The following is a 70,773-nucleotide window of genomic DNA, read 5'->3' as shown; positions in this document are numbered from 1 at the left end:
GTCTCCTTTGGCAACAGAGAAGCTTAAGATTTGGTAAAAGCCAGTCTTCAACATAACTTGGAGTAAAACGTAGTTTTCATAAGTGAATTGTATTCTTTGGGCAGAATTGACGGAAAACGCATTTTTCGGTAAGAGAGGCTAAAAATTTGTAAGAGCCAGTTTCCAGCAAAAACTAGGGTAAAATGAAACTTTAAAGCGAGTTGCATTCTTTGCACAGATTCGACGCAAAACGCACTTTTTAGCAAAAGAGGACTGGCGTAAAACGTCATTTTTACGAGGAAGTACTATGTTTGCGCTTTTTTGACGCAAATTGCATTTTTTTGGCAAGAGAGGCTTAACGTTTGGCAAAAGCCTGTTTCCAACACAAACTGAAATAAAACGCTGTTTTCAGGAGCAAGTTGTTTTCTTTGCGCAAGTTTCACGCAAAACGCACTTGTTGACTAAGGAGGCTTAAAATTTGGAAAAAGCGGGTTTCCAGCAAAAACTAAAGTAAAATGAATTTTTTTAAAGCGAGTTGCATTCTTTGCACAGATTCGACGCCAAACGCACTTTTTGGCAAAAGGGGACTCGCGTAAAACGTCATTTTTACGAGCAAGTACTATATTTGCGCTTATTTGACGCAAAATGCATTTTTTGGCAAGAGTGGCTTAACGTTTTGCAAAAGCCTGCTTCTAACACAAACTGAAATAAGACGGTGTTTTCAGGAGGAAGTTGTTTTCTTTGCGCAAGTTTCACGCAAAACGCATTTTTTGACTAAAGAGGCTTAAAATTTGGCAAAAGCGAGTCTCTTATACAAACTAGAGTTAAAGGCAGGTTTTAGGAGCGAGTTGTATTCTAATCGCTGATTTACGTTTTACGCCACTTTGTTTTGAAAACTGATTTTTTGCTAAATTTTAAGCCTCTCTTGCTTAAAAAATGCGTTTTGCGTCAAATCTGCGCTAAGAACGCGACTCACTCCTTAAAATTACGTTTTAAACCAGTTTGTGTTAAAAACTGATTTTTGCTAAATTCTTAGCCAAAAATTACGTTTTGGGTCAAATCTGCGCAAAGAATGCGAATTGCTTTTGAAAACTGCTTTTTACTCTTGTTTTATTTGGAAACTGGCTTTTTTTTTAAATTCTTAGCTTCTGTTTCCAAAAACTGCGTTTTGTATCAAATCTGCGCAAAGAAGACAACTCGCATCGAAAACTGCGTTTTATTCCAATTTGTGTTCGTGACTAAAAAGTAAGCGTCCCTAATCAAAAAATTGGTATTGCGTTTAACTTGCACAAAGAATACAACTTGCTGGGGAACACTGCGTTTTACTCTAGTTTGTGATGAAAACTGGCTTTTGCTAAATCTTAATCTCTTTTATAAAAAATGCGTTTTGCGTCAAATTAGTGCAAAAAAATAAAACACGTTCCTGAAAACTGCGTTTTATTCCAGTTTGTGTTGAAAACTGGGTTTTGCTAAACTTTAAGTCTGTTTTGCGAGAAAATGCATTTTGCGTGAAATCTGCTCGAACAATACAACTTGCTCCAGAAAACTGCTTCTTACTGCAGTTTGTGTTAATAACTGGCTTTTAACAAATTTTAAGCTTGTTTTGCCAAAAAACGCGTTTGGCTATAAATTGGCGCCACGAATGCAAGACGCTTCTTAAAACTGTGTTTCAATTTAGTTTGTGTTGAAAACTGATTTTTTGCCAAATTCTAAGCTTTTTGTTTTAAAAAAATGCGGTTTGCGTTGAATCTGCGCAAATAACGCGTGTCGCACCTAAAAGCTACGTTTTAATCAAAAGCCAGTTTCCAACACAAACTGGAGCAAACCATAATTTTTAGGAGCATGTATTTTTTGGGCAGATTTGACGGAAAACGCATTTTTCGCTAAAAGAGGCTGAAAATTTGGAAAAAGCCAGTTTCCAGCAAAAACTAGAGTAAAACGAAACTTTTTAAAGCGAGTTGCATTCTTTGCACAGATTCGACGCAAAACGCACTTTTTAGCAAAAGAGGACTCGCGTAAAACGTCATTTTTACGAGCAAGTACTATATTTGCGCTTATTTGACGCAAAATGCATTTTTTGGCAGGAGAAGCTTAACGTTTGGCAAAAGCCTGTTTTCAACACAAACTGAAATATAACGCAGTTTTCAGGAGCAAGTTGTTTTCTTTGCGCAAGTTTCACGCAAAACGCATTTTTTGACTAAAGAGGCTTAAAATTTGGCAAAAGCCAGTCTCTTGTACAAACTAAAGTTAAACGCAGGTTTTAGGAGCGAGTTGTATTCTAATCGCAGATTTGACGCAAAACGCATTATATTAGCAAGAGAGGCTTAGAATTTGAAAAAAAGTAAGTTTCCAACATAAACTGGCGTAAAACGCAGTTTTCAAAAGCAAGTCGTAGTTTCAGCGCAGATTTGACGTAGAACGCATTTTTTGGCCAAAAAACAATTAAATTTGGCAAAAGCCAGTTTCCGACAAAAACTGGAGCAAACCATAATTTTTAGGAGCATGTATTTTTTCGGCAGATTTGACGGAAAACGCATTTTTCGGTAAGAGAGGCTGAACATTTGGAAAAAGCCACTTTCCAACACAAACTAGAGTAAAACAAAGTTTTCATGAGCGAGTTGTATTCCTTGTGCTAGTTTTTAACACAAACTGGACTAAAACGAAGTTTTCACGAGCGTCTTGCATTCCTTGCGCTAATTTATAGTTAAACGCGTTTTTTGGCAAGAGAAGCTTAAAATTTGATAAAAGTCAGTCTCTAACACAAATTGGTGTAAAACGCCATTTTTGCGCAAAATTCACGCAAAGCGCATTTTTTGACCAAGAAAGCTTGGAATTTGGCAAAGCTTGTTAACAACACAAAGTTGAGTAAAACGCAGTTTTATAAAGCGAGTTGTATTCTTGGCGTAGATTTCATAAGCAAAAAGCACTTTTTGGCACTAGATTCTCAATATTTGGCAAAACCCAGTTTTCAAAACAAACTGGCGTAAAACGTAGTTTTTAGGAGCAAGTCGCGTATATTGCGCAGATAAAATGCAAAACGCCTTTTTTGGCAAGAGAGGCTTACAAATTTGCAAAAACCAGTTTTCAACACAAACTGAATTAAAATGCAGTTTTCAGGAGCGTCTTGCATTCTTTGCATTAATTTAAATTGTATTCAAGTTAAAAGCAAATTGTATTGTTTGCGCAGATTTGATGCAAAATACCTTGTTTTGGGAAGAGATGTTGAAAATTTGGGAAAAGCCAGTTTCCAACACAAACTGGAGTGAAACGCCACTTTCAGGAGCGAGTTGTATTCTTTGCGCAGATTTGACGCAAAATGTCTTCTTTGGCAACAGAGAAGCTTAAGATTTGGTAAAAGCCAGTTTTCAACATAACTTGGAGTAAAACGTAGTTTTCATAAGTGAATTGTATTCTTTGGGCAGAATTGACGGAAAACGCATTTTTCGGTAAGAGAGGCTAAAAATTTGGAAGAGCAAGTTTCCAGCAAAAACTAGAGTAAAATAAAGCTTTTTAAAGCGTTTTTTTGCGCTTAGTTGACAAAAAACGCATTGTTTGGAAAGGGACACTTAAAATTTGGCAAAAGCCAGTCTCGTACACAAATTGGTGTAAAACGCCGTTTTCAGGAGCGAGTTGTTTTCTTTTCGCAAGTTTCACTTAAATTGCGTTTTTTTAATTAAAAAGGCTAAGAATTTGGTAAAAGCCAGTTACCAACAAAAAGTGGAGTAAAACGCAGTTTTCGGAAGCGAGTTGTATTCTTTGCGTAGATTACACACGCAAAAAGCACTTTTTGGCACTAGAGTCTCAATATTTGGCAAAACCCATTGTTCAAAACAAACTGACGTAAAACGTAGTTTTTAGGATTAAGTCGTATTCTTTGCGCAGATATGATGCAAAACGCAGTTTTTGGCAAGCGAGACTTAGAACTTTTGCAAAAACCAGATTTCAACACAAACTGGATTAAAACGCAGTTTTCAGGAGCGTCTGGCATTTGCGATAATTCATAGCTCAACGCGGTTTTGGCAAAAGAGGCGTAAAGTTTAACAAAAGCCACTTTCCAACAAAAATTAAAGTAAAACAAAGTTTTCATGAGCGAGTTGTATTCCTTGTGCTAGTTTTTAACACAAACTGGATTAAAACGCAGTTTTCAGGAGCGTCTTGCATTCTTTGCACTAATTTATAGTTAAATGCGTTTTTTGGCAAGAGAAGCTTAAAATTTGGCAAAAGTCAGTCTCTAACACAAATTGGTGTAAAGCGCCATTTTTGCACAAAATTCACGCAAAGCGCATTTTTTGACTAAAGAAGCTTATAATTTGGCAAAAGCTTGTTAACAACACAAAGTTGAGTAAAACGCAGTTTTATGAAGGGAGTTGTATTCTTGGCGTAGATTTCATAAGCAAAAAGCACTTTTTTGCACTAGAGTCTCAATATTTGGCAAAACCCAGTTTTCAAAACAAACTGGCGTAAAACGTAGTTTTTAGGAGCAAGTCGCGTATATTGCGCAGATAAGATGCATAACGCCTTTTTTGGCAAGAGAGGCTTACAATTTTGCAAAAATCAGTTTTCAACACAAACTGAATTAAAATGCAGTTTTCAGGAGCGTCTTGCATTCTTTGCATTAATTTAAATTGTATTCAAATTGAAGGAAATTGTATTCTTTGCGCAGATTTGATGCAAAATGCATTTTTTTTGGAAGAGATGCTGAAAATTTGGGAAAAGCCAGTTTCCAACACAAACTGGAGTGAAACGCCACTTTCAGGAGCGAGTTGTATTCTTTGCGCAGATTTGACGCAAAATGTATTCTTTGGCAACAGAGAGGCTTAAGATTTAGTAAAAGCAAGTTTTCAACATAACTTGGAGTAAAACGTAGTTTTCATAAGTGAATTGTATTCTTTGGGCAGAATTGACGGAAAACGCATTTTTCGGCATGAGAGGCTGCAAATTTGGAAAAAGCCAGTTTCCAGCAAAAACTAGGGTAAAATGAAACTTTAAAGCGAGTTGCATTCTTTGCACAGATTCGACGCAAAACGCACTTTTTAGCAAAAGAGGACTGGCGTAAAACGTCATTTTTACGAGGAAGTACTATGTTTGCGCTTATTTGACGCAAATTGCATTTTTTTGGCAAGAGAGGCTTAACGTTTGGCAAAAGCCTGTTTCCAACACAAACTGAAATAAAACGCTCTTTTCAGGAGCAAGTTGTTTTCTTTGCGCAAGTTTCACGCAAAACGCACTTGTTGACTAAGGAGGCTTAAAATTTGGAAAAAGCGGGTTTCCAGCAAAAACTAAAGTAAAATGAATCTTTTTAAAGCGAGTTGCATTCTTTGCACAGATTGGACGCAAAACGCACTTTTTAGCAAAAGAGGACTGGCGTAAAACGTCATTTTTACGAGCAAGTACTATATTTGCGCTTATTTGACGCAAAATGCATTTTTTGGCAAGAGAGGCTTAACGTTTGGCAAAAGCCTGTTTCCAACACAAACTGAAATAAAACGCTGTTTTCAGGAGCAAGTTGTTTTTTTTGCGCAAGTTTCACGCAAAACGCATTTTTTGACTAAAGAGGCTTAAAATTTGGCAAAAGCCAGTCTTTTGTACAAACTAAAGTTAAACGCAGGTTTTAGGAGCGGGTTGTATTCTAATCACAGATTTGACGCAAAACGCATTTTATTAGCAAGAGAGGCTTAGAATTTGAAAAAAAGTAAGTTTCCAACATAAACTGGCGTAAAAAGCAGTTTTTAAAACAAGTCGTAGTTTCAGCGCAGATTTGAGCGTAGAACGCATTTTTTGCCAAAAAAAATTAAATTTGGCAAAAGCCAGTTTCCAACACAAACTGGAGCAAACCATAATTTTTAGGAGCATGTATATTTTGGGCAGATTTGACGGAAAACGCATTTTTCGGTAAGAGAGGCTGAAAGTTTGGAAAAAGCCTTTTTCCAACACAAACTAGAGTCAATCAAAGTTTTCATGAGCGAGTTGTATTCCTTGTGCTAGTTGTTAACACAAACTATATTAAAACGCAGTTGTCAGGAGCGTCTTGCATTCTTTGCGCTAATTTATAGTTAAGCGCGTTTTTTGGCAAGAGAAGCTTAAAATTTGGTAAAAGTTAGTCTCTAAAACGCCATTTTTGCGCAAAATTCACGCAAAATACATTTTTTGACTAAAGAAGCTTAAAATTTGGCAAAAGCTTGTTAACAACACAAAGTGGAGTAAAACGCAGTTTTATGAAGCGAGTTGTATTCTTGGCGTAGATTTCATAAGCAAAAAGCACTTTTTGGCACTAGAGTCTCAATATTTGGCAAAACCCAGTTTTTAAAACAAACTGGCGTAAAACGTACTTTTTAGGAGCAAGTCGCGTATTTTGCACAGATAAGATGCAAAACGCCTTTTTTGGCAAGAGAGGCTTACAATTTTGCAAAAACCAGTTTTCAACACAAACTGAATTAAAATGCAGTTTTCAGGAGCGTCTTGCATTTTTTTGCACTCATTTATAGCCAAAAGTTCGTTTTTTGCGCGTTTTTTGGCAAAACACGCTTAAAATTCGGAAAAACAGTTTTCAACACAAAGCAAAAGAAAGGCAGTTTTCCGGTGCGACATGTATTCCTTGCGCAAGTTTAAACTAAAACAAATTTTTTAGCAAGATAGACCTAAAATTTTTTTGAACTTTTGAACACAAACTGGCGTAAAGCGTAATTTTTACGATCAATATGTATTTTTTGCGCTGATTTGACGTAAGACGCATTTTTCGGCTAAAAAGGCTTAATATTTGGCAAAAGCCAGTTTTGAACACAAATTAGAGTTAAACGCAGTTTTTAGGAAGGAGTTGTATTCTAATCGCAGATTTGACGCAAAATGCATATTTTAGCAAGAAAGGCTTAGAATTTAAAAAAAAAAATAGTTTCGAACATAAACTGACGTAAGCCGCAAAACGCAAGACGCAAAACGCAGTTTTTGGCAAAAAAAAAAAAATTAAATTTGGCAAAAGCCAGTTTTCAACACACATTGATGTAAAACGTAGTTTTTATAAGCAAATTGTATTCTTTGCGCAGGTTTGATGCAAAATGCATTTTTTCGGAAGACATGTTGAAAATTTTGGAAAATCTAGTTTCCAACACAAACTGGAGTGAAACGCTGCTTTCATGAGCGAGTTGTATTCCTTTAGCAGATTTGACGCAAAATGTATTCTTCGGCAAGAGAGGCTTAAGATTTGGTAAAAGCCAGTTTTCAACATAACTTGGAGTAAAACGTAATTTTCATAAGTGAATTGTATTCTTTGGGCAGATGTGACGGAAAACGCATTTTTCGGTATGAGAGGCTGAAAATTTGGAAAAAGCCAGTTTCCAGCAAAAATTAGAGTAAAATGAAACTTTCTAAAGCGAGTTGCATTCTTTGCACAGATTCGACGCCAAACGCACTTTTTGGCAAAAGAGGACTCGCGTAAAACGTCATTTTTACGAGCAAGTACTATATTTGCGCTTATTTGACGCAAAATGCATTTTTTGGCAAGAGTGGCTTAACGTTTTGCAAAAGCCTGCTTCTAACACAAACTGAAATAAAACGGTGTTTTCAGGAGCAAGTTGTTTTCTTTGCGCAAGTTTCACGCAAAACGCATTTTTTGACTAAAGAGGCTTAAAATTTGGCAAAAGCCAGTCTCTTATACAAACTAGAGTTAAACGCAGGTTTTAGGAGCGAGTTGTATTCTAATCGCTGATTTACGTTTTACGCCACTTTGTTTTGAAAACTGATTTTTTGCTAAATTTTAAGCCTCTCTTGTTAAAAAAATGCGTTTTGCGTCAAATCTGCGCTAAGAACGCGACTCACTCCTTAAAATTACGTTTTAAACCAGTTTGTGTTAAAAACTGATTTTTGCTAAATTCTTAGCCAAAAATTACGTTTTGGGTCAAATCTGCGCAAAGAATGCGAATTGCTTTTGAAAACTGCTTTTTACTCTTGTTTTATTTGGAAACTGGCTTTTTTTTTAAATTCTTAGCTTCTGTTTCCAAAAACTGCGTTTTGTATCAAATCTGCGCAAAGAAGACAACTCGCATCGAAAACTGCGTTTTATTCCAATTTGTGTTCGTGACTAAAAAGTAAGCGTCCCTAATCAAAAAATTGGTATTGCGTTAAACTTGCACAAAGAATACAACTTGCTCGGGAACACTGCGTTTTACTCTAGTTTGTGATGAAAACTGGCTTTTGCTAAATCTTAATCTCTTTTATAAAAAATGCGTTTTGCGTCAAATTAGTGCAAAAAAATAAAACACGTTCCTGAAAACTGCGTTTTATTCCAGTTTGTGTTGAAAACTGGGTTTTGCTAAACTTTAAGTCTGTTTTGCGAGAAAATGCATTTTGCGTGAAATCTGCTCGAACAATACAACTTGCTCCAGAAAACTGCTTCTTACTGCAGTTTGTGTTAATAACTGGCTTTTAACAAATTTTAAGCTTGTTTTGCCAAAAAACGCGTTTGGCTATAAATTGGCGCCACGAATGCAAGACGCTTCTTAAAACTGTGTTTCAATTTAGTTTGTGTTGAAAACTGATTTTTTGCCAAATTCTAAGCTTTTTGTTTTAAAAAAATGCGGTTTGCGTTGAATCTGCGCAAATAACGCGTGTCGCACCTAAAAGCTACGTTTTAATCAAAAGCCAGTTTCCAACACAAACTGGAGCAAACCATAATTTTTAGGAGCATGTATTTTTTGGGCAGATTTGACGGAAAACGCATTTTTCGCTAAAAGAGGCTGAAAATTTGGAAAAAGCCAGTTTCCAGCAAAAACTAGAGTAAAACGAAACTTTTTAAAGCGAGTTGCATTCTTTGCACAGATTCGACGCAAAACGCACTTTTTAGCAAAAGAGGACTCGCGTAAAACGTCATTTTTACGAGCAAGTACTATATTTGCGCTTATTTGACGCAAAATGCATTTTTTGGCAAGAGAAGCTTAACGTTTGGCAAAAGCCTGTTTTCAACACAAACTGAAATATAACGCAGTTTTCAGGAGCAAGTTGTTTTCTTTGCGCAAGTTTCACGCAAAACGCATTTTTTGACTAAAGAGGCTTAAAATTTGGCAAAAGCCAGTCTCTTGTACAAACTAAAGTTAAACGCAGGTTTTAGGAGCGAGTTGTATTCTAATCGCAGATTTGACGCAAAACGCATTATATTAGCAAGAGAGGCTTAGAATTTGAAAAAAAGTAAGTTTCCAACATAAACTGGCGTAAAACGCAGTTTTCAAAAGCAAGTCGTAGTTTCAGCGCAGATTTGACGTAGAACGCATTTTTTGGCCAAAAAACAATTAAATTTGGCAAAAGCCAGTTTCCGACAAAAACTGGAGCAAACCATAATTTTTAGGAGCATGTATTTTTTCGGCAGATTTGACGGAAAACGCATTTTTCGGTAAGAGAGGCTGAACATTTGGAAAAAGCCACTTTCCAACACAAACTAGAGTAAAACAAAGTTTTCATGAGCGAGTTGTATTCCTTGTGCTAGTTTTTAACACAAACTGGACTAAAACGAAGTTTTCACGAGCGTCTTGCATTCCTTGCGCTAATTTATAGTTAAACGCGTTTTTTGGCAAGAGAAGCTTAAAATTTGATAAAAGTCAGTCTCTAACACAAATTGGTGTAAAACGCCATTTTTGCGCAAAATTCACGCAAAGCGCATTTTTTGACCAAGAAAGCTTGGAATTTGGCAAAGCTTGTTAACAACACAAAGTTGAGTAAAACGCAGTTTTATAAAGCGAGTTGTATTCTTGGCGTAGATTTCATAAGCAAAAAGCACTTTTTGGCACTAGAGTCTCAATATTTGGCAAAACCCAGTTTTCAAAACAAACTGGCGTAAAACGTAGTTTTTAGGAGCAAGTCGCGTATATTGCGCAGATAAAATGCAAAACGCCTTTTTTGGCAAGAGAGGCTTACAAATTTGCAAAAACCAGTTTTCAACACAAACTGAATTAAAATGCAGTTTTCAGGAGCGTCTTGCATTCTTTGCATTAATTTAAATTGTATTCAAGTTAAAAGCAAATTGTATTGTTTGCGCAGATTTGATGCAAAATACCTTGTTTTGGGAAGAGATGTTGAAAATTTGGGAAAAGCCAGTTTCCAACACAAACTGGAGTGAAACGCCACTTTCAGGAGCGAGTTGTATTCTTTGCGCAGATTTGACGCAAAATGTCTTCTTTGGCAACAGAGAAGCTTAAGATTTGGTAAAAGCCAGTTTTCAACATAACTTGGAGTAAAACGTAGTTTTCATAAGTGAATTGTATTCTTTGGGCAGAATTGACGGAAAACGCATTTTTCGGTAAGAGAGGCTAAAAATTTGGAAGAGCAAGTTTCCAGCAAAAACTAGAGTAAAATAAAGCTTTTTAAAGCGTTTTTTTGCGCTTAGTTGACAAAAAACGCATTGTTTGGAAAGGGACACTTAAAATTTGGCAAAAGCCAGTCTCGTACACAAATTGGTGTAAAACGCCGTTTTCAGGAGCGAGTTGTTTTCTTTTCGCAAGTTTCACTTAAATTGCGTTTTTTTAATTAAAAAGGCTAAGAATTTGGTAAAAGCCAGTTACCAACAAAAAGTGGAGTAAAACGCAGTTTTCGGAAGCGAGTTGTATTCTTTGCGTAGATTACACACGCAAAAAGCACTTTTTGGCACTAGAGTCTCAATATTTGGCAAAACCCATTGTTCAAAACAAACTGACGTAAAACGTAGTTTTTAGGATTAAGTCGTATTCTTTGCGCAGATATGATGCAAAACGCATTTTTTGGCAAGCGAGACTTAGAACTTTTGCAAAAACCAGATTTCAACACAAACTGGATTAAAACGCAGTTTTCAGGAGCGTCTGGCATTTGCGATAATTCATAGCTCAACGCGTTTTTTGGCAAAAGAGGCGTAAAGTTTAACAAAAGCCACTTTCCAACAAAAATTAAAGTAAAACAAAGTTTTCATGAGCGAGTTGTATTCCTTGTGCTAGTTTTTAACACAAACTGGATTAAAACGCAGTTTTCAGGAGCCTCTTGCATTCCTTGCACTAATTTATAGTTAAATGCGTTTTTTGGCAAGAGAAGCTTAAAATTTGGCAAAAGTCAGTCTCTAACACAAATTGGTGTAAAGCGCCATTTTTGCACAAAATTCACGCAAAGCGCATTTTTTGACTAAAGAAGCTTATAATTTGGCAAAAGCTTGTTAACAACACAAAGTTGAGTAAAACGCAGTTTTATGAAGGGAGTTGTATTCTTGGCGTAGATTTCATAAGCAAAAAGCACTTTTTTGCACTAGAGTCTCAATATTTGGCAAAACCCAGTTTTCAAAACAAACTGGCGTAAAACGTAGTTTTTAGGAGCAAGTCGCGTATTTCGCGAAGATAAGATGCATAACGCTTTTTTTGGCAAGAGAGGCTTACAATTTTGCAAAAACCAGTTTTCAACACAAACTGAATTAAAATGCAGTTTTCAGGAGCGTCTTGCATTCTTTGCATTAATTTAAATTGTATTCAAATTGAAGGAAATTGTATTCTTTGCGCAGATTTGATGCAAAATGCATTTTTTTTGGAAGAGATGCTGAAAATTTGGGAAAAGCCAGTTTCCAACACAAACTGGAGTGAAACGCCACTTTCAGGAGCGAGTTGTATTCTTTGCGCAGATTTGACGCAAAATGTATTCTTTGGCAACAGAGAGGCTTAAGATTTAGTAAAAGCAAGTTTTCAACATAACTTGGAGTAAAACGTAGTTTTCATAAGTGAATTGTATTCTTTGGGCAGAATTGACGGAAAACGCATTTTTCGGCATGAGAGGCTGCAAATTTGGAAAAAGCCAGTTTCCAGCAAAAACTAGGGTAAAATGAAACTTTAAAGCGAGTTGCATTCTTTGCACAGATTCGACGCAAAACGCACTTTTTAGCAAAAGAGGACTGGCGTAAAACGTCATTTTTACGAGGAAGTACTATGTTTGCGCTTATTTGACGCAAATTGCATTTTTTTGGCAAGAGAGGCTTAACGTTTGGCAAAAGCCTGTTTCCAACACAAACTGAAATAAAACGCTCTTTTCAGGAGCAAGTTGTTTTCTTTGCGCAAGTTTCACGCAAAACGCACTTGTTGACTAAGGAGGCTTAAAATTTGGAAAAAGCGGGTTTCCAGCAAAAACTAAAGTAAAATGAATCTTTTTAAAGCGAGTTGCATTCTTTGCACAGATTGGACGCAAAACGCACTTTTTAGCAAAAGAGGACTGGCGTAAAACGTCATTTTTACGAGCAAGTACTATATTTGCGCTTATTTGACGCAAAATGCATTTTTTGGCAAGAGAGGCTTAACGTTTGGCAAAAGCCTGTTTCCAACACAAACTGAAATAAAACGCTGTTTTCAGGAGCAAGTTGTTTTTTTTGCGCAAGTTTCACGCAAAACGCATTTTTTGACTAAAGAGGCTTAAAATTTGGCAAAAGCCAGTCTTTTGTACAAACTAAAGTTAAACGCAGGTTTTAGGAGCGGGTTGTATTCTAATCACAGATTTGACGCAAAACGCATTTTATTAGCAAGAGAGGCTTAGAATTTGAAAAAAAGTAAGTTTCCAACATAAACTGGCGTAAAAAGCAGTTTTTAAAACAAGTCGTAGTTTCAGCGCAGATTTGAGCGTAGAACGCATTTTTTGCCAAAAAAAATTAAATTTGGCAAAAGCCAGTTTCCAACACAAACTGGAGCAAACCATAATTTTTAGGAGCATGTATATTTTGGGCAGATTTGACGGAAAACGCATTTTTCGGTAAGAGAGGCTGAAAGTTTGGAAAAAGCCTTTTTCCAACACAAACTAGAGTCAATCAAAGTTTTCATGAGCGAGTTGTATTCCTTGTGCTAGTTGTTAACACAAACTATATTAAAACGCAGTTGTCAGGAGCGTCTTGCATTCTTTGCGCTAATTTATAGTTAAGCGCGTTTTTTGGCAAGAGAAGCTTAAAATTTGGTAAAAGTTAGTCTCTAAAACGCCATTTTTGCGCAAAATTCACGCAAAATACATTTTTTGACTAAAGAAGCTTAAAATTTGGCAAAAGCTTGTTAACAACACAAAGTGGAGTAAAACGCAGTTTTATGAAGCGAGTTGTATTCTTGGCGTAGATTTCATAAGCAAAAAGCACTTTTTGGCACTAGAGTCTCAATATTTGGCAAAACCCAGTTTTTAAAACAAACTGGCGTAAAACGTACTTTTTAGGAGCAAGTCGCGTATTTTGCACAGATAAGATGCAAAACGCCTTTTTTGGCAAGAGAGGCTTACAATTTTGCAAAAACCAGTTTTCAACACAAACTGAATTAAAATGCAGTTTTCAGGAGCGTCTTGCATTTTTTTGCACTCATTTATAGCCAAAAGTTCGTTTTTTGCGCGTTTTTTGGCAAAACACGCTTAAAATTCGGAAAAACAGTTTTCAACACAAAGCAAAAGAAAGGCAGTTTTCCGGTGCGACATGTATTCCTTGCGCAAGTTTAAACTAAAACAAATTTTTTAGCAAGATAGACCTAAAATTTTTTTGAACTTTTGAACACAAACTGGCGTAAAGCGTAATTTTTACGATCAATATGTATTTTTTGCGCTGATTTGACGTAAGACGCATTTTTCGGCTAAAAAGGCTTAATATTTGGCAAAAGCCAGTTTTGAACACAAATTAGAGTTAAACGCAGTTTTTAGGAAGGAGTTGTATTCTAATCGCAGATTTGACGCAAAATGCATATTTTAGCAAGAAAGGCTTAGAATTTAAAAAAAAAAATAGTTTCGAACATAAACTGACGTAAGCCGCAAAACGCAAGACGCAAAACGCAGTTTTTGGCAAAAAAAAAAAAATTAAATTTGGCAAAAGCCAGTTTTCAACACACATTGATGTAAAACGTAGTTTTTATAAGCAAATTGTATTCTTTGCGCAGGTTTGATGCAAAATGCATTTTTTCGGAAGACATGTTGAAAATTTTGGAAAATCTAGTTTCCAACACAAACTGGAGTGAAACGCTGCTTTCATGAGCGAGTTGTATTCCTTTAGCAGATTTGACGCAAAATGTATTCTTCGGCAAGAGAGGCTTAAGATTTGGTAAAAGCCAGTTTTCAACATAACTTGGAGTAAAACGTAATTTTCATAAGTGAATTGTATTCTTTGGGCAGATGTGACGGAAAACGCATTTTTCGGTATGAGAGGCTGAAAATTTGGAAAAAGCCAGTTTCCAGCAAAAATTAGAGTAAAATGAAACTTTCTAAAGCGAGTTGCATTCTTTGCACAGATTCGACGCCAAACGCACTTTTTGGCAAAAGAGGACTCGCGTAAAACGTCATTTTTACGAGCAAGTACTATATTTGCGCTTATTTGACGCAAAATGCATTTTTTGGCAAGAGTGGCTTAACGTTTTGCAAAAGCCTGCTTCTAACACAAACTGAAATAAAACGGTGTTTTCAGGAGCAAGTTGTTTTCTTTGCGCAAGTTTCACGCAAAACGCATTTTTTGACTAAAGAGGCTTAAAATTTGGCAAAAGCCAGTCTCTTATACAAACTAGAGTTAAACGCAGGTTTTAGGAGCGAGTTGTATTCTAATCGCTGATTTACGTTTTACGCCACTTTGTTTTGAAAACTGATTTTTTGCTAAATTTTAAGCCTCTCTTGTTAAAAAAATGCGTTTTGCGTCAAATCTGCGCTAAGAACGCGACTCACTCCTTAAAATTACGTTTTAAACCAGTTTGTGTTAAAAACTGATTTTTGCTAAATTCTTAGCCAAAAATTACGTTTTGGGTCAAATCTGCGCAAAGAATGCGAATTGCTTTTGAAAACTGCTTTTTACTCTTGTTTTATTTGGAAACTGGCTTTTTTTTTAAATTCTTAGCTTCTGTTTCCAAAAACTGCGTTTTGTATCAAATCTGCGCAAAGAAGACAACTCGCATCGAAAACTGCGTTTTATTCCAATTTGTGTTCGTGACTAAAAAGTAAGCGTCCCTAATCAAAAAATTGGTATTGCGTTAAACTTGCACAAAGAATACAACTTGCTCGGGAACACTGCGTTTTACTCTAGTTTGTGATGAAAACTGGCTTTTGCTAAATCTTAATCTCTTTTATAAAAAATGCGTTTTGCGTCAAATTAGTGCAAAAAAATAAAACACGTTCCTGAAAACTGCGTTTTATTCCAGTTTGTGTTGAAAACTGGGTTTTGCTAAACTTTAAGTCTGTTTTGCGAGAAAATGCATTTTGCGTGAAATCTGCTCGAACAATACAACTTGCTCCAGAAAACTGCTTCTTACTGCAGTTTGTGTTAATAACTGGCTTTTAACAAATTTTAAGCTTGTTTTGCCAAAAAACGCGTTTGGCTATAAATTGGCGCCACGAATGCAAGACGCTTCTTAAAACTGTGTTTCAATTTAGTTTGTGTTGAAAACTGATTTTTTGCCAAATTCTAAGCTTTTTGTTTTAAAAAAATGCGGTTTGCGTTGAATCTGCGCAAATAACGCGTGTCGCACCTAAAAGCTACGTTTTAATCAAAAGCCAGTTTCCAACACAAACTGGAGCAAACCATAATTTTTAGGAGCATGTATTTTTTGGGCAGATTTGACGGAAAACGCATTTTTCGCTAAAAGAGGCTGAAAATTTGGAAAAAGCCAGTTTCCAGCAAAAACTAGAGTAAAACGAAACTTTTTAAAGCGAGTTGCATTCTTTGCACAGATTCGACGCAAAACGCACTTTTTAGCAAAAGAGGACTCGCGTAAAACGTCATTTTTACGAGCAAGTACTATATTTGCGCTTATTTGACGCAAAATGCATTTTTTGGCAAGAGAAGCTTAACGTTTGGCAAAAGCCTGTTTTCAACACAAACTGAAATATAACGCAGTTTTCAGGAGCAAGTTGTTTTCTTTGCGCAAGTTTCACGCAAAACGCATTTTTTGACTAAAGAGGCTTAAAATTTGGCAAAAGCCAGTCTCTTGTACAAACTAAAGTTAAACGCAGGTTTTAGGAGCGAGTTGTATTCTAATCGCAGATTTGACGCAAAACGCATTATATTAGCAAGAGAGGCTTAGAATTTGAAAAAAAGTAAGTTTCCAACATAAACTGGCGTAAAACGCAGTTTTCAAAAGCAAGTCGTAGTTTCAGCGCAGATTTGACGTAGAACGCATTTTTTGGCCAAAAAACAATTAAATTTGGCAAAAGCCAGTTTCCGACAAAAACTGGAGCAAACCATAATTTTTAGGAGCATGTATTTTTTCGGCAGATTTGACGGAAAACGCATTTTTCGGTAAGAGAGGCTGAACATTTGGAAAAAGCCACTTTCCAACACAAACTAGAGTAAAACAAAGTTTTCATGAGCGAGTTGTATTCCTTGTGCTAGTTTTTAACACAAACTGGACTAAAACGAAGTTTTCACGAGCGTCTTGCATTCCTTGCGCTAATTTATAGTTAAACGCGTTTTTTGGCAAGAGAAGCTTAAAATTTGATAAAAGTCAGTCTCTAACACAAATTGGTGTAAAACGCCATTTTTGCGCAAAATTCACGCAAAGCGCATTTTTTGACCAAGAAAGCTTGGAATTTGGCAAAGCTTGTTAACAACACAAAGTTGAGTAAAACGCAGTTTTATAAAGCGAGTTGTATTCTTGGCGTAGATTTCATAAGCAAAAAGCACTTTTTGGCACTAGAGTCTCAATATTTGGCAAAACCCAGTTTTCAAAACAAACTGGCGTAAAACGTAGTTTTTAGGAGCAAGTCGCGTATATTGCGCAGATAAAATGCAAAACGCCTTTTTTGGCAAGAGAGGCTTACAAATTTGCAAAAACCAGTTTTCAACACAAACTGAATTAAAATGCAGTTTTCAGGAGCGTCTTGCATTCTTTGCATTAATTTAAATTGTATTCAAGTTAAAAGCAAATTGTATTGTTTGCGCAGATTTGATGCAAAATACCTTGTTTTGGGAAGAGATGTTGAAAATTTGGGAAAAGCCAGTTTCCAACACAAACTGGAGTGAAACGCCACTTTCAGGAGCGAGTTGTATTCTTTGCGCAGATTTGACGCAAAATGTCTTCTTTGGCAACAGAGAAGCTTAAGATTTGGTAAAAGCCAGTTTTCAACATAACTTGGAGTAAAACGTAGTTTTCATAAGTGAATTGTATTCTTTGGGCAGAATTGACGGAAAACGCATTTTTCGGTAAGAGAGGCTAAAAATTTGGAAGAGCAAGTTTCCAGCAAAAACTAGAGTAAAATAAAGCTTTTTAAAGCGTTTTTTTGCGCTTAGTTGACAAAAAACGCATTGTTTGGAAAGGGACACTTAAAATTTGGCAAAAGCCAGTCTCGTACACAAATTGGTGTAAAACGCCGTTTTCAGGAGCGAGTTGTTTTCTTTTCGCAAGTTTCACTTAAATTGCGTTTTTTTAATTAAAAAGGCTAAGAATTTGGTAAAAGCCAGTTACCAACAAAAAGTGGAGTAAAACGCAGTTTTCGGAAGCGAGTTGTATTCTTTGCGTAGATTACACACGCAAAAAGCACTTTTTGGCACTAGAGTCTCAATATTTGGCAAAACCCATTGTTCAAAACAAACTGACGTAAAACGTAGTTTTTAGGATTAAGTCGTATTCTTTGCGCAGATATGATGCAAAACGCATTTTTTGGCAAGCGAGACTTAGAACTTTTGCAAAAACCAGATTTCAACACAAACTGGATTAAAACGCAGTTTTCAGGAGCGTCTGGCATTTGCGATAATTCATAGCTCAACGCGTTTTTTGGCAAAAGAGGCGTAAAGTTTAACAAAAGCCACTTTCCAACAAAAATTAAAGTAAAACAAAGTTTTCATGAGCGAGTTGTATTCCTTGTGCTAGTTTTTAACACAAACTGGATTAAAACGCAGTTTTCAGGAGCCTCTTGCATTCCTTGCACTAATTTATAGTTAAATGCGTTTTTTGGCAAGAGAAGCTTAAAATTTGGCAAAAGTCAGTCTCTAACACAAATTGGTGTAAAGCGCCATTTTTGCACAAAATTCACGCAAAGCGCATTTTTTGACTAAAGAAGCTTATAATTTGGCAAAAGCTTGTTAACAACACAAAGTTGAGTAAAACGCAGTTTTATGAAGGGAGTTGTATTCTTGGCGTAGATTTCATAAGCAAAAAGCACTTTTTTGCACTAGAGTCTCAATATTTGGCAAAACCCAGTTTTCAAAACAAACTGGCGTAAAACGTAGTTTTTAGGAGCAAGTCGCGTATTTCGCGAAGATAAGATGCATAACGCTTTTTTTGGCAAGAGAGGCTTACAATTTTGCAAAAACCAGTTTTCAACACAAACTGAATTAAAATGCAGTTTTCAGGAGCGTCTTGCATTCTTTGCATTAATTTAAATTGTATTCAAATTGAAGGAAATTGTATTCTTTGCGCAGATTTGATGCAAAATGCATTTTTTTTGGAAGAGATGCTGAAAATTTGGGAAAAGCCAGTTTCCAACACAAACTGGAGTGAAACGCCACTTTCAGGAGCGAGTTGTATTCTTTGCGCAGATTTGACGCAAAATGTATTCTTTGGCAACAGAGAGGCTTAAGATTTAGTAAAAGCAAGTTTTCAACATAACTTGGAGTAAAACGTAGTTTTCATAAGTGAATTGTATTCTTTGGGCAGAATTGACGGAAAACGCATTTTTCGGCATGAGAGGCTGCAAATTTGGAAAAAGCCAGTTTCCAGCAAAAACTAGGGTAAAATGAAACTTTAAAGCGAGTTGCATTCTTTGCACAGATTCGACGCAAAACGCACTTTTTAGCAAAAGAGGACTGGCGTAAAACGTCATTTTTACGAGGAAGTACTATGTTTGCGCTTATTTGACGCAAATTGCATTTTTTTGGCAAGAGAGGCTTAACGTTTGGCAAAAGCCTGTTTCCAACACAAACTGAAATAAAACGCTCTTTTCAGGAGCAAGTTGTTTTCTTTGCGCAAGTTTCACGCAAAACGCACTTGTTGACTAAGGAGGCTTAAAATTTGGAAAAAGCGGGTTTCCAGCAAAAACTAAAGTAAAATGAATCTTTTTAAAGCGAGTTGCATTCTTTGCACAGATTGGACGCAAAACGCACTTTTTAGCAAAAGAGGACTGGCGTAAAACGTCATTTTTACGAGCAAGTACTATATTTGCGCTTATTTGACGCAAAATGCATTTTTTGGCAAGAGAGGCTTAACGTTTGGCAAAAGCCTGTTTCCAACACAAACTGAAATAAAACGCTGTTTTCAGGAGCAAGTTGTTTTTTTTGCGCAAGTTTCACGCAAAACGCATTTTTTGACTAAAGAGGCTTAAAATTTGGCAAAAGCCAGTCTTTTGTACAAACTAAAGTTAAACGCAGGTTTTAGGAGCGGGTTGTATTCTAATCACAGATTTGACGCAAAACGCATTTTATTAGCAAGAGAGGCTTAGAATTTGAAAAAAAGTAAGTTTCCAACATAAACTGGCGTAAAAAGCAGTTTTTAAAACAAGTCGTAGTTTCAGCGCAGATTTGAGCGTAGAACGCATTTTTTGCCAAAAAAAATTAAATTTGGCAAAAGCCAGTTTCCAACACAAACTGGAGCAAACCATAATTTTTAGGAGCATGTATATTTTGGGCAGATTTGACGGAAAACGCATTTTTCGGTAAGAGAGGCTGAAAGTTTGGAAAAAGCCTTTTTCCAACACAAACTAGAGTCAATCAAAGTTTTCATGAGCGAGTTGTATTCCTTGTGCTAGTTGTTAACACAAACTATATTAAAACGCAGTTGTCAGGAGCGTCTTGCATTCTTTGCGCTAATTTATAGTTAAGCGCGTTTTTTGGCAAGAGAAGCTTAAAATTTGGTAAAAGTTAGTCTCTAAAACGCCATTTTTGCGCAAAATTCACGCAAAATACATTTTTTGACTAAAGAAGCTTAAAATTTGGCAAAAGCTTGTTAACAACACAAAGTGGAGTAAAACGCAGTTTTATGAAGCGAGTTGTATTCTTGGCGTAGATTTCATAAGCAAAAAGCACTTTTTGGCACTAGAGTCTCAATATTTGGCAAAACCCAGTTTTTAAAACAAACTGGCGTAAAACGTACTTTTTAGGAGCAAGTCGCGTATTTTGCACAGATAAGATGCAAAACGCCTTTTTTGGCAAGAGAGGCTTACAATTTTGCAAAAACCAGTTTTCAACACAAACTGAATTAAAATGCAGTTTTCAGGAGCGTCTTGCATTTTTTTGCACTCATTTATAGCCAAAAGTTCGTTTTTTGCGCGTTTTTTGGCAAAACACGCTTAAAATTCGGAAAAACAGTTTTCAACACAAAGCAAAAGAAAGGCAGTTTTCCGGTGCGACATGTATTCCTTGCGCAAGTTTAAACTAAAACAAATTTTTTAGCAAGATAGACCTAAAATTTTTTTGAACTTTTGAACACAAACTGGCGTAAAGCGTAATTTTTACGATCAATATGTATTTTTTGCGCTGATTTGACGTAAGACGCATTTTTCGGCTAAAAAGGCTTAATATTTGGCAAAAGCCAGTTTTGAACACAAATTAGAGTTAAACGCAGTTTTTAGGAAGGAGTTGTATTCTAATCGCAGATTTGACGCAAAATGCATATTTTAGCAAGAAAGGCTTAGAATTTAAAAAAAAAAATAGTTTCGAACATAAACTGACGTAAGCCGCAAAACGCAAGACGCAAAACGCAGTTTTTGGCAAAAAAAAAAAAATTAAATTTGGCAAAAGCCAGTTTTCAACACACATTGATGTAAAACGTAGTTTTTATAAGCAAATTGTATTCTTTGCGCAGGTTTGATGCAAAATGCATTTTTTCGGAAGACATGTTGAAAATTTTGGAAAATCTAGTTTCCAACACAAACTGGAGTGAAACGCTGCTTTCATGAGCGAGTTGTATTCCTTTAGCAGATTTGACGCAAAATGTATTCTTCGGCAAGAGAGGCTTAAGATTTGGTAAAAGCCAGTTTTCAACATAACTTGGAGTAAAACGTAATTTTCATAAGTGAATTGTATTCTTTGGGCAGATGTGACGGAAAACGCATTTTTCGGTATGAGAGGCTGAAAATTTGGAAAAAGCCAGTTTCCAGCAAAAATTAGAGTAAAATGAAACTTTCTAAAGCGAGTTGCATTCTTTGCACAGATTCGACGCCAAACGCACTTTTTGGCAAAAGAGGACTCGCGTAAAACGTCATTTTTACGAGCAAGTACTATATTTGCGCTTATTTGACGCAAAATGCATTTTTTGGCAAGAGTGGCTTAACGTTTTGCAAAAGCCTGCTTCTAACACAAACTGAAATAAAACGGTGTTTTCAGGAGCAAGTTGTTTTCTTTGCGCAAGTTTCACGCAAAACGCATTTTTTGACTAAAGAGGCTTAAAATTTGGCAAAAGCCAGTCTCTTATACAAACTAGAGTTAAAGGCAGGTTTTAGGAGCGAGTTGTATTCTAATCGCTGATTTACGTTTTACGCCACTTTGTTTTGAAAACTGATTTTTTGCTAAATTTTAAGCCTCTCTTGTTAAAAAAATGCGTTTTGCGTCAAATCTGCGCTAAGAACGCGACTCACTCCTTAAAATTACGTTTTAAACCAGTTTGTGTTAAAAACTGATTTTTGCTAAATTCTTAGCCAAAAATTACGTTTTGGGTCAAATCTGCGCAAAGAATGCGAATTGCTTTTGAAAACTGCTTTTTACTCTTGTTTTATTTGGAAACTGGCTTTTTTTTTAAATTCTTAGCTTCTGTTTCCAAAAACTGCGTTTTGTATCAAATCTGCGCAAAGAAGACAACTCGCATCGAAAACTGCGTTTTATTCCAATTTGTGTTCGTGACTAAAAAGTAAGCGTCCCTAATCAAAAAATTGGTATTGCGTTAAACTTGCACAAAGAATACAACTTGCTCGGGAACACTGCGTTTTACTCTAGTTTGTGATGAAAACTGGCTTTTGCTAAATCTTAATCTCTTTTATAAAAAATGCGTTTTGCGTCAAATTAGTGCAAAAAAATAAAACACGTTCCTGAAAACTGCGTTTTATTCCAGTTTGTGTTGAAAACTGGGTTTTGCTAAACTTTAAGTCTGTTTTGCGAGAAAATGCATTTTGCGTGAAATCTGCTCGAACAATACAACTTGCTCCAGAAAACTGCTTCTTACTGCAGTTTGTGTTAATAACTGGCTTTTAACAAATTTTAAGCTTGTTTTGCCAAAAAACGCGTTTGGCTATAAATTGGCGCCACGAATGCAAGACGCTTCTTAAAACTGTGTTTCAATTTAGTTTGTGTTGAAAACTGATTTTTTGCCAAATTCTAAGCTTTTTGTTTTAAAAAAATGCGGTTTGCGTTGAATCTGCGCAAATAACGCGTGTCGCACCTAAAAGCTACGTTTTAATCAAAAGCCAGTTTCCAACACAAACTGGAGCAAACCATAATTTTTAGGAGCATGTATTTTTTGGGCAGATTTGACGGAAAACGCATTTTTCGCTAAAAGAGGCTGAAAATTTGGAAAAAGCCAGTTTCCAGCAAAAACTAGAGTAAAACGAAACTTTTTAAAGCGAGTTGCATTCTTTGCACAGATTCGACGCAAAACGCACTTTTTAGCAAAAGAGGACTCGCGTAAAACGTCATTTTTACGAGCAAGTACTATATTTGCGCTTATTTGACGCAAAATGCATTTTTTGGCAAGAGAAGCTTAACGTTTGGCAAAAGCCTGTTTTCAACACAAACTGAAATATAACGCAGTTTTCAGGAGCAAGTTGTTTTCTTTGCGCAAGTTTCACGCAAAACGCATTTTTTGACTAAAGAGGCTTAAAATTTGGCAAAAGCCAGTCTCTTGTACAAACTAAAGTTAAACGCAGGTTTTAGGAGCGAGTTGTATTCTAATCGCAGATTTGACGCAAAACGCATTATATTAGCAAGAGAGGCTTAGAATTTGAAAAAAAGTAAGTTTCCAACATAAACTGGCGTAAAACGCAGTTTTCAAAAGCAAGTCGTAGTTTCAGCGCAGATTTGACGTAGAACGCATTTTTTGGCCAAAAAACAATTAAATTTGGCAAAAGCCAGTTTCCGACAAAAACTGGAGCAAACCATAATTTTTAGGAGCATGTATTTTTTCGGCAGATTTGACGGAAAACGCATTTTTCGGTAAGAGAGGCTGAACATTTGGAAAAAGCCACTTTCCAACACAAACTAGAGTAAAACAAAGTTTTCATGAGCGAGTTGTATTCCTTGTGCTAGTTTTTAACACAAACTGGACTAAAACGCAGTTTTCAGGAGCGTCTTGCATTCCTTGCGCTAATTTATAGTTAAACGCGTTTTTTGGCAAGAGAAGCTTAAAATTTGATAAAAGTCAGTCTCTAACACAAATTGGTGTAAAACGCCATTTTTGCGCAAAATTCACGCAAAGCGCATTTTTTGACCAAGAAAGCTTGGAATTTGGCAAAAGCTTGTTAACAACACAAAGTTGAGTAAAACGCAGTTTTATAATGCGAGTTTTATTCTTGGCGTAGATTTCATAAGCAAAAAGCACTTTTTGGCACTAGAGTCTCAATATTTGGCAAAACCCAGTTTTCAAAACAAACTGGCGTAAAACGTAGTTTTTAGGAGCAAGTCGCGTATATTGCGCAGATAAGATGCAAAACGCCTTTTTTGGCAAGAGAGGCTTACAATTTTGCAAAAACCAGTTTTCAACACAAACTGAATTAAAATGCAGTTTTCAGGAGCGTCTTGCATTCTTTGCATTAATTTAAATTGTATTCAAGTTAAAAGCAAATTGTATTGTTTGCGCAGATTTGATGCAAAATGCATTTTTTTGGGAAGAGATGTTGAAAATTTGGGAAAAGCCAGTTTCCAACACAAACTGGAGTGAAACGCTGCTTTCAGGAGCGAGTTGTATTTTTTGCGCAGATCTGACGCAAAATTTATTCTTCGGCAACAGAGAGGCTTAAGATTTGGTAAAAGCCAGTTTTCAACATAACTTGGAGTAAAACGCAGTTTTCAGAAGTGAATTGTATTCTTTGGGCAGATTTGACGGAAAACGCATTTTTCGGTATGAGAGGCTGAAAATTTGGAAAAAGCCAGTTTCCAGCAAAAACTAGGGTAAAATGAAACTTTAAAGCGAGTTGCATTCTTTGCACAGATTCAACGCAAAACGCACTTTTAAGCAAAAAAGGACGCGTAAAACGTCATTTTTACGAGCAAGTACTATATTTGCGCTTATTTGACGCAAAATGCATTTTTTGGCAAGAGAGGCCTAACGTTTGGCAAGAGCCTGTTTCCAAGACAAACTGAAATAAAACGCTGTTTTCAGGAGCAAGTTGTTTTCTTTGCGCAAGTTTCACGCAAAACGCATTTTTTGACTAAAGAGGCTTAAAATTTGGCAAAAGCCAGTCTCTTATACAAACTAGAGTTAAACGCAGGTTTTAGGAGCGAGTTGTATTCTAATCACAGATTTGACGCAAAACGCATTTTATTAGCAACAGAGGCTTAGAAGTTGGAAAAAAGTAAGTTTCCAACATAAACTGGCGTAAAACGCAGTTTTTAAAAGCAAGTCGTAGTTTCAGCGCAGATTTGACGTAGAACGCATTTTTTGCCAAAAAAAATTAAATTTGGCAAAAGCCAGTTTCCAACACAGTTGGAAGAGTTTCGAAGACTGTAAAAGGAGAGACCCAGGATGTCGGAAGGATGGGTCCGAGCTTGTTGTAACTTCTGCCCAAGAAACCCAGTCGTCCCGTGTAGCTGCGCGTGTGTCTCTCAGGCTAACCTACATCCTTCATTGGACAATAATTATAACAGATTATAATATTCAAGTATGCTTTTCGTATAGCAACTGCAACCCCGTTTTGTTGACAAGGAGTTGACAACTACAAATAAAATTGGCACCAGAAACTCAGGCGACTGGATTTGTCATGATATTTTTGGTAAAAAAATATCAAAATTAAAATTAAAGAGTTCGCACTATTTATGTTTCAGGTTTGAACCAGTTGTATGTTGCGGTATTACTGAGCCGATAGGAAATGCCTTCTACTCTTGTATTAGGTTTGCAAATGCTGTTGGTTCCTTTGAGCATTTCCACCAGTAAAGTTTTCTGCGTTCCTCCTTCTTTATTTCAAGTCGATACACCCATGGATCGGGACTCTTTGGTAGAAGGGTACTTTCGTTTAGGGATAGACTACGTCGAAATCCTGGCTTTCCTAATCATGTGCCATGGAATCCGTTTAAGTATGAGGCAGTTAAAGAGGATCTTGCGCGACCGAGGCCTCACTAAAAGAAAGCTACAGAGCCCCGTAAATCAAATAGTGGATGCCATAGAAAATGAACTGCAAGGAAGCGGCAGATTAATTGGCTATCGGCTAATGCACCAAAAACTTGCTTTGTCCTATGGTCTCGTTGTTGACAGGGAAACAGTGACGGTTGTGATGAAAGCTTTAGATCCTGAAGGAGTGGAAAGACGGTCGCAACGCCGTCTTGTTCGACGCAAATACCACGCTTCGGGGCCGAACTTTATATGGCATGTCGATGGGTATGATAAGCTCAAGCCCTTTGGCTTTTGCATTCACGGAGCCATTGATGGATATAGTCGTCGCATCATGTGGCTTGAAGTGGATCACTCCAATAATAACCCAGGTATCATAGCAAAATACTTCTTGAACTGTGTTCGACGCATCGGAGGGACCCCAACGATCCTCAGAAGTGATTGTGGTACGGAAAATTGCCACATTGCAGCAATCCGTTTCTTAAGAGAGGGACATGGAGACCCTTTAGCAGGGGACAGCAGTTTTATGTACGGCCGTTCCGTTTCTAATCAAAGGATAGAGGCGTGGTGGGGTATGTTAAGGAAAATGGATGCAGACTTCTGGATCAATTATTTCAAAGATTTGAGGGAGATAGGTTTATATAGTGATGACAACATCTTTCATGTAACCTGCCTCAAGTATTGCTTCATGCCTTTAATAAGAGAAGAATTATACCGTTGTGCAGAGTTATGGAATTTACATCGAATACGGCCGCAGTCCTCTAACCCTGATTCCCCATCAGGTCGACCAGATATCTTGTACTTTTTACCGGAACTAAATGGAAAGGTCAGTCATTCCCATGATGTCACTTTAGACGACATTGAACTTGCAGAGGAAGTCTGCTGTGCTCAAGGTAGAGTGGGTATGGTCGACAATTCCTTCGAAGTTTTTGAAGAGCTAGCTAAGATGATAATGGAGGATGAAGGTCTAAGTTCTCCAAGAAACCCAGATGAGGCTTTGCAACTTTATATAGATCTTACTGAACACATTGAGGAAATCATGTGAAACCAAATTATGTTACCCTTATATATGAAGAGGTTTCAACAAAAATTACAATACACTGCAAGACAGCCCCGGGAGTTTGGGGGTGGGGGGGGGGGGGGTACTTAATGTTTGAGGTGGCTATGTGCCGCCCGGGTATTCAAAGTTGGACCCCATTTTAGGAAGAATTTGCACCAAGAGAAGATAATGGTACAGAGAGGGAGACACCCGGTCCAGCCTTTGGGATATGTGAATTTCACCAGTTATTTTTTTAACCTTCTAGATCGGGAGACCCAGTTGGGCGGCACCTACCCGTATAGGTATTCCCCGAAACATGCAACAGTCATTTCATGTATTACTCCTTGTTATCGTTGTTGGTTTGTTCCCGTTACAATAAAGTTACTGTTAATTAAAGTTGTTAGCTTCTCCGTTCCGGATCGCGTAAAAGCACCATATTTGGCTTACGTAGTCTTATGGTAAGCAAAGCAAATTTAGGTTTTAGGTTTTATTTGCCTTGACACTGAAAGAAATAAAGATAACAGTTTGCCTTTACTTCACAACTGAATTAATGTAACATAACGTTAACCAAACTAGTTTAGAAATATGCACCTGCCAATAAGCAACTAGCAGCACATGTAGGCGGCAAACGAAATATTTGTAAAGACGGCACTGATTGGAAAATGTTTCCCTTACGAATCTCAAAGAAAGGTAGCCTGGGCCATAAGCCGGGCGGGCTTGCTTTGCCAAAATCGCGGCACGTTAATTGAACGCAACAGAAATTAACTTTGCGATTACATGACAACGCAGCTAGTCCGGTTAGCTAGAATCCCGGTATGGAGATAACGTAATACCGGGATAAAAGTCACCTCGGCAAAGCGAGCCAGCCCGGCAAACGGGGCCTGGGGCCCGTTTCTCGAAGGTCCCGGTAATTGCCGGTCCCAAAAAGATGTTTTTCGTTTGGCGTTTATACATTTAATATCGAATATTGAATGTAGACTTTAAAATATGACGTCGGGCCCGAAAAGTTAACGAGACTTTCGAAATAACGGGCCCTAGCCCGGCTCATGCAAACAAGCCCTTCGTCAAAAACCTACTCAGATTTTTGGTTAACAATAAAATGGATGAAATTTTATTTGTTGTTATTGTTACTTTTACAATCAATACTAATTACTGTAAAAACAACTTTATTTATTCTTCGTTTTTCCAACCCTTTAAATCCCAGGAGTGATCAAAATCTAATTTCTCATCACAATACCAATTCATTATCAAGCAAACACGTGACAATAATGTCTTGATATGCTACCAAATTCCCATAATAGACATGAAAAAAAAACTGTATGGCTGTAAGTAAGAAGTGGCATTTTTAACTTGGGACTGAAAGGGCTAAATGTTTTCTAAATACGAAAGGAACGTAAACACTTGACATTAAGCAACGATTATGTTCAGTCATAAATTACACACATTTTTAAGAGAAATTACCAGGCCCACCATTCACACTCTTTACAGTACAGTGTGTTGCAAATAGAGACCAGGGTAGAACAACAACGCAAATAGCAGGTAATGAACCATTTTCCATTCCGTTTAAACAGTGCTACGTTAACGTAACCTCCTCGAATACACAAGAATGGCATGTAAAACAGGAAAGGAATAATTAATTCCATACTCTAACTGTGATATACAGCACTATCCCTATTACTTCAAACGAGTGTACCGACACTACTGGAGATATGGGCAAATAACGTTTTCTACAACTATTGCATGAAATATAATCACGTGGATCATTAAGGTCTTAACCAACAACGTGCAATTTAAAAAGGCTGAACAGCAACAGACAGTACAAGTAATAAAAACTGTCTTCAACATTAAAAGTCAATTGTTAAGCTGAATCTCTTTATACTCTGAATCACTATTACATTGTATCCGCTTACATTCAAGCTGCTTACAACGATGTGAATTTCCATGCAAGTTCATTATTATGTAGAGAATGCATTTGGATTCTAAAGTCGTTAAAACTTGCATACCCACTATCAGGCAGGTCGATTGAAGCTGCACAGGTATGTGTGCGAGGGTGTGGTAAGGATCCTAACTCATTAACATGAAACATCACCTTGATACACTCTACAACTGGTACAGGACTCCCAGTGACGTAACGAAGAAATCGGCCAAGCTCCTTACGGCTGAGGTACCTTATGTATTTCTTCAGGTAAGAGAAAATTTTGGCCCTGGACTTGTTTAAATGGGTAGATGGTTCTTCTGCAAGCATTGTAATAACTCGTTGTGGCGTGAGCTGCATCATGTGATACATCTTTGTTACATCCTCTTTCGAACAATTCCGCAAGTTTCCAAAGTCTCCATCCCGAAGACATTCTCTCATACCATCCATCGCCATAGCAGGTTTTGATAACAACTCATTCTTGGCTACTTGTACCAAAGTGGCTTTGAGGTTGGACGCCAGTGGCCTTTTGGTTATCTGGTAATCACTGAAAAAATCCAGCAAAAACTCACAAGATTCACCAGAGAGCTCTCCTTGGTCTGACTGTGTTAGGATTGCTGTCAACTCCTGGGATTCATTTTCTGATATGTATTCCAGGAAAGCCTCTATTAGGTCTTCATCACTGACTGTCTGTCGTCCACAGAGAATAGCCACCATAAACGCCTTTTTGATATGAACAGGGAATATGCCAGTGAGGACATATTGGTGGCTGATAATGCGTCCAATTGTTCTCATCGTGGACTCCTCAATTTCTGGACTTACTCGCGGAACAAATGTAGAACTTCCTTCAAAGTAGTCCTCCAGGGCTTGCTTCCAGAATAGAGAATAAGCTTCTCTCTTCAGCCCATCTAGATCCATCCCAACCTCTCCGTGGAAAGAAAAGGTGACAAGCTGCTGTGTTATTTCTCTTGAGTTTTCGTACGTTTTGAGAAGGTCACGCATGGCAGTCTCTCGATGAACCCAGACGTTTGTTACACCAGACAACTTATCGAGCACATCCATTCTTCTTTGCTTCAAGTCCTAAATAAACATAAATTGACATTACATGCCATTACTTGTTATTACACATTACACTCTCTTTACACAACTTTTCCCCTGGGGAGTGTCGTGCGCTGTCAACTCTAACAGATGATAGCATTTCAATTAAAACCCAGGACAAAGGTTCGAAATTTGTGGTCATTGATACGGAGGAGTATAACACCAAAATGAGGGAACAACTACAAAATCCGCTCCATTATAATAAACTTAGTTCCGATCCTAGCTCTGACCATGTAGAAGTTATTTCTAATTGGGCAAACAAGTGGCTTGAAAAGGGACAAATTAGTGATGACATTGTTCAATGGGTCATTAATGGGAATGCAAAACCAGGTGTGGGACTGGGCTCTCTGCTTACACCTAGCAGGACAGCAAGCCCCCTGTTTTTTTTTTTTTTGGGCTACACTGGCTTGAACACGGGTGATGCCGTGTTCAAGCAAAAACTTAGCGGGCACTTTTTAGCAAAATCACACAGATATAACTTATATATATATACAGTGGGCGTATATAATTTGTTCAAGCACAAGTGTCATTTATGTCAGAAGGGCTTTCAATACTGGTCTGACTGGTTTGCACTGAATTGACAGCAGTAGTCTAAGGGCTTTTAAAATAAGTGAGTGACTTCTCGCACACGGAAAAGATGTGATAATGGCGCAATTTGTTGTTCTGTCCCGCGTACATAAACGTAGTTCTGACATCACAGTTGTGCATAGTATCTTAATTATTTTATAAGAGAAATACAAAACTTTTTTGTGCTGCCATATCCTGATATTAACACTTGACGGGATGGGGCAAATTGTTGTCTATTTCTTACAGTATCAGGTAAAATGTAACTGAACCAAGGCAGTAACAGTACAATTCCAATGTAAAGGTTCACCTTCAATGTTTGTGAACTTAATCACAGATACTGATGTGGTGTTTATTGTGGCCTTGCTTCTATTAAAATAGATACCACATCGGTTTATTTGTTTAAAATAATAATAATAATAATAATAATAATAAAAATAATAATAATAATAATAATAATAATAAATACTACTAATAATAATATAATTCAACAGTCGACTTGCTTATATAGTACTGTATACAATACAACACAAGGAGAAAGTAAAAGATTAACTTACAATTGCAGTGTCTTGTGTTTCCTCCTCCTCAGATCTCGTGTCAAATTGTGGCAGATATTGTTGCCTAAAACGGTATCCAGGACTTGTCCTTGTCCTTGTCTGAAATTACAAGGAGTAATCAGTAATGCAAGATTCAATGTGTGCCAAGTGCTCAATCTGTCAAGGACTTTAAAAGTGAAGTGAAGTTGTCACTAAAAGACTACATTCTAATTATTTGTAAACTTTTGGAGTCATTTTCTTGGCACTGGAAGTCATAACAATCACAGCTGTTAACTGTAAAACATCTTTCATGCGTGAGTGATCTGTAACATGCAATGCATTTTGGGAATGATTCAAGATGGTGGAATGGAAAAACAGCAACGTTTTTTTTTCTAATTTTGTTACACAAGCTGAGTCATAAAGAATTGCTGTACTCGTTAAGAATCTGAGTGGAAAAATACTTTATTTGTGTATTTTGATCCCTCATTCTGAATATATCAGGAAATGTCACTGGGAAACTATTATTCAGTTCCGTTATTTTAAGATCACGGTAACGACACTGTACCGGAAACGATCGTTACCGTGAAATTCTAGGGCTTGTTTCTTTCCTCCTTAAAGGCAGTGGTGGCTGAAAAGTAGTCTCATTTACCTCCCTTCTTCCTACCAAATACTAAAGCATTAAAAAGGATTCGTTCTTGTTCCTTTTCACGCAAGAGATCAGATTGCACTAAATATTATCTTTTACACAAAAAACTCAAAGAAAGAGATTGGGAACATGCATACATCTTTAATTAAACAAAGTACCAAGTTTTCTAGTAAATTTATCCACTTTTCAGTTTTATACAACCAAATCTGCCCATGCAGTGTAATCTGGTAAGATATACAGATGACAGCTATTAAGGAAGACCAAGTAATACAGGAACAGTGGAAACCAAGTACAAAGGTACTGACAAAGATTGTGTGACTTTAACAAATGATTCAAAATAACCATAAAACTTATACAAATGATCCAAATACAAAAGGAAGTTATGCCAAAAAATGTGAAAAGAATGTGAAAGGAATGTGCCAACTAAACAAAGAATGAGTGATGTAAATATTAAGGTAAAGAATGCGGTCATAACATGAACTTTACTTATAACAGATGACTTGTCTTAACCTTTTGAGTAACATGGCCAGTTAAAGAATACAGCCTATGGGAATTTCCTTCAAGACTGAAGAGTCTTGAATATTGAATGATGTTGCAATGAAATTGGTTAGGAAAGTTCTGGTCATCGTTATATTTGATTTAATCATTTATCATTACATGTACTTAAAATGACTATTGAAAAAATATTATACAAAAGGGACGTATGAATTTTTTGTTTTCGACTGTTAAATGAAAGCTCAGTCAATAACGTGCTGTAAGTGTTGCCAGAAGAGTGCAAGCAATCTGTGTTGTTGCATGCTTGGACATATTTACATTTTAGGTTAGTTTCTTTGTTTGTTTGTTTTCTCTTATCAAGATAAAAACTAATGTGTAGTGTAGTGTGTATTCCTGGTATACAAAGAATGTATCTTGTTGTCCTGACACCTTCAGGATGGCTGGCTGTTCTGTCAGTCCATAGATGGCACTGGTACTGAAAGAATGTGAAAGCAAAATTATTTACAGGTAGTCCTAATGACTTTTTCGCTATAATAAATTATTATTGAAGGTAACAGTCATATTGCATTGTAGAAATTGACCAATAACTGTTTGTCACGTGGAAGGGGCCAAGCATTCTTTGCTACTATTATCATTTTTATCAAGATGGAGGAAGGCGATTATGCTTCAAACCAACAGGGGGATGTTTGCATGGATATTTCCCTAGAAAAGATTGATTTAATGGAGTATTACATGAAATCACATGGCACACAGCCAGCAATGTGATAACAGTTATTTTTTACTGAAAATCTTACAAAAAACATAAATAAATAAACAAACTAGCATAATTTGAAGAATTCGTAAAAACAAATTACAGGCGCAAATCTTTAAACCTGGTAATGGCAAATGAAGTCAGGCTACACTTCTTACACGGCACAACTTCAATACAGAAAATCAGTGAGATTAAAACTTCTCCAAAACTAGCAGAAATAAAGAGACTTTTTACTTATTTATGATGCATATTAATGAAAATAGCTTTACCTTGCATGGTGAATGTCATTAGGCTCAGTATTTAATGGATCAACAACGGTGTCATTCAACAGCCAAGAACCATCATCTAATCCTTCTACTTCTTTAAACATAACTTCGTGATCAATATCATCTTGTACATGCTCATCATGACACTCTTTTTCTGGAGTGGAAGCAAAGACAGGCTGATAAAGCACCGCCTCATCTTCATCTTTGTTACTGCAATCTTGTACAGACTGACCCTTTTGTTCTGGAGTGGAGGCTGACTGGTGAAGTTTCAAATCATCTTTGCCACTGCAGTTTTTCAGTTCTGTTGGGTTTCTTTTGGGTTTGGACAGTAAATAAAGTCGTGGCTTTGATAGTTTGTTCACACTGATGTAATTTTCTAGTGAAAAGTCATCATGAATAAATTAACTTTGCACTGGAAATTTGCAAGGTAAAAATCCATATCAGATGACTGTCCGCGAGAACTAACTCCATTAGGAAAGAAGAGGTCTATCAGGATGGACAGAATTTGAGGAGCATCAGCTGTGGTTGATATAGACATCTCTCGTTGTCCTCCTCCCGTGCTTTCTCGCACCATAACATAGCGCTTGGTTTCCTCATTATAATGTTGCCAAGCAAGTTTAACCTTGCTTGTCTTCATCTTTGCTTCCATAACTTTTGCCTTCTTCTCTTTAGTGGTGCTAGCTGACTCCCTTCTACCAACTTTTTTACTTCCAAGTACAAGCTTCTCAATTAACATTTTTTTCCTTTGTTGTCTTGATTCCTCTTGGCCTTCTTCACTACAGTATTCTGTACTAGATCTGTTGCTTAGCTGGTCTGTAGCAAATGCACGTAGTGAAAGAATATCTCCTTGTGCAATGACTCCAAGTGCTCTTAGCTCCTCATCGGATGCTAAAGATATAGCTCTTTCATCCATCTGATAAGATAAAGGTACATGGAGTGTAAGTATCATGACACCTGACCAATCATGTTCAAGCAACAATTATTGACAAAAACGTGAGTCGCCCTTACTGGATATAAATAGTCAAGTCTGTCAATACTGAAGCCAGTGCTCAAAGCAAATTTTCTAATAGGTTTAGAACATGATATATGTTATATAATATAAGATATAAATAACACTGTATAAACTAACCCAAATCTTACCTTTTCTTCCCGTACCTTGGAAATTACACTTTCATCGACTCCTCGCCTCAAGAGGAATTTACAAACCTTAAAAAGAAGTCAAATTTTGAATAAATTCTCTTTCCAATGTCAATGTGTATCAAAAATACCTGAAAATATTGTGATTGCTATTGACTACTTGTTAATAGAACTAGGTTGTAGTCACTATAGTCTCAAACGAAGGACATGTCTAGCTAAATAAAAGCAAGCAATTCTTGTATACAGTCGCATGTGCGCAGGCTTAACGGTCGATTGTGCTCTATATGATTCTTAGGTCATTCTGAAAAGCCTTTACAACATTCAAAACAGCATATTGTAACGTCTGCACAGTATTTTCAAAAGATGAATACAGCTTTTACGCCCTTGACAGCTAAATTAGACAGAAACTAATCTTACCTCGTTCGTGTCCGCCATTTTTAAGAAAGCCGGCAGAAGCACGTGTTTCTTGCGCGGCGATCGACAGTTATAAGTGTCGATCGACAGTTATAAGTGTCGATCAACAGTTATAAGTGTCGATCGACAGTTACAAGTGTCGATCGACAGTTACAAGTGTCGATCGACAGTTATAAGTGTCGATCGACAGTTATAAGTGTCGATTGACAGTTACAAGTGTTGATCAACAGGTATAAGTGTCGATTGACAGTTACAAGTGTCGATCGACAGTTACAAGTGTCGATCGACAGTTACAAGTGTCGATCGACAGTTATAAGTGTCGATCGACAGTTACAAGTGTCGATCGACAGTTATAAGTGTCGATCGACAGTTACTCTTTTCGACATTTATAAGTGTCGATCGACAGTTATAAGTGTCGATCGACAGTTACAAGTGTCGATCGACAGTTACAAGTGTCGATCGACAGTTATAAGTGTCGATCGACAGTTACTCTTTTCGACATTTATAAGTGTCGATCGACAGTTATAAGTGTCGATCGACAGTTACAAGTGTCGATCGACAGTTACAAGTGTCGATCGACAGTTACAAGTGTCGATCGACAGTTACAAGTGTCGATCGACAGTTACTCTTTTCGACAGTTATAAGTGTCGATCGACAGTTATAAGTGTCGATCGACAGTTACTAACTGTCTAAGGGGAAAATAAAGGGGTACTTTGGATGGCCCTAACTAGCCACCGTACTAACTAGCCACCGTAGATTGTTTATTTCATTTCGGTTCTTCATCTACCTAACAGTATAAACACGCCGCTTTTCCGGTTAAATCGCCTTTTTTATGGCTTCGATTCCAACAGATCAAATCAGGTCAATAGAGGTCAATTCTTTTCATAGCAAACTTTGAGGTTTAAAATGTTGATTTTTAAACTCTTTGGCTTTCGAACAGTTACTTTGTGTGCCGCATGAACGATTCAAAATGCCTATTACCACTCATTGTGAAGCAGTCGCTGATGACAACAAACAAATAAGGCTCCTAACATTATTTTTATAAGATCGTATTCTCTCAAAGAAACACATTAATCTTATTATTGAGAATTTAGCAACATAGTAAAAACTGTTTACTTGCCATTTCTCATTTGTGAAGCGAAAAACTCCATGTGGAACTTCCACTAAAACACACATATTCAAAGCTTTCACTGGAAGTAATTCATTCTCAAGCAACGCAAAGAACGATGGGAAGAGTGTAAATCAACCGGATAATGCCGGCTAAAGGTATTTTAGCTATGCGAGAAATGTTGATGAGGCGCGGCCATGTTAGATACGTCACTACCTTGTGATTGTTCGTGGCGGCGCGGAGGCCTCCAAATATTTAACATCTCCCATATTTGAGCTTAGAATTGTTGATCTTTAATACAGTCTGGATGATTGGGAAACTGTGGATTTGAACTGTTTATATGCTACGTTACATTCCAGGAAAAGGTAATCGTAATTATTTCGTCAGCTGTAAATTATAAATGCGCCCTTTCAGTCCCTTTGGAAGCCCGAAGGAGACCTTTGTTACTTAAAACTATGTTTTTCATTAATGATGTCTGTATTGTACAGACAGCGTCGCAAACATCAGCATTTTAAATCTGCCAAATAATTATTGTTCCCTTCAGTTATAGTGTGCTTGGTTTCATTCCACGAGGCGTTGGAATGCAGGAACAAACCGTCTACAAGTGGTAAAGATTCTTGACTTTGCGTGGTTACTACAAATCTGTCATGTCCGCTCCGGTAAGGAATCACGTTTTATGACAACATAGCGACTGTGAAATGTTTCAGAAACTTAATCCCTCTTAATATAATATATAGAAGTAACCAGGGAATTCATTTCTTTGACCTAACGAGGAGTTTAACTGGTTTACACAGTACGTAGTCAGTAGTTAAAAGACAACACAAATGAAATCAGTGGGATATTAATTGGGTCATATTGATCGTGGAGCCACATATGAATCACACTAGCGAGTCGGTCCATAGGTATTTTGGAGATGATAGTACCATCTTTGAAATGGGTGAGAGGCAAAACGTTTAGCTTAAGCGTGGGGCATAGCACAGTTGTAAAAAGAATGCTACTGTACTCGGTCTACTGTTGTAAAAAATTGTTTTTGTTTCAGTAGAACCCAAGCTATGATGTTATGTTATTTGTTGCCATTTTTGAGATGCGTTATTCCCAAGAACATGTAGCTTTATGGTAATACAAAACAGGCTGACTGTACATTTACTGAATGGCATGTACCAAAACCCAAAACGGCGAAATGAGATGAAACCACTGAAAGAAACAAAGTGAAATGACTGAAAAAAAGGAAAACACCGGAACAAAATGTAATACAGTAAAATGTCTAAAAAAAACTGCTGGGGCCGAAGCTCTCCCACAGCGCTAAGATGAAGGTTCTTTTTTTTTGTCACCTCTCAAGTTGTGACAACATGATAGAAAAAGTACGGTGCAATCCCGATTTCTCGAACCTCCAGGGGACACGCAAATTGGTTTGAGAAATCGGGAGTTTGAGAAATCAAAGGTGGCATCAAATTATGCTTAATTGGCCAGGTATTGTTCGATAATGAGTGAGTGATCAAATTGTTACAAAAATACATCCTTTTTAATGTAGATCTTGACCTTTACAGTATTTACAAACAAAAGGTACTTAAAAAAATGAAAACTGGAAAAAACATGATAACACATGTCATGTAGAGTCTGTATATAGCACTCACTCAATTTAGCTGAAATAATTTTAATAACTCGTTGCCTCTTTGCAACCAAGAAACTCTGGTCTATGATTTGAGAAATGTTCCTGGTACTTTTGCGCGGATTATCGAGGTGCGCATCATCAGCAAAAAAGCTGAATGTGTCAAGCATGCTGATTGCATGGCGCAATTCACACTGTGTTGGTGGTTTTGGCAGCTCGTCTACAATCACAATCTCATCCTCGTCCATTCCTTCTTCTTCCTCTTCATTTGCATCTGCTGAGTGGTTAGTATATCCTCATTGGTTAGGGGATCAGCTTCAAAAGTAGCCGCATCATCATATTCCACAACAATGCCAGCTGTTACATTCTTTGGTGCAAGTTCAGGCGCTCATTCCGTTAGTTATTGATTTCTTCCGCCAAAGTCTTGAATGGATCGCCGTCATCAGAAAGTGAGCTTTCTTGGGACTGATGTGAGATGCCTACTGCTCTGAAGCAGTTTTTGATGGTGCCTAGCGTAACTTTGTCCCATGATGCAATAAGCACATCCATAGAAACAAGGATGCTGATATTTGGGATTGGTCTATTGTTCTCAATTGCAGTTATGTACATTTGTGCAGCTTTTGATCTGTAATGAGCTTTGACTACAACAACAACAACAATAATTTACTTTATAAATTCAGATTGCATAAGTGGCTTGCCCCGCAAATAGCCACAAAGCTAGTCGAGGCGGGACAAGACGAGCACGAGAACATAATGGAAAAAAGAGCTCTTATTACGCCCTGGTCCATGGGTTGGGTCCTGGATGTGGTACTAGGGGGCAGAAACACTAAATTAATAGCTTTAAGATCCTTTACATGTGGGTGAGCTGGACAGTTGTCCACAATTAGTACAATTTTTGTGCCTTCTCTTTCAAACTTGCTGTCCAGCTCTCTAATCCACTCCTCAAAAAGGACGCTATCGATCCAGCTTTTTTTGTGCTCTATATCTGCATGGAACATTTCGCAATCCAGAGAAACACTGAGGTTTGGCCGACTTTCCAATCACAAACATAGGAATTTTTTTGCCTAATGCATCATCAGCAGCCATTCCCGTCAACCAAATTTTACTAAGTTTCCCTCCCACACATTTCTCAGACTTAAGGTGGAGTGACTTCTTAGGGAAGGACTGATAGAATAGCCAGAATCATCAGCATTATAAATGTCAGCCAGGTTGTAGCTTGACAGAATAGTTGGCAAGGTAGTTTGCTCCAACGATGCAGTCATCTCAGGTGTGCATGAACTGGCCTCTCTGGCAATAGCCTGGCTTGAACTTAACTTTTGAAGATAATAGTCAAATGGCTAGTACATGGTCAAGATTCACTAGCCGTAAATGTGTTTCTACTAGTCTAGGCACGTGTACAGCACAAAACAGTCACCTTCATTTATTAAACAAACATGAGGAAATTTAATACTGCTGTTGCTATCAACCGTGATAAATTATACAACATAAAATGCATTGTACATTGCTCATGTTTAAAATACAATTCGTTATTCCACTGAAGTGAACAAAACAGAACCCAACTGTACAGTACTTCTTCGGTGCAGTGTGACATCTGGCTGCAAATAGCAGCTGTTTGGTCATGATGCCTAGTATCCTAGTTGTTCAGTATGAAGATTGAGATGTGCTGCTTCCGGAATCATCGCTTCCTCTCTTGAGAGTGGGAGTTTTAGTTAGTTGTTCAGATGATTCAGCTGCTTTTGATGACAGAAATGCTCTGATATCCATAACAAGAGCAATCATGCGTGGCGATCGTAGATTTGCATTTTAAGATGGCGGACAAGCATTTTTTATAGCATTGCATCATGGGTATATGGCTTGGTCCCATCTTTCCCCGATCAAGCAAAATCAATATGGCGGCGAATAAACACAAACTTGTATACGAAATAAAGAATTATTTTTCGAATATAGAATTATTTTTCTTTCTTTAATTCATGCCAGTTTTTGAAATGAAAAAATGATGAAAATGTATGAAGACTTAAGTTATTTATGGCTAGCAAATGAGGAAAATCCACTAGCCAAAATTCAAAATCTACTGGTATTTGGCTAGTAGACCACCGGCAAGTTCGAGCCCTGAATAGTTTTGAACGTTATACCATGTCCCGTTTTCCATTGGTCAAGCCACCCCTCAGATCCCTTGAAGTCAGCTATTTAACAATTATCCTGCGAAATCGCGCGGAATATCGCCTGGTGTTTTAGGCTAAAATCAGGTGATATTCCGCAAGATTGAGCAGGATAATTGTTTTATTATTCAACAACATGATAACAAAGCACAGGGTTAAAGCAGAAAAACTGGAGGCGATCTTTATTCGCAAAAAAAATAAACTAGTAACATTTTCCCCCCTTTAGGTTCTTTGTCTTAAAGTTTTTTCCCTTTGTGACAGCATTGATAATCTTCTCCTTGTTTTTTAACCATGTGGATATTGTATTCAGAGCCACATTACATTTTGAAGCCACTTCTTTCTTAAACAAGCCATTTTCAATTTCTTTAAGGGCTTTGTATTTCTCATGCAAAGACTTTGTGGAGACCTCGCGTTTTGGTAGCTGTGACATTGCTAAGATTTCGTGTAAAACTTGAAGTTAAATCGCATCAGGAAAGTACATTTAGCACAGCCAATTGAAATTGTAAACCAAGTTACATGTAGTGCATCTAAAGAACAAAGGTCAACTTTTGTTAAAAGTGTCAAAGTAAACACTGTAGACAACCGGAAGGCATGTTTGCTGTTCCTTTTATCAGTTCTCAACCAAGCGACAGTACTGACAGCACTGGCATGGCTACTCATCGTGAAAGAACCAATTCATTGAAATGGACTCATACATCAAAGGACCAAAGCAGTCATTGTACCTTTCGGACTGATGACAGATTTGTGGCTTGCTTGTTGTGTGATTAAAATGGGAGAAACAGCTTATTGGGAAGTGTCAATTTGTTTAAAGGTGTGAATGCAATATCCAGACTAAGTGGTTTCAAAATTTTCGCAGGTTTGAGTTCTGTAATCCGAAGCAGTCATTGTACCTGATGACAGATTTGTGACTTGCTTGTTGTGTGATTAAAATGCGAGAAAACAGCTTATCCGGAAGTGTCAATTTGTTTAAAGGCGTGAATGTAATTGACATCTGCACTAAGTGGTTTCAAAATTTTCGCAGGTTCTAGTTATCGAGGGTCAATTTGTCACACGGGAGTCCAAGTTGGTTCGAGTTATCGAGAGTTTCGAGAAATCGAATATTCGAGAAATTGTGGGTGGAATTATAGAGCTTGAGTGAAGCAAATCCAAGGAAAACAAGGTTTGGTTCGAGAGGAGGTTCTGGAAACCGAGGGTTTGAGAAATCGGGATTCCACGGTACTCCACGTTAGTATACAGTTGCTTCGACAAAGGTTGTCCAAAAAAGTGCAAAAACATATGCGACAATGGCAAAAGGTAGCCTGGGAAATACCCAATAAATTTCAATAAAAGCTCAGAATCTATAATGCCTTGTACAGCAAAGACTTGAGATGGCGGGCAATAGCCAATATGGATTCTGAGCTTTTATTGAAATTTTTTGGATATTTCTCAGACTGCCTTTTGGCATTGTCGCATATGCTTTTATGCTTTTTTGGACAACAATTGTCAAAACAGCTGTATACACCACACAAGTGAACAGCGCTTTACACACGCCAGGAATTACAGCAAAGCTTCACTGATAACAAGCTGTCCTTGATCATTATCAAAAAACATTCAAGAGGCCCTGTAAAATAGATACAGCCCTTCTAACTTTGTATTCAAGGCTACGCTTCTCAAAGGCCTCCGAGGTAGAACAATTTCTTCTAACTCTGGTAGCTACTCCACAAGGTATGGCTTTGGAGCAATGAGCGGGATGGGCACTATTACATAACAAATAAATGTGATTATCTGTGGGCTTGGAATATATATCCGTTTGAATATAGCCATCAACAAGGCTGAGCGTGAGATCCAAAACATCGAGTGATGTGGGAGAATGTACGAGTGTGAATTTGATATTGGGATAAAGGGAGTTGATATATTGTGTGAATTTGAGTAATTTAGCGTGTCATTGCTCCAAAGCCATACCTTATGGAGTAGCTACCAGAGTTAGAAGAAATTGTTCTACCTCGGAGGCCTTTGAGAAGCGTAGCCTTGAATACCAAAGTTATCTAATTAACAGAGGTTATAATCCTTCCCAAGTTAAACAACAATTTGAGAAAGTCAAATCCATTCCTAGGGAGAATTTACTTGTTCCCAGTTCAAAGCAATCTAAAAAGGTCTTTCCGCTAGTTTTATATTTTAATCCTTCTTTACCCAGCATTGGGAAAATTCTGCATTCCCATCGGCATCTCATTGACAATTCACTTTCCCTATCCAATTTCTTCCCCAAGGGATCCATCATTCCCTCATTTAGAAGAACCAAAAACATACAAGAAATTCTGGCACAACCTCGCCGCACCAATCTCGATCACTCGGAGAGACAAGGTTGCTTTAAATGTAAAGGGAAATGCGACCTCTGTAAGAATTTTTTAGTAGAATCAGATCATTTTTCTAGCGCTAGTACAGGCAGGAGCTATCCTATCAGACAACAACTTCATTGTAAATCTAAGAACGTTATATATTTGATCACTTGTCACAAATGTAATGTCCAGTATGTCGGTTCTACAACCAACGAGTTTAAAGTTAGATTTCGGAACCACAAATCAGCCATGAGCACAAAGAAGAACACTTGTGAAGTTGCGGTACACTTTAACAAAGAAACTCATGTTCTGTCTGATTTTGGTTTCGTTATTATCGAACAAATTTGCAATTTCAGTGATCACAATAGCCTTGACAACCGCCTGCTTACAAGAGAAGCTTTTTGGAGTGCTCAACTTTCCACCCTTCAACCTCACGGGTTGAAAAAAAGATCAGAGTTCAACTCTAGGAATAGAATTAGATACAATTAACACCTTGTTTTTATCACCCACAAGCGTTCTTCCTTTTGACTTGATGACAAAGGTGTTTAGCTTTTTTAGATATTTCTTTGAATCAATCGTTCAAAGGCTCAATCAGGGATTTTGCTACAAGGCTGAGAGTAGACCGCACAATGCTGGAATTCAGGGGCTGATAATTAGGATTTTGTTATTAACCATTCAGTGGCCTTTCTTTTCGGATCCTGTTATGACCATTTGCATTGTGAGTTCGAAAGCGCCTTGTTCAAAGGCTTTGATTTGGAATTTTGTTACGACATAATATATATATTTTTTTCTCCATTAATTCTACTTCTTTTTATTGTGTAATACCCTAGAGGCGTAGTGCCTATATTTTACATTATTAATTTTATTGTTATTTCAATCGTATTCAAATTTTTACCCTATATAAGACTTAGTCATGGAGATTTTTTTATTCCAAGTATTTTTAATCCTAACTAACACTTCTGAAGAAGCCTGAATAGGCGAAACGTCAAATAAAGTGTGTTGAACATATATATATATATACCTGAATTTTTGAAAAGATGGCTCCAGAAATATTGCCTTATGTTAGTTTCTCTTGTGAGATTTTACTTATTTATTTATTTATTTACTTATTTTGCATTTTTTATTCTAAGTCAATAAGAAAAAAATATAAAGGGTCATCAGCAGATATTTATAAAATCAAAATATTTTTCGCTCCCCCCCCCTCCCTTCCTCCTTCCCTCCCTCCCTGTTTTGCTAACCTAGCCCCACTCTCTCTCAAACGTCTTTTAACCGCGCAACGATTTGGCTTTGAATTCGGCGCGCGCTCTGAGATCAGAACTAAGTCATTAGACCTAGCGTTTCGTTTGGCTTCCTGAAGCAAAGTTTTCCTGAGGACATCATTAAGTCTAATGAGGGAAAAAGTCTTACGAGTGCAGCGTCCTGCCTCGTCTAATATGCTCCCTATTTAGTTCTTTTTTTCAGCTAAACGAGTAACTTTCAGTTACTCGGGTGTGAACTGTAAAGAGTAGTATGTTGTGTGCTTCTGTCATTTACTCTCCTTTTCCGTAGCCAATCAAAGCCAAGCATAACTAATTAGACAATGCCTTTATGTACAAAGGCCAATCATAGACAAGTACACAGATCCTGTTACCCTTTAGGGGTCTAGAACAAGGATTTTGGCACTTATTCGCAAATGGTTGTTACTGGGGCTTATAGACCGTCTGCGGCGTAGGCTAGTGAGTGACTGAAGTCATGGAAATTTAAGTCCAGTGTTTTAGTAATATAGTTTACTAGCTGTTTTTGTGTTGCATATTCAACTGTATTAAAACTGTATTTGTTAATTTGTTTAGGCCATTCTTGCCAAGGCACTGTTTGACAACTTAGCAGATGCTCCTGATGAATTAAGCTTCAGAAAGGGTGATGTCATCACTGTGCTTGAACAAGATGTGGATGGACTAATTGGCTGGTGGTTATGTTCATTACATGGTAGACAAGGAATTGCTCCTGGAAATCGTTTGCAACAGATTAAGAGAAGGTCAGATGAACAGACCCCACCTGAAGCTTCATCACAATCTGGCGAGGTTTTTACCTTTGAGGATATTGATTACGATGTCCCCAGATCCCAGGAGGCAGGTGTAGATTATGCCGTGCCAAGAGGAATCACAAGTCCTGATTATGATGTACCCAATGTTAGCAGACCAGATGGGAGTGAGAACCTTGGAGAAGTTTATGACCTTCCTGAGAATTCTTTGCTCAGAAGTGAAATCAATACCAAACAGTATTTAGTTGAAAAGGCTCTAGACAACTATGACCAATCTGCTGAAGTGTATGATGTACCCACATCACTTCTTGATGACAGCTTTTGTCAAGAGATCTATGACATCCCTTCTAAGGAGCAGGGTGATGTGGATTCAACTGATTCTAATCACAATGTAGAAGCAAGTGTTCATCAAATTTCTCCTATCCAGTGTCAAGGAACGTTAAGTGACAAAGGTGAAAGTAAACAACTTTCAGGAGTCCTTGGTGGGCCTGAGATATATTCAGAAATTTATGATGTTTTGTCCACATCAGGTGATGAGGATATAAAAAAAGACCAGTTTGAAACAACTCCGCAAAGCATGAGTGTTACAACAGACATACCACAAGGAAACAGGAACAGTGCAGAATTGCATGAAGCAAAAATGCCCGCAGATGTTCCGTCTACAGGCTTGTCAGTTAAACGTCAGTCATCAAGTAGCACAGACAGTACAAAGACAGATGATGATGACTATGTCGACTACCAAGACATATATGGTGATGGAAGGGAGAAAGATGTCAGTTTGTATGATGTTCCTATTCAGGTAGGTCATGTTTGGTACTCTCACTAGCCAGATGATTCTTGCTCAATCTGATGCATTATAAGTTTGGTTCATTCTGATCTTACTCTGCTTGTGAAATACCGGTAATATGACTTTAAATTGTTGGAAATACCATTTAATTTCAAACTTCCTTTGAAAAAATGAAAATCTTACAATGTATCAGAGAAAACAGGATTTTATTATATCCCCTATTTTCACCTTACATGTACCTGTAATGGCATCAAAACCATTCCATCAAACTTTGGTTGGAAAAAGTAAGACAGACAAAACTAGTAGATTGGTCAAATTAATCCATCCACAACAACAGCTTTACTTTTACTGTATTCTTTGATTTGTACATGGTACATTGATACACTGGACTGGCTCACAAATAACCAAGCTAATCTAGGCAGAACAAATTGTTACTTTAATGCTAACAATAATTATCATTGCTTACTTACTAAGGATTGCTACTTACATACTAATTATAAATAAGGATTTTTGCTTACTGCTAAATACACAACTATCGTTTGTTACTTACTTTAGATTTAACTTTTAAAATTATTTGAGATATATTGATATAGGAATTTTCTCTCTTTAAAATTTCATTAAGTGTAGTGCTGAGTGTGGGGGACAAAACAGACTTTTCGACTCGACCAAACACAACCATTTAATGATTTGGCAGCCAACTAATTACAAATGTACGCCATGCAGTCTGTAGCTCAACAGCATGGCACAACATGATGCTTCAGTTCGGTTCGGTAAAACTAGACAAATAGAATACACTAATAAGTGAAGGTGCCAAAAAGTAAAAATTGAAAATAAAAACAATACTTACAAGTTCTGTGCGCATACGAGATGAAAACAACAGCAAAAACTAAACTTCCAACTGCAGAAAACTTGACAACTAAAGTACAATTCTCATAACATGTGGAAAATCAGGACATGTGACTAGCGACGGGTGGATCAACGCTCAAACCCCTAACTTGTCCCCAAAAATCGAAGAGTTTTCAGTTAGAATAGGCTAATTGTCCTGAACACTGAGCTATAGGAGCCGAGTTATGAACATAGAATTAAATAACCAAACAAGACATAACAACAGGAAAATAAACAACTATTATTTTTAATTAATGGCCAATTTGTCAATTTCCAATCCAACCATTTCAGGTGTTTTGTTGTGCAGATCCTATAGGATAACAACATCTGGCAAAAAAAAAAAAAACAAAAAAAAAACAGGTGACAGTTATAAGGTCGAATCAATATATTTTCACCGCTGTCCTTCCTCCACTTCCCAACAGACTGTCTCTGACATCACTGAGATCAGGGCAGGTAAACGAGCCGTCCACTCTTAATGCAATGTGTGATACAGAGTAGGAATGGCATAAGCGCTCTTTCCGCCCTTCAGGTTTGTGTAATGGCTGGATAAAGTTTCTCTTTGACAAACCAGAAATCTAGTTCCCTTAGTTTTCAGCTACTAGACAGTGTAACAACTTAACATGTGTGTATGACTTTGTATTTTAGTCAATCTTTTGCATCTTAAGTAAATAGTTGGTTAAATTTGTGGGATTTGAACAGTGTCAAATGGCTGTACTTCCTACTAATCGTGACCGAGTAGTGTTTTGCAAGCAAGATGAACTGTTATCAAGAACACATCAGACACTGAAATGTAGGCGTTGCATTACAGTGGTCCTCAATGTGAGTAAACAATTGACTTGACACAATTAAAAGGTTAAATATCCAAACAGGGGGAGGAAAACTTACCCGTCCTCTTCGTCGATGAAAATCTTCTGTGTCAACAAGATCAAAAACATGACATCCATTATACAATGATCCATAATTACGACATTAGTTGTAAGCATCATCTTGGATTCAAATTTCAAAGCTACATGTATAACCTTGATTCCATGTTCCCAACCTCTCTCTGCATTATAGAAAAATAAAGAAAATGGTTCAATTGCCACATAACATTTATTTGCAAGCAAGTAATGTATTTAATAATAAAGTTAAAGCTAGCCATCTACAACAATTAATCTGTTTAATATTTTCCCATCCTTTTAGCAAAATAAAATAAAAAATCCTAAGCCATTGCTATTTATCTCTCAACAATATTATTTAAGTGTGGCTTTAGTTGTCATCAATCTACAAACAGTTTAATCATTCACATGGCAATGGAATCAACCCTTCAAGTTTGTGTTCCCAATGCGTTAAAGGGGAAGTATCGTGAGGATTTTTATCTTTTGTTAAAAATGTTGAAATAAGACCTTCAATTAGCTGCCAAATAATTCTAGAATGACCAGAGGAAAGAAATCAACTCAATTCCTGAAAGTAACAACTTGTGATCTGTTCTAGCACATTTTGGAAACAAAAATGTGAGAACTTGAAAAACATTAGCTAACATTTTTCAGGTTTCAATCCATAGGTTTCCGTACCGGCCTACTCTGTCTCTGACCAGAGGCACTATAAATCAACAGTTTTATTGCACTGGGGTGATAATTTTTAACAAACTTGACAATTATTTTGTTGTTTCTGCTGACAGACAAACATTTTTGGGTTTTGAAATGACAGCAAGTTTGCGTGATACTTCCCCTTTAAGTAAATGCATGTTAAATGAATCGGAATAACTGTATGAGACATATATTTGAACTGTGGGTAAACAATCAAATGGAAGAAAGACCCTTACAACAACAATAACTTTATTTGTGTCAAAGTACTATAGCATACCTGCTAATTGGAGACACAGTAAGTACCATTTGAAAGAAATATTAAGTATAATAAAATTCTAGGATACTAATACAAAAAAAACAAAAAAACAACGCTATTCTATTAAAAATACTCCTTGTCTCTACAAACTGCAGAGAAAACAGTCAGGTCCACATTCATTTCTGATTAAGTTTGAGAGATTCATTTGTCTTACTAATTTCTTAAACTGACTCAGGGTGCTAGACTTCTTGTCCCCCAAGGTAGGTGGCGCCATAGTGTACTTAATGGAATGCTTTCCGTACGTTACAGTCTTAAAGCGTGGTATGATGAATTCTGAGTTCCTAAGGCTATTAATATTGGGTGGTTTGTAGATTAAAAAGATCTGATATGTATGTGGACCAGATGCCATGTTTAACTTTAAACATAAAAATAGCTATATTTTGAAGTCTTTGATTATTTAAAGTCACAAGCTTAGCCTTGCAGTTGTTTACCCATATTTTAAATTAAGTACTGTAGGTATGAAAAGAAAATCTGAGAAACACTGATTCAGGCTAGAACAGGATTTGAACCTTTGACGGTCCATATTCCCATATTTCTATTCATCCTTCATGGGTATCAACAACAAACTCACAATATGACCAGTTGGCTTGATAGCTCAGTTGGCAGAGCACTGCATCGGTATTGTAGATATCTTGGGTTAGAATACCATTCAAGCCTGAATCAGTTTTTTCAGGCCTTCTTTTCCCAACTGCTTATTAAGTTGTGTAAACAACTGCAAAGGTCTATCTTCTATTTAAATGCATTTTGTTATGTTTTCCTTGGTTGAAAGGAGCTTTTTACAATAACTGTCCAAATTCCCACGCGCTGATTGGCTCATAGCTATTGTCTATAAGAGTACAGACAATAAAAATGACGTCAGATGTAACGCGCGCTCTCTGAACGAAAAAAATAGCCAATTCCGCTCGTACTTTTTCCATGTTATTGTAAAAAACAAATTGACGGCAGTTTTCTATGGTCTATACTCTTATAGACCATAAAATGATGCCATAAAATGTCCAAAACTTGGCAGTGAAACCACTCGCCTGCGGCTCGTGGTTCCACTTGAGTTTTGAACATTTTTTGACGTCATTTTATGGTCTATAAGAGTATAGACCATAGAAAACTGCCGTCGATTTGTTAAGTAGTTTTCTTTAATTATTTTTCTGATCACCTTTTATTTTATTAAAGCCTCAACCTAAATGTCATGTTATATCTGGAAATATGCACTTATGTCCAGAAATGCACCTAACCCTAAATTATAAAACATGTAAATCAGACCTGTTTGTCGTTTTCATATTACTCCATGTTTGACAGAATTATTTGTGTTTTAGTAAGAATTAAGGTTAGGAGACACCTCGTGATGTCTATCATACAGTTCATGATTCTCATTAGTGTGCATTTCTGGACATGTCTCAAAAGATGATAAAATGTAATAAAGAGTAGCTTGGAACTAATGTATCAGAGGATTTGAGTCACTACCGGTCAGCTTTTTTTCTAGCTGAATTTGCATTATTTTAGACTTTTGCGTGATAGAGAAAAGTGTGTCTGCTTTATCCAAGCTCAGTTCGCTCACAAACGAGCAGAGATGAAAATAATTACTATTTTTTGACTGAGGAAGAATCAATGTAAAGAAAGATTCACAGCTACAGGTGTATGTAAATGTCTGTGCAGTGAGAAGCTGAAAAGTGTAAAATTTTGAGTTCTCGCCTGGTGAAATCCGAGCTTCCAATAGGGTGATTGTTTTTCGTGGTTTTCTGTCGTTATATGGAATATTTTAAAAAAACTAACCTTATATCCTTCATTTACTTACCTAGGCCTTCAAACTGACAAAGTATGAGTGAAATCGATTTTTTGACCGTGGTCACAATTTCTTTGACTTTCAGTGACATTTACTCTTAATGTGTTGTAAACAAGTATTGGTGCCTCTTTCTAACATGGCCCAGGATACTAACTGCGTGTGGTTTCCAAGTCATGGAGTTTTTGAACACTACACATACACACTATATACTTACACACAGTGTCAAACTTTCTACAGTTCTAGTGTTCTTACACATGAACAGCTAATTTCCGTGTTGAAAAACTAAGAGATTATAAAACTTAAGGATGCTAATCATCAACAATAAGAATACATGCCTTCGGAAAATGTAAAATTCAAAATGAAAAACAATATATTAAATAAAAGGGGGAAATCTTCATCAAACGCACAGATTCAGACTTAAATTACTATCACGCTGTCTATGCCTTTGAGGAACTTAGTTTTGGAAACATTTAGAACAAGATAAATTTTTATTGTCCTCCAACCATTCAGTTAAATACTGAAGATCTTAATTAATGTTAAGTTATGTCAGGATGGGTCGTTTCTAAAAAGTGTCCTGAAAACTGGCATTACTTGAAAAATTTGACAAAATGCACAGTTAAAGTCTTCAACCTCGTTCCCAGGGTCTCCCCTCTTCACGTCCCAGGGAGCAAAAGAACTAAAGGAGAACTAAGGGAAGAAACTTGAAAGGAGTCGGGCCAATGTCTAACTGTTCTGAAAGGTCATTCTGCAGCAACTACGCGCGCTGCTAACAGAGCGTTTCTTTCTGGAAAATCTTTTAGCATAATTGGTATTTAGCCTCGTTGGTTTGTTTACATCCCCTTTTCTCTCGGGACGTAAACAAACCAACGATGCGAAATACTAGAGACGTGAACGACCACGCACATGCTAAAAGATTTGCCAGAAAGAAACGCTCTGTTAGTAGGGTTGCAGCAACAAACAATACACAGGAAATAGCAGAACACTTTTGGAAGGAGGATGTACGGTATAACAACATGTATACGGTAAATTTTTCACGGATCTTTCAAATTATGAACAAAGAAAACCCTTTCGAAATACCGTAATCATTGCAAAACAATAACGAAATAACCTTTGTTCCAGTTGATGGCGTTAAAGTGAAATTTAGTCTGCGGCTACAATGGCTCCGAGATACATTTCTGGTCACGTTTGATTCTTTCCTGGCCGTCAAATGTGGTGCAGAGGACGACTCCTTGATGCACCGCTTGACCTTAATGCCTGACTTTCAGAGATCGTGGACTTGACGACTCTAAGACTAGATGTGGCAAAAATTCACTTTGTGAAAGTGCGTCGCCGTAAAGCTCCTCAGCTACCACCAGAAGTAGTTGATTCCGTTTGCTGTAAAGATTTCGCCAATGACTTGTATCTCCAACTGATTTACAACATCGATAGCAGCTCACATTCACAGATTCACTCGCTCTATATACCTCTTTAGGGGTTTGTGAATGACCACTTGACATGACCTTTGAAACACACGCGAATCGCAAGTTGACTTGACTGGGGCATGTTTTCCCATCTCCAGTACACTTAGTACAGGCAAACTGACACTCAACCCCCCTCTCTCTGGCTATTTATTTGTAATCTCCCAGATTCTGGGAGACACGTGACCAGCCCCAACCAGGGTCTCCCCTCTCTCGCTCCCTGGGACGTGAAGAGGAGAGACCCTGGGAACGAGGTTTTCTAGTCTTTCTTTTGACAGATGTGCTTGACCATTTTGAATAAACGATTGTACGAAGGTGCAAGTGATTGTGTATCCCTATGCAAATTGCATTATTGTATGTCTCTAATACGCCATGTCATACCATGCAATTGATTTTCTATTGGTGTTAATGATTAACCTTTGCGTGAGATTGAAAGTGTATTTGTTATCTTTGATTGTCCAAAGGTGCAAATATTGTTCATCCGTTGATGCTGTTGAATGTTAATACATATGCAAATAGTGTTATTGAAAGTTTGTTCGTGTAAATGAAGTTCATGGAAGTGCTAATGAACTTTTTTTTGCTGTCGAGTTTTGACTGTTGACGTAAATGAATGTACATTTTGCGTAAATGAACAGTAAAAGGTGTATTTCAAATGTTGGGTAAAAGGAGGGGCTTTACTTATGGGGGGAAGTCCTTACACAGGGATTTACAGTACTTGAAATGCCAATTGCTGTTTGCAATGACAAAAATTCAAGTCAGTGCATTTTTATCGAAATGGTGGCAATCATACAGTTTACTTTCACTCAGGTTGAATGCTTTAATCCTGATGAGTTACTATGTAAGTTCATGAGCAAGATGTATGTAACGACAGCCTTCCTCATTGAACATTTTTACTCCAAGCCATTTGTAGATGACAACCTTCCTGAAAATTTGTTTGATGTATAAGGTACCACATTCAATGCAAGCTTTGCTGTGGCTCAGTTTTGTGTATAATGGATGCTCTATAGTGTAATGCCAGAAGTAATCCGAAGCATTTTCTCTCCTTATTTTGCAGCCTATTTCACTGGATCATGGCCAAAATGTTGATGTAGGTCCTACTGCAAAAAGAACCCAAGTAAGCATCTTACAGCGTATTAACATGTCTGCTGTTAAAGAATTCAAATTGGATCCATCTGCAGCTCTTCAACGCTTAACAAAGCTAGAACAGGCAGTAAATGTAACAATTAACAAACTCTTGAGCTTTGTTACTTCTTCCTGGAGGACTCCAAGTGTTCTCCAACCCCAGTTGGCTGACATAAGAGATATTGCTGGTAAGGCCAAAGTGGCCTTGAGACTGTTGACAGAATTTGGCCTCAGTTCCCTTGTCAATGCAAGGAATCTGCCAAGCCAAGAACTCAGTGGCATGCTAAGCAGAGCAATAGAGCCATTACTGGAGACATACTACTCAGTGAAATTAGCACTCCAAAGACTTGATGAGCAGGACTGGAAGGTAGCATTGGATAAAGCAAACAACATGCATGATGATCTTGATCTAATCATGGTCCACATTCGGCCTGTTCCTGAGAATACACAAAAGTTGGCAGCAGTTATTCGTACTGCAGCAGCTACATTGTACACCAGGAAAAACAAAGAAGGCCCAGCCTTACGAAAAACAAGGTCATCAAATAAAGTTGAGGAGGGTAAAACATTTAAAACAAAACGGAACAAACCTGAAGAAGAGTCTGAACACTCAGATGAAGAGTCAGTTAAACTCATCAAAGCTGCTGTAAAAGATGCTGTTGATACAAATTTCAAACTCAGATGCAATGATGGAAAGTGGAGTCCCTCTACTGTACGCCGTGTTTGTGGAATGGACACACCTAAGAGGAATAGCACTGGCCATAATGGTGGGTTTGAGGAAAACATGGCACCAAACCTACCATCACGTTTACAGGCAAGTAAAAATAAACTAAAAGACGCCAGCTTTGGAGAAGAGTCAAAATCCCCACCAGCTCCTCCACAGCGGAAAGACAGTGGTGAAAAATGCCATCATTTAAGGCAGAAAAGCCTTGAGAAGTCTCCGGTTGAGACATCAGCACCACCTCCAAAGCCAAAGTTGGACAGAAAAAACACATCAAGAAAAAGTTACAAGATTCCTTTGTTTTCTGACCAAAACCGTGATAAAGGGGACATTCTAAGGAGAGACCACAAAAAATCAGTGTCAGAGCCACCAACAACAGCTCGAAGGAAATGCAATTCAGATCCTACACAGTTGCATGATCACAAGACTAAGGAAGAAGAGCAGACATTGATCCAATCTTCAGAGAAACAGACGAAAGTGACATTGATGAAACAAAACTCAGTTCACATCTCAGATTCTGATTTACCTCAGAGTTTAAGGCAGTCAAATGAATTGCAATCATCAGACCTCATTTTTGTCAATTTGGCTGACAAAGAACTGCACCACCGTCCCCTTTCAAACTTGATTAAAAATGATGGTGCCTCTAATGGAGTCATGGTGTCTCTGAATGATCGTGAACTCTTAGAATTCTATAAGTATGAGATTGATGCACAATTATTTGTGTTAAGCGAGGCCATCAAAGGCTTCTTTGCTGTTGTTGATGCAAGTGAAAGCCCCAAGGTGTTTGTCTCCAACAGCAAGTTCATTGTGTTGAGTGCTCATAAGTTTGTGTACATTGGTGATACTCTAAGCAAGAAAATCAAGCATAGTGATTTAAGGAGTCAAGTTACAGGTGTAACAAACAAACTGTCAAACTGTATCAAGAGTCTAGTGAGTGCAACAAAGTCTGCTGCATTACAGTATCCATCATCAAATGCCATGAGGGAGATGAGTGATGCCGCAGTTTTAGTCAACAATGTTGCTGTTGAGTTGTACCAGATTGTAAAGAAAACCACAAAGACGTAATAGGACAACTAGCACAGTCACAAGTGGATGTTGTGATCAGAACACCAAATATTATTAACTGTTGTCAATGAGAAAAAACATATTTGTTTATGCAGTGGAACCCTGTAGAAACTAATTAATCAATTAGTCGGAAATGTTCAGTTTCTTTAGTTAGTTACAGTATTAAATTTCACGTCATCTTTCTTCCATGAGTAATAATTTTCATGAATTTTTTGAAATTTCGGAAATTGCAAGAGTGATATTAGTAAGAATATATATGAGATATTTTGAAGCCTTTTGGAGTCATCGTAAGTTGCTAATAAAATTATCTCTGCATGGTTAACCTCCAGTCATAAGCTGTTCAAAAGTACCTCTTTATAAGGAGGCACTGTTCTTGGGTCACTTGAAGAAAGTGTGCACGTTAATTGTGTGGTTGGATTCACAGAATGGTTTTAAGGTGTGGTTCCACTGTTGGTGTTTGGGTTTAAGATTTCAAAGCAGTTTAGTGATTTTTATTTCCTTTGCCACATACTTATGTTTTAAAATAGACAAAGGGAATTGCAAATTTTCAATTCTTACAGTGTATACAATAGTCATAATAGAAGTAATTTCTGCATAAGTAATTTATTGCAAGTCTTGCCAAACTTCCACTGTCATGGTACACGTTATGGCGCTCAAAACTGTTCAAGCTGAAAATGTCCAATGTTTTTGGAGCAAATGTTTTGAAGTATTCAAGTTGTTTCAAGTTTGGAAGAAGTATGAGACAAGATGATGAGGGTTTAAGATGTCACCATTGTATTGTGAGTATAAACGTTCTTGAATGTTTTATAACACACTTTGCAAGGGGAACATGCTTCATGATGTCTGGTAATCCTCAATAGCCAATTAAGCAGTTAAGGTGGCTCTATACCATTTCTTCAGTTTTTGCTGGTAATATATATATATATATATAAACAAAGAAACAATACAATGATTGCTTCACTCAGTCGCAGGAGTGCTCGATGCAAAAACATGCAGAGCGAAATATAAAGTTATATATATATACTTTTTTTTTTTCTGGTTCTTTCAACCCTGTAGAAATATTTGGGCTCAAACATACTTTTGAGTACGTAAGTCCTTATGCTTTGCTAAAAACACTGTTGCAACTGGTAAACCTCGTTTCCATGTTTGCTGGCAACCAGCGGATGATAAATCTGTTGATTCATTCACTCCTAGCTAGTTTCAAAACGGGTTTGTCTGAATTTTGTGTGGTAAAATTTCGCGCTTTTTTTGTGTAAAGAAGAGAGAAAGTATCTCCTCGTAAAGTCAAAACAAATTCTGTACAAATGTTTGGCCAATTGCTGCAATTTTTGTTTTTGCCATTTTTTCAGTTGTCTATGTATAATTCTCCCTAAGATTTTTTGGAGTACAAATACCAGCTAAATCCTAATGTTGAGCCAATTTTCAGAAAAATTCACCGTGGAAAACTTGTTAAAATGCCCTTACTTTTCTGTCTAAAAGTGGTCTTGTTTTGCTTGCCAGCATAATGAAAATACACGTATTGGTTAGAAAACTGCATTATAATGTTATTGTGAATAATGGTAAAGTTTCATTTAACCACCGCCGGTTTTTGTTTAGTTTCTGCTAAAAAGGTAGAACTCTTCCAATTTTTATTGTTGACATTGGTGTGGAAGAAATATAGGGAATGTGAACTGCATTAAATAGTTAATAGGTAACTAGTAATAATTATTGATTGCTGCTATGATTTGCAATCTAAACTTAAGACAATGTCTCTTTTTTATTAAGATTATGAACTTAATACAGAGTACATGAAGATGTCAAGTCAATTTAAAATGAGGCAAGTTTTTCATGTTATTGCATCAATTGAGAATCCCAGACAAAAAGATTGTGACACCTAGGCATGTTCTAACCCCCTCCCCCCACCCCCCCCCCCCCTCTTTTCCTTGCAGCAAAAAATAACAGTGCAAAACGTGGGAGCTCCAAGTGAAAATGTGTTTTTAGTTTTTTGTTCAACTTCAATTGGGGTGGTGCAGTGTCTTGTAGCTTTTTGTTGGTGGTTGTCTGTAGGTAAGTACTGTACCAACGGTGACACAATAACGTGAAGAACGTGCTTCAGGTTAAACTGTATTCTGCACCACAGATATGCATGTGTTATGCGAATCCTCAGATTCTGTAAACAGAGACTAGTAGGAGTTGGCAGTTCCTGCTTTTAATAATACCAGATTGCTAAGAAGAATTTTGTGTGGTCACATTAATAATTAGTAGCCATACATGTAACATAATTACACTTTCCTTAACATGCCCCTTTCCTCCAATAATTGAGTAGCAACTTCCATTCTGAACTGCAATGTACTAAATGTCTTTTCTGCTGTGAAACCAAATTAGGCTGCTTCTGTGTACAACTCAGTTGTCTTCTGACTTTGCTGGGGAAATCGCTCAGCTAAACGGCTTATTGGGCAGCCATCACTTTATATTTTCAATTGTTTATGGTTTTGGAGATCAACACAAGCTCCATTAGAAAGCAAGTCAAAATCTTTGGTTGGTCAGTCTAGGGGAATGTAAGTTATTGCTCATTAATTTTAAACTCATCTTGTTTTGATAGACAAACTGAAAGAGTGACTACAGTGTTTAGTAACATTACTGTCAATGTACTACAACAAACTTTGTACTGAATAGGAAAGTGTCTGTTTGGAATGTACCAGTCATTGGCTCTGATGGCATTTTTGTTTAAATGTTTTGTTCCATGGGCTCCAAATTACAGTTCAAATTATCCCTCCTTTAATTTTGGCCCATCTGTATCCTAGGGATAGGGATGAAAAATTAGATCAAGTCTCCCATATGTGCGCGGCGGCACCCACCCTACCTACCCATGCATCTGAATATTGATAGGTGCACAACAAAGCAGTAGTCACCATGCAGTACAGTTCATTGACTGTTGCTTACTCAAGTGTGATTTTATTGTTTGTTTTTTGATTAATTAGAGATTTGTATATTCTTTTGCATGATCAGTGTACATATTAATTTACAAAACAACCACAGGGGAACAAAAAATATCAGAGCAAATAAAGGATGGGGAGTGTCCAGACTAACTACTGGAAGTTCAACTGCCACTCAATTCAAGTTTCCTGACTTCCCTTTAACCCTTTCACTCCCATGGGGAAATGCCATATTTTTGGAAACGGCAACTGTGAACATATATACCAAAATATGTAATATTAATACCAATTGAAAGAGTTTGTCTGGGACATTGGATATATCATTCTTGCAAAGGAAATTACAGATTAGATTGAAAAGTGTCCAAAACGAAAAAATGAAAAACCTTAAAAATATGTCATTTCTCGTGTATATTGGGTATACCCCTAGACTGTAGCTTAATTTACAGATCTCAGTCCATAGTTTCTTGTCAAATGTTGACTTGGTATTAAAGTATAATAAGAAAAAGTTTAAAAGAATGGAGGGGTGGTTAATCATGTCTGTTATAGAAGGGGGTAAAACTTTATGCTTTTAATGTACAGATCTCGCCAAGATCTGTTTGGTGTCCAAATTAGATACAAATCGACCCAATATTGAGCAAGTAATGACTTCTTGTGCCATATGGCACTTTTTGGTGGATAATAAACTTCACTTCAAAAGTAAGCACTGGTACCTGGATTTGTTTACTAGACAAGTTCTGTTTCATGAACCTCACAGTTTTTACTTGTCTTCTCACAACAGATAAATGTCCTCAGCAAACAAAATAATAATTAATATTAAATAAAGCAAAATAAATTAATATTATTGCTTTTGAGTACAAGGGCCAAACATTTGAAGTTGAAGGCCTATGGCACCCTCCCCATCACATTGACCCATACATAAATCAATAATAGTGATATTTTGTGGCTAAAATGGTGTAATTAATCATACTTCTATTTGACTTCTATAAATACAATAAATAGATTGCTGAAGCTAATAAAATAATTATTTACAACTTCGGTGATACATTTTACTTGAGTTGTATGAGAACATCCAAACATCTGTAAAATGTGTGTTCAAGCATTCCAAGTACATGGTTTGATCTTCACATAGGAGGCAAAAAATGTCCAGCATGTGGGAATTAGGGATGAAAACTAAAGCAGAAAAGGTTGTTGCTAGATGCAAATTACATGTAAGCTCACAAATCCATTGTCCAAACTCTCCAGAACTGATACAGTAGGTTTTCTGGTATAATAGCCAGAAATTATTAGTTCGAATGACAACTGTATAGTGTACACATAAAAAGCTGTTCGACTGGGCTAGTTGAGTCTCGATGATATTGTGCTATTTCCTGGATCTCATATCCTTAATACGTGATGATCTTCTTAATGGCGTAGGTTGAACTTTTTCTCTTGATTTGTCACTGACTCCATCACTGCCACCATAGAATAATTCCCGGATGAAAGAAAACCGAATTAGGAACATCTTCCAGACAACAAACCAACCTAAAAAGTTACAGTTGCACAAAACATTACTGACAATTCTTGGGAATAAAAATTAATCCAATGATGACATCAAAGACAAGATCAAATTACTCACAGTTACTTAATGAAAGAATGAATAAATGAGTGACCATTGCAGTTATGCACACAACCTACAGTAGTAAGCAGCTGTGCAGAAATTGGAAAACCTTAAAAAAACACGTTCAAGCCTGAATTTTCTTATTATAAGACTTTCTACAGCTGCTAAAGTTACATACATGTACATTACTGCAATGGAAAATACTGTTACTTATACCTATGGCAACCCAAGCTCAACATAGAGAATGCTACCCAGATATCAGTGGTGTTGTTATAGTAATGGTTACAGCAAAAATATAAGGATTTGTATGGAATTTTCATAAATTAAAGGACTTAGAATAAAATACATTTAAATCTTGTAATAAAAATGTCTTGCTGTTATTCCATAGTGTAGTACTTGTTGTCTATGCAATAAATTTGCTGATTCAATTTGATTTAGTTCGGGTCAAACTTTTGTGTGTCCTTTCCACAAAAGAGTTCAACTATTGACGTTTATTTGCCTTTTTCCTAATATATTTACAATTAATTCATTTTTTAATGTATGGCAAGGTGACCTCTAGAAACCACCAGGCTTATAGTTGAGGCCACCTTGTACCTAACAATATATGCTTACATAGTTTGTGCAACAAGTGTGCGGCTTTGCCAATTCAGTAATTATTTTACTAAAAACTCTAGCAGTTTATTCTTAAATTAAGTTGGGAAAACTTATCAGAGAAGTGATTGTAACAGGAAGGGAATTCCAGATCTTTGGACCTTGGTAAAGAATTGTGAATTTTTTCAGATTAGGATGGACAGCCTGCTGTTAAAAGTAAAAACCCCAAGCTAACATCATTCCCGTTGTTCTATTTCAACTGTAACTTAGCCATTCAATCCCAACCCCGGGAAAGATGTCAAGTGGTGCCCAGTTTCTCCTTCTAAAGGCCATGGTAAGAATATAGCAACAATCCTGGTACAATTTCACCACAACAGACAACCATTAAAGACCGATCTCTTGAACGCCCTCAGAGCCCTCAGGCAAAGTCTACGTCAACACAAATTAATGGGATGTTGTGCATTGTTTATCTTCAAACCTATTCCACATACTAGGAAGACAAAGTTCTATTTGGCTGGTAAATTCTATTTTGTACTTTTAAAACAAGATAACATCAATCTGTCCAAAAGTGATGGGTTATGATGCTTTGCTTATTTTGAAACCTATTCTGCATATCTTGTTGTTAAAGTACAAAATATACCAGTGAGGCAGAATGTACATCTTCCCATGCAGAACAGGATTATTGCCATAGTTTTACTGTCAGTGGCTTCAGGAAGAGAAACTGCTGCTTGGTTTTCCAGTTGAAATTAAATGGTGATATTTGAGCTTGGGATTTGGGACTGCTGAAATGATGTATTTAGCTGGAGTTTTTTTTGGAGTTAACATCTGGTAATGTGAAACCTTGTGTTTAATTCTCTTTAGTCTGCATGTTTGATGGAAGAACACTGGAATGTATAATACCCACTAAAATGAATTAAATCAGCAAAATGATCACATAGACAGCAATATTGACTCTATGCATGTATGGTAAGGCAGGGCTGTCACTAAGATTTTTTAGGCGGGGAATCAAACAGCTAGGATTTTCCTTTGGTTCTATTTTTCTTCTATTTTCCTATGAAAATAGCCGGGGGCCACGTTCTTTGTAACCGGGGAAAATCCCCAGCACCCGCCTCTTAATAACAGCCCTGCTTACAGTAAGGCCTTTTTTACTGCAAAGTTTATTTTATTTCTATGTCACCATCATTACACAATTCAAATCCTTATAACACAACACTGCTGATGTTTGGGTAAATATGTTCCCAGAGCTTGGGCTGCTTGTGCTTATACAGTGGGGCGTTGAGGCATGGAAATGATTGACTTGTCAATAATTCTACAGTAACAAGGAGAGAGATCACAAATAACACAATCAAGAAATACAAAACTCAAATTAGAAAGAACAAAGTTGAATGCTGCTGGGCACACACGTGATTAGAGCCAGGTGATTAAGATTTACCATGCTGTTTTCATTTCTGGTCTATTCTAATAAAAGGACAGGCACCTTACATAAAGGTACATGTCCCTCAAGATCATTTGTTAATCAATCCTGCTCTATTGCATTTTGTGAGAAATAGAGATTACAGTCACAGACATCTACTTGTCTTCTGTGGTTTTCTATTGGTGTCTCGTCGTACATTTGGGAGAATTTGCCGAGATGAAATGAGAAAATATTAATATGCACTTGTCATCGGCTTCCCAGAGGGGTGGGGGGTGGGGGACCCTGGGCTGATACAGGGACTTTGCTAAATGTACATTTCAAAGTTGTTGTATTCCCCCACTGGTAGGGGATTTTCTCTAGCAAAGTCCCCATGAGTATTTTGTATGCACTTCAGGACTTCATTTTTGTTCCTTGAACAGTTCACAAACACTCGAGGGTTGTGAAAAATTGAAGTTTAATTTCTTTTCTTGAATTTTCTTGAATTTCTCTAGCATTGAGGGGAATTCATTTCATTAGAGATTTAATGGCTAATGAATCCACTTTTCTATCCTTCTCGGAATTTAAAGATCGCTATGGAATCAAACCAAGCTTTTTGTCTTTTCTTGGCACTATTTCAGCCATAAAACAGTTGTTCAAAACAAAAAAAGACAAGAATTCAAGCAAAGACTCTGCCTATGAAATTTTTTTGATAAATTCTTGAAGGCAAATCGTGTACAATTAAGCCTGCATGTGGATATAAAAAAGGAAACATTCGCTCTATAAACTGAACATTAGATGAACCTGTTAACTGGCCGACCATGCACCGAAAACCCTTTTAGTGTACCAAAATCTGCAAACTCTTAGGCCCCATCCACAAAAATGCATTTTTTTTTTTGTAAACGAGTACTTTTTGATACGTTTTCATCTATCATCCACACTAAAACGCGGGTGAAAATGGAGACTTTCAGAAATGGTTTCAAAAGTGTAGAACGCATTGTTTTGAAAATGCTCCGTTTCTGGCATCACACGCCATCCAAATCGGACAGTCTATCCAAGATGAAGGATGGATGACACGTGGGCAATCCCAGGTCCCAGTCGTTTCATCGTTTTCAAGCGTTTTAGTGTGGACAGGTAAAAACAATACAAAAATGCTAGTGGGGATGAAAATGTTTTGCTTTGTTGTTGCCGTGTTGAAAACGGATACTTTTGAAAACATAGAAGTGTGGATGGGACCTTGATTTTTCAATTTAAGCTTTTTCACAGAAGATTAGCCACCAATAATTTTGTGAAAAAATAAACATTATTAATAATGACCTTCGCAGTTTCTGCCAAAGGGAAGTGGGAACACTGATTCATTTATTCTGGACCTGCACAGTAACCTCCCTTTTCTGGCAAGCTTTTAAAGAATGGTTGCCCTGAGTAGATGCCCCCCCCCCCCCCCACCCCCCTGTAAGCAGTTTATTTAAATTCAACAAATAATAATATTCATTTCTTGCGTGCATACGAAGTTAGAATTATTCTAACTTCGTATGCACGCAAGAAATGAATATGCGGTTTGAGATCTCATACAGTGCTCATCTCAAGCCAATATTTCGGGTTTTGTTGTAGGGCTAGAAATCATTTCGGTTCGGCTGGTGACCTATTCACCACAAAATTGTGACAATGTGTCCAGATCTTAGATACGTTGAGGAATGTTCCGAGGAATATAAACTATTGGGATACTTGCTTGACCGTAGGTGACAGCTTAATTATAGCTGATTATAGATCTGGCTGTACAGAACTTGCTACAATCACAAACATTTGATGGCGATCAGATAAGACTTACCAAACAAAATGACAAGAACCACTGCTGCAAAAGCAATTAAGACAGATAAAGCTGATGCTAAGAAATCTGTCATGTCTGGACGTTTGGAGCCTTCCCCGCTCGATGCCGAAAACGCGCGTCTTTCCAGTTGAGCATCAAGACGCCTATTCCATATTTGGCAGGTCAACGGATCAGTCACGTGAGACCAAGGAGAGCAGAAGTGCAACGGGGAGACAGGTCGAGAAAAGATGAAGTTTCGTTTTTGCGGAGAATTAGATTGCCCAGATTGGGTACTTGCAGAGATAAGTACACTTTCCAAGATAACTTCTGTGAAGATGAGGCTTCTATGTGCTCAGGTCATCAGAGATTTGTTGGGAGAATGTATTGACTATGCCAAAGTGGAGAAGCTTACTGCGGATGCCAAGTACGACTTGTCTGACGTAAAAGCTTCGATCGCAGCGCTCTCGTTCGTATTTTCCAGTGCTGCTAAGTACAGAGTGGATGGTGATTCATTATCCAATGAACTGCAACAGCTTGGTTTACCAAAGGAACATTCCGTTGCCCTGTGTAAAACTTATGGTGATAATTTAATCAAACTGCAAGAATCTTTCTTACAGCGAAGCTTAAAGTTGAATAGGCTGGCAAAGCTGCAGTGGAGAGTGGATTATGTTTTAGGATCCAGTGAGCTACATGAAATCACAGAACCAGAAGTTCAGCTCAGATTCAATGAGGTAGATGACAACAATGGTGCAAGTCAACCTGTAACGTTCTCAATGACAGCACACAAGTTTAGTGTATTACTCAGTGAACTGAAGCAAGCACAACGCTTAATGGAAGGATTCTGATTATTTTTGGAGTTCTTTGTGATTCTTTTTCATTGCCAGTGCGTGTAATTTGTAAGCTGGCAATCGTGATTAGGAAGACTGCCCTCCTGACTGCACTTGGACTACTAAATGCCATTTGCTCTTTAATATAATAGAAGGTATTTTCGTGACAGAAACAAGCTATGCTGGACAGCTACAGCTGTGTACAGAACTTACGCTGATGTGATCGATTGTATTGATCGCTTAACACATGAACGTGAACATTATGTAATCCAAAAATTGAGCCTCAAATTTTTACCTGTTACTGTTTTTGTTTTATATTTTTCGAGCATTCTTCTTATGAGGAAGGTCCAAAACAAACACGAGATGCAAAGATGTAAACCTACCGCCATCTTGGTTATAGCACATGCATATACCTGCCAATTTTTTCTGAGATATAGGCGTGAGATTTTTATCCTGGGAGTGCTGGGATTTTTGAAGACGACACGATTATTTCCAAAGATTCCCGAAGAATTCCGAAGACGTGCGAACTCTTCCGAGGATGTCCAAAGTCTCAGGATGCATATCAGCGTGAGCCGGCGTGAGATCGAAGTTTTCAACCCACAGGCAGGTATACATGCATCAAGAATTCGCCTGGCCACTAAGCATATTATGGTGTAGGCAGTGAATTTCTTTTTGACTCTGGATACCGGAATTATAATCACAGGCAGACCACCCTCTGTTTGTGTGGTGTAATTACTGTTTGGAACTTGAGACTTTATATTCATGCAACACAATTGGTTGAAATTTTTTACTGAGTGAAGATATTTAAAGTCGCCTTTTACCTTAATGTTGAAATAAAGTTTCAAGGAAATGTTGATTGAGTCAGGTGTGGTGTTTTTTTTCTTTTTGCCATTCCGAGCCATAGAAACCTCTCTCTGGCAAGTTGACTATTCAACAGTGTTGCCGGCCGAAGGCAGGTACTAGAGAGAGGGAGACAAAGCAGGCAAGAAGCCGCCGGCGACCGCCATGGGCCGCTACTTCAAACCGGAATTGTCGCAAAATTTGAAAACTTCTTGCCTTTTTTTCAATGGCCTCAGATTAACTACATATTTTGCCATGTTGTGGCCGAGTTCGGGCTACATTCGTCAAATTTCCTCCGAGAATAGCGGAGCTCAAGTCCTCCAGGTTGGCTTCAAACTATGATCTGTAGCAAAGTTAGCGACCAAAGGAATTCTAAGCACGCAGTCCTTTTTAAATTGGCCTATAAAGGCTTTGCGACAGTTGGGCTTCAAATAGCTAACCCAAGCGTTGATTGGCCAATTTAAAATGGACCACATATTTAGAATTCCTTTGGTCGCTGGCTTTGCTACAGATCATAGTTTGAAACCAACCTGGAGGACTTGAGCTCCGCTTTTCTTGGAGGAAATTTGACGAATGAAGCCCAAACTTGGCCACAACATGGTGAAATATGTAGTTAATCGGAGGCCGTTGAAAAAGGGCAATAATTTTTCAAATTTGGCAACAATTCCGGTTTGAAGTAGCAACCCATAGCGGTTGCCGGCGGCTTCTTGCCTGCCTTGTCTCCCTCTCTCTAGTACCTGCCCTCGGCCGGCAACACGGTTGAATGGTCAACTCACCAGAGAAAGGTTTCTACGGTTCAGAATGGCAAAAAAATACCATGCAACTCAATCAACATTTCCTTGAAACTTTATTTCAACATAAAGGTAAAAGGCGACTTTAAATATCTCCACTCAGTAACAATTTCAACCAATCGAGTCACGTGAATATAAAGTCTTAAGTTCCAAACAGTAATGATTTTTACACCACACAAACAGAGGGTGGTCTGCCTGTGTCATAACATAACAAAAGAGTTGATGTTCGTGGGCGTAAATATGTTTTTGGCCCGACTCAGGCTCATTTTAGCCCAAGCCGCAGGCGAGGGCTAAAATGAGTTCTGAGAAGGGTCAAAAACATATTTACGCCCAAGAACATCAACTCCATTACTATTATAATAATTTCAGATGGCATTCACAAAAGGAATCAAAGACAGTATAGTAAGCGATCGCGATATCTTCTGTGAATGCTGCCGGAATCGCGTCGGCGTTTATTTTATCGTACAAAACCTTTTGTTGTCACAAAAACTTAAAACTTTGACAGAACACTGCAAAATTTGTCAAAAGAATCTTTGCTTCTAAGTTTTCTAAAGGAAAATAACAGAATTTTTGTAAACACCGAAGAAATAATCACTTACGACTGCTAAAATTAATAATTGTGCAATTGCCTAACTGAGCAGGTTTCGCTCAAAGAAGACAAATAACACTCACCTCGCCTCTGGCTGTAGCGCTGCTACAGGCATTATTTCCACCATCGCCCACAAGTTTCTGTATTAAAGTCCTTTTCATCTAGCTCAGAGGACTGAGAATTTGCTTCTTCGTTAGATTTTCCATTGATTTTGTAGCTCAAAACAATTTCTTTGCAGATGGCAGCACTTCCAGTCAAACAAGCCAGAAAACGGCGCAAACAGTTGAATGGCTTCCAGTTCTGATTGGCTGGCTACATTATTTTTTTCTTATTGGCTCAGGGCAGCAAAATACAGAGCCCACAAAATACGCCGCAATGCCCGATGAAATTATTATTTTAGGGAGCTTAAGCACAGAGGTTTATTAGCCACGGATGGCAACCAGAAGTTAAATGTTTCCCTTTTTATCATGAAGACCAAAAGCTCTTGTTGATGACTGTGGCTTGATGATACAAACACAATGGCATGAAAACTTTCCAAAAAGAGGAAAAATCAATTTCTGGTAACCATCCATGGCTCAAAAATGTCTCCCCAATGAGAATATTTACTATATGGACAAAGATACAATTAATCAAATGTGTAACACAAGCAATAAATTGGATAAGTGTTTCTGCCAAGTCAAAATATTGAAAATGTTAATTTTGAACTAATAGCTTACATGCATCAAGCAAAAAGTATCACTTCACATGTTCAAAGGGTCATTGCTAAAGCCTTCAAGAGTGTAAAAGTTATTTCTAAATGAAAGGGGGCGTGAAATAAGGCCCTAAGTGATTTTTGATGTAAGGTCAAATTCTCCTTTTGTCTCAAGTGAATGCAAGGAAATTTGGAAGGAGAATCTAGCAATTTATCAGAAGTCACTTAGGGCTTTTTTCCAGGCACCCCTTCAAATGTATCACTCTTAAAAACAATCAAAACTCAGGTACTGCAGCTACTACAAATACTACAGCTGCTTGAGTACTACATCAAACATGTGCTACAGGTATTACACCTACTACATAGAAAGATAGATTATTAAATAAATACGTGGCAGCTCAAAGGCTGAATTGCGTGATTACAACTCATTTCATTTGCTTAATACAAAAACTAAAAAAATTATTATAATAACCTATTCTATAACCTTGTAATAGTTGAAGTTAAATGGATAAAGGGAAAATACATACAACATCTTTCCTAATCACAATATTGTTCAGTAATTGATAAAACGTTCTTCAGGCAGGAGTACATAACGAATGTATTTCTAAAACAATGGGTATATTCCCTTGAGGAATGTTGGCGGCAGGCAACATGTTAAGTCTATGCTCTTTGTTAGAAATGATCAGGGTAAAAGTACTGTTGCAGATGCTTTCATTGTGGGAATGTACTACAGGTACTACTAACTACTACACCTAGCAGCAGGTACAACACCTATTACACCTATTACACTTACTACAGGTACACTTTTTTATAATAAAGTATTTTAGAAGACTACATGTGTATCGAGGCTAAAATTTGCTATATTTCAAGAATATCTTAAGAATAAACCTGAGGCTGAGATTTTGAAAAAAATATATAATTGTGTGTTGGAAATTTGTAAATGCAATAAAATATTTATTATATGTTTTCAACAGACAGACAACCTTTATTTTAGTATGATTAAAATTAAAGCTCTGCAGCTTGTGGGGTCGTGCAAAGTTATAAGAATAAAAAATAATAAATATATACACAGTAAAATCCTCACACCCTTAATCCTATTTTAAAATTCCCTATAACTATAATTAAAATCCGCACGTCTAAAATTGACCGTTCAAGTTACTGAAGTCTCCTTAAAAGTTAACTCCTTGAAGATATCGATCGAACGGATTTTCTTTGCCAAATTCTTCCTCTCTCTAAATGGAAAAACTAGCCAATAAAACGACAAAAACCTGCAGTAGCCAAATGTTCGATGCTAATGACAGTTCGATTCAGATCTGGACACCAAACACTTTAACATGTACAGTCAGTTATTGATACCCCAATACATTCTATTAAAAACGAAAATGTCATACGCTATAATCTAAGAATAATCACAAGAATATTTTCAGCCTTACATCGGCAGAAAAATAAGAATGTTCAGCCTGGGCCGGAAAAACAATATTGTTATAACAAGATGCCAGGCTAATGGCATTACACGGAATGCTTAATGTAGCCCCAATTATTCCCCATTGTATGTTTCGCAGATATTTAAAAACTATCCTCCCTTGGCAATTGAAATAATTGTCTGAATGGTTTTATTCAGATATATTGCGTGATACTTATCGTTGTGTTACTAGAAATCATACCAGAAATAACTCTGCAATAACGTCATGACCGGCCCTCCTCTAGCTCTAATCCTTCGCTTTGATTATTCGATCTGGTTTTGAAAGCAGAGTTTCTTCGCTGTGAACTCTCCCAATTTCCACCGTTTCAACTGTCGAGTACTACCTAGAAGTTATTATTTCGATTTACCGCTTGAAAAGGGTTTGTTTTCTCTCTGAAAACGGCAGATCAGAGTCTTAAATTCATACATGTGGCTGCCATTGAACAAAAGCAACTTTTTGAAATGATGACTTGCTTTGACGTCACACAGGTAGAGATAAGTGGGTCCCCTCCCTCGTGATATACGCGCCGATAATAGATTTTGATTGGGCTGTTTTTGTTAAAAAAATCAGAACAATAAATCTCTTCTGGGAGAGGGTAGAATTTAATCAAGGTTTAATGAATAAATCAAATAATGATTTGACGTCACACAGGAGTCCCCTCTATCGTGATATGTGCCCGAATAATAGATTTTGATTGGGCCGCTTTTGTTGAAGACAATCTGGGCTGAGTTGCTCGAAGCATGGTTAGCGCTAACCATTGGTTAAGAGGTATTAAACCCTATAGGTTGTCATGGCATTTAACCCGGGTTAGCGCTAACCATGCTTCGAGCAACTGGGCCCAGAGCAATACATCCCTACCAGGGGAGGACATATTTTAATGCAGGACATTTAGGTAAGCTTACATGAAAACACACAGCACAATTAAACGGCTCGGGATAATCAATGTATTCTTACATGGAATATTAATTGCGGTATGTTTAATACAATGGGTGTTCCACCCGATTCACTCGGACAGCACTGGCTAACAGCCGCAAAAATGATACCCATCGTACCGGCTATCAGCCGGTGATCGTATACTATAGTACGACTTGTTTGAGATTCGTATAGCATTCAGGGGACGCCATATTGGCGAAGTGTAAGATGATTTCGTTTTACTGTTTTGAGATCGCGTTTGCTTATGACACAGTATAGGTTTTATTTTTACGACTGTTTTTTGCTTCCATGATTCTTACAGAAGTTCGGTAGGTCTTCTGGTTATGTCATAAGCTCGTTGAACCTCCGACTAGAGTGTTTTCTTCGGTTATGGATCGGTAAGTGTTTTTGCTATAAGTTTGCTTGTTCGAGATTTATACCGTAATATTCGAAACTGGCAATCTTGGCCGTTTTTAAAGGCTTGTAATTATTTGTTTGAAGTTTTGAAGGGGATCGTTTCTTTTTCACTCGTGCGCTAGGCCCATACGAAAGGGGAAACGGTTGAAAGTAGAAGTCAGTGTATGGTACGACGTTGTAACAAGGACTACAGTGCAGCTTCATCTCGCCCAACGGATGATGTTAGAGACTTCGAAGAGCTGAAGAGATGCTTGCTCAAAGGTGCAGAAGACCGCACTTTTAACCACTCTTCAAATCAAAGGTTCCCTGTTTGGAGAAACGTGTTTTTTCTGTTCCTCAGTCGCTTGTTCTCGTTGCCTTGATTAACTGCAGCCCTTTAATGAGCTCTTGTGAGTCTTGTGCAGTAAACAAACACAGGGCATATCATCTTCGACCATGCTGAAATTTTGAAGGTGAGAAGTTCATGTTTTTGGCAAGATTTCCGCACAGCCCCATAGATTTATTATTTATGTATACATTTTGCAGATTTTGAAACTCAGACTTTCTTCATGTTGGTTCTTTACAAGAGGGTTGGTCAGTACAGTGTTGCATGTATAAGTGCTTGTTATGCATGAGCTGTGCAGAAATCTTTCCCCTTATTCGAATGCCTAGTAAAACGTGCAATATTATTGTTTGTATTGTTGTATTGGGCCATTTCATTAATTTTTTTATTAATTTTTATTGAGGGGGCATACCGTATCTAAAAATGGGTCGATTTCTTGTTATTTGCACCCCCCCCCCCCCCCATTGAAGGCTTCTGTGTCTACCCCTATCAAAAATATATTTTGCTTTTGAAGACCCCTTCAGAAATTAAGATCAAAGTGCCGACACATTCCCCCTTAGGAAAAAAGAAAGAGTTCAAAGATACCGACATACATGCCCCCTCAGCTCAGAAATTACTCTTTAAGACCCCCTCCCCCCCCCTCAGATTTCTCAGTCTTTCAAAGGGGAGGGGGGAGGGGTGCAGATATTAAATGGGATGGTGGTCTATTGTGTCCTTTTCCAATTATGAGCCATGCACTCAAATTCAACTTCAATCCCCCCCACCCCCAAAAATACCCCCATCAAAAGTACATTTTAGTGCTTTATTCGCGACCATATTTTTTTTCAACCATTGTCTGTAGCATCCTTCTATACAGAACTGCAAAATTAATAATCTTTCTTCCTTGACAACCAAGTCACCATTTTGTTGGACAAAACAGGGATGTCATCCGACTCTGTCATGTTTAATATGAGTTTCTCCTTCTTTAATAACTGCACAAACATGAACATGGTTCTAACAATGGCATTAAACATTTTTCTGAAATAATCTCTGATTAAATTTGCCCAGACATGATGTCAAACCACTAAAAAGTTTTCACCAGAGATGTCACGAGCGAAATTGAACCAAACATTGCAGAGCACTCTTGCCAGATTTTGCCAGATGCAAGTGCTGGAGTTAGGCTACATGTAAACTTTCAAATTCCCCACCCGTGCCTTGTGAAGGTCAAATTTCCGACCTCCAGGAAGCCTTTGATTACAAAATTCACTCAACCCCCCCAAATCATAAATGTTCCAATGGAGTCCACTGCTGAAAAGTGAGATTGTCAATGAATGGTTAGTAATGAACTTCTTAGTTCCATGTAATAAGTACTTCATAAAACTGGTTGGAACTACAGTCATTATTTCTCCATGGCTGATTAGTAGACTATTTGTCTTGACATTCAAAGGTCAGGTCTGTGGTCAGGTCCTTTTTTCATGCTGTACATGTACTTTTCAACTGCAAGTTGCTTTATATTTGTGAGGGTTGGTCTTAATTACATTTCGCCTCACCCTGGAGAACTTTACGTAGGCATGTATGATTTAATTCTTAATCTAGTGCATTGTCACTTGACAGTAACATATTATACACTTAATGTATGGCCCCTGGGGAAAACAAAACTAACTAGTTTCCCGAGGGACCATACAGTAAGTGCTTTGTTATATATTTAGACTTCCCCTTTGACAATCATAGCAAAACAAACAAACAAACAACTGAGAGGGCAAAAACTGCAGAATTGTATCCCTGTTGGGATACATTTGAATTTGATCAGTGGCATGTGACCAAGAATCAACCAATCACAGTGCTTGTTTTGTGGAGTAAAAGTCTAGGTATACGTGCATTAGTTATCATGTTACCCTGAAATATTTACCTACAGGCAGTATTTTCCTAAATACATTTTTATTGTGTTTACAATGAGATGAGGATATACCTATTGGCATGGAAATAAGGGTGCAGGGAACTAATACACTCTTGAAATGAATTTTCCAATTTTTTTCTGTTCAGTTATTTGTGTTGACTTTGAATTTAAACAGACTTGTACATATGTCACATGTGATAGCCTGCATAAACCTCCATAATTTTGACCAAATATGTGTATGAGTGTAATATTTATTATCTGTTGCAAGAACCATTTAAGTGACAATGTCTTACATTGGGCTGTGATAATTAATTAATAGATATAATTATGGTACTCTTTAATTTATAATGTAATTACCTCCATTCCTAATTAATTTGGCTCCCCCTTTAATGTGTTCTACTCCATCCAAGCCAGAGTTGGCTTTTAGCATTTCTCTTATAGAGTTCCTCCATGCCTTAAACCTGGAAATGGCAAATACAGCAAAAGACCTTTTTGTTGCCTTACAGAGCTTAGAAGTTGAAACCAAAATTGTTTTTGATGTAAGTGTTCAAGTAAATGGCCACTAGGGTGATTGATTGATTGTTTGATTGATTGATTGATTGATTGATTGATTGATTTATTATACTAGGAAGGCTAATAGATTCTTATTGTGTTTTGTTAAAGAAAGTGCAAATGTATTGATCAAAAAAGGTCTCATACTTTGAAGTACATGTATGTTATAATTCTTTTCTATTGTTTGGGATCTGAATTACTGGATTACAGTATGAATTTCTTGTGTCCCATCCTTTTTGTGAAATATTGGTGTAGTTAATTTTCTGCAACTCAAGTTCTTCAAA

At 37.4% G+C, this 70,773-nt stretch overlaps 4 protein-coding genes and 3 long non-coding RNA genes across 9 annotated transcripts; 4 read left to right on the top strand and 3 right to left on the bottom strand.

Moving 5' to 3' along the window:
* Window positions 1-24,845: 24,845 nt before the first annotated feature.
* Window positions 24,846-26,506, top strand: LOC146469297 (uncharacterized). Its single transcript, XM_085123564.1, has one exon. The coding sequence runs from the start codon at window positions 24,904-24,906 to the stop codon at window positions 26,185-26,187; it is 1,284 nt and encodes a 427-aa protein (XP_084979690.1). The 5' UTR covers window positions 24,846-24,903; the 3' UTR covers window positions 26,188-26,506.
* A 123-nt stretch (window positions 26,507-26,629) lies between these two features.
* LOC146469296 (uncharacterized) lies at window positions 26,630-35,212 on the bottom strand. 3 transcript variants are annotated; one of them, XM_085123561.1, is made up of 6 exons: window positions 35,124-35,212; window positions 33,593-33,658; window positions 32,456-33,365; window positions 31,865-31,910; window positions 30,316-30,414; window positions 26,630-29,176 (listed from the first exon to the last, which is right to left on the bottom strand). In XM_085123561.1, exons 3-6 carry the CDS (start codon window positions 32,554-32,556, stop codon window positions 28,103-28,105), a joined length of 1,320 nt encoding a protein of 439 aa, XP_084979687.1. In that variant the 5' UTR covers window positions 32,557-33,365; window positions 33,593-33,658; window positions 35,124-35,212; the 3' UTR covers window positions 26,630-28,102. The 3 variants fall into 3 exon arrangements, with proteins under 3 accessions (XP_084979687.1, XP_084979689.1, XP_084979688.1); XM_085123563.1 differs by lacking the exons at window positions 33,593-33,658; window positions 35,124-35,212 and having other exon boundaries at window positions 30,876-31,910; window positions 32,456-32,559; XM_085123562.1 differs by lacking the exons at window positions 31,865-31,910; window positions 32,456-33,365; window positions 33,593-33,658 and having other exon boundaries at window positions 30,316-30,409; window positions 35,113-35,165.
* Window positions 35,213-35,322: 110 nt separating this feature from the next.
* LOC146469295 (enhancer of filamentation 1-like) lies at window positions 35,323-53,095 on the top strand. The gene is made up of 4 exons (XM_085123558.1): window positions 35,323-35,476; window positions 35,656-35,770; window positions 43,024-44,013; window positions 51,059-53,095. The coding sequence occupies exons 2-4, from the start codon at window positions 35,759-35,761 to the stop codon at window positions 52,907-52,909; spliced, it is 2,853 nt and encodes a 950-aa protein (XP_084979684.1). The 5' UTR covers window positions 35,323-35,476; window positions 35,656-35,758; the 3' UTR covers window positions 52,910-53,095.
* Window positions 53,096-55,816: 2,721 nt separating this feature from the next.
* On the bottom strand, window positions 55,817-61,348 carry LOC146469294 (uncharacterized). Its single transcript, XR_014867267.1, has 2 exons — window positions 61,231-61,348; window positions 55,817-57,345 (listed from the first exon to the last, which is right to left on the bottom strand). It is a non-coding gene; the product is annotated as an uncharacterized LOC146469294 (long non-coding RNA).
* A 104-nt stretch (window positions 61,349-61,452) lies between these two features.
* LOC146469293 (COMM domain-containing protein 4-like) lies at window positions 61,453-62,890 on the top strand. The gene is made up of 2 exons (XM_085123559.1): window positions 61,453-62,429; window positions 62,640-62,890. Exon 1 carries the CDS (start codon window positions 61,458-61,460, stop codon window positions 62,052-62,054), a length of 597 nt encoding a protein of 198 aa, XP_084979685.1. The 5' UTR covers window positions 61,453-61,457; the 3' UTR covers window positions 62,055-62,429; window positions 62,640-62,890.
* A 2,548-nt stretch (window positions 62,891-65,438) lies between these two features.
* LOC146469292 (uncharacterized) lies at window positions 65,439-66,958 on the bottom strand. Its single transcript, XR_014867268.1, has 2 exons — window positions 66,095-66,958; window positions 65,439-66,041 (listed from the first exon to the last, which is right to left on the bottom strand). It is a non-coding gene; the product is annotated as an uncharacterized LOC146469292 (long non-coding RNA).
* Window positions 66,959-67,406: 448 nt separating this feature from the next.
* LOC146469291 (uncharacterized) lies at window positions 67,407-68,167 on the top strand. The gene is made up of 3 exons (XR_014867270.1): window positions 67,407-67,545; window positions 67,645-67,720; window positions 67,862-68,167. It is a non-coding gene; the product is annotated as an uncharacterized LOC146469291 (long non-coding RNA).
* The last annotated feature ends 2,606 nt before the right edge of the window (window positions 68,168-70,773 follow it).

This window comes from Pavona decussata, unplaced genomic scaffold (assembly GCF_977016875.1).
Source record: "Pavona decussata unplaced genomic scaffold, jaPavDecu1.1 SCAFFOLD_125, whole genome shotgun sequence".
NCBI classification, from domain to species: Eukaryota; Metazoa; Cnidaria; class Anthozoa; order Scleractinia; family Agariciidae; genus Pavona; species Pavona decussata.
The sequence above is the reverse complement of the archived record's forward strand: the minus strand, read 5'-3'. Positions and strand labels throughout refer to the sequence as shown.

Excerpts from the sequence above, each read along its gene's own strand:
- LOC146469295 (XM_085123558.1), top strand. Across the intron at positions 44,014-51,058 it reads TGTATGATGTTCCTATTCAG|CCTATTTCACTGGATCATGG; the intron begins GTAGGTCATGTT and ends CTTATTTTGCAG.
- LOC146469297 (XM_085123564.1), top strand. The coding sequence starts at position 24,904 with ATGCCTTCTACTCTTGTATTAGGTTTGCAAATGCTGTTGGTTCCTTTG.
- LOC146469293 (XM_085123559.1), top strand. The coding sequence starts at position 61,458 with ATGAAGTTTCGTTTTTGCGGAGAATTAGATTGCCCAGATTGGGTACTT.
- LOC146469296 (XM_085123561.1), bottom strand. The coding sequence starts at position 32,556 with ATGTTTAAAGAAGTAGAAGGATTAGATGATGGTTCTTGGCTGTTGAAT. Across the intron at positions 30,415-31,864 it reads AACAGCCAGCCATCCTGAAG|ACAAGGACAAGGACAAGTCC; the intron begins GTGTCAGGACAA and ends TTGTAATTTCAG. Across the intron at positions 29,177-30,315 it reads AAACACAAGACACTGCAATT|GACTTGAAGCAAAGAAGAAT; the intron begins GTAAGTTAATCT and ends ATGTTTATTTAG.